Source organism: Amblyomma maculatum, chromosome 1, assembly GCF_055883805.1.
Source record: "Amblyomma maculatum isolate TAMU_Amacu chromosome 1, ASM5588380v1, whole genome shotgun sequence".
Lineage (NCBI taxonomy): Eukaryota > Metazoa > Arthropoda > Arachnida > Ixodida > Ixodidae > Amblyomma > Amblyomma maculatum.
In genome coordinates, this window is record NC_139344.1 from 452,613,578 (window position 1) to 452,685,666 (window position 72,089).

General features: G+C 46.3%; 1 long non-coding RNA gene and 2 pseudogenes across 1 annotated transcript; 2 read left to right on the plus strand and 1 right to left on the minus strand.

Annotated features, from left to right (window-relative positions):
• The first annotated feature begins 9,701 nt into the window (after positions 1-9,701).
• Positions 9,702-14,442, plus strand: LOC146209666 (uncharacterized). Its single transcript, XR_014703465.1, has 3 exons — positions 9,702-9,803; positions 13,237-13,395; positions 14,307-14,442. It is a non-coding gene; the product is annotated as an uncharacterized LOC146209666 (long non-coding RNA).
• A 12,808-nt stretch (positions 14,443-27,250) lies between these two features.
• LOC146209667 (uncharacterized) lies at positions 27,251-32,302 on the plus strand (annotated as a pseudogene).
• Positions 32,303-33,145: 843 nt separating this feature from the next.
• Positions 33,146-36,295, minus strand: LOC146209668 (uncharacterized; annotated as a pseudogene).
• Positions 36,296-72,089: the final 35,794 nt, after the last annotated feature.

Below are 72,089 nucleotides of genomic sequence, written 5' to 3' on the forward strand. Positions count from 1 at the left end.
AGTTGTTAGGTGAATATACTTCTCTGTATATACGCCTGTCAATATACAGCAGGGGCGTAGCCAGGGCTCTGTTTCGAGGTCAAAACACCTTCCGAAAGTTTTTGAACTCCTTTTTTCGGCCTTTTTTGCATTTTTTTATCGATGCCGTATAACGCCCTCGACAATTATGTCTGGTTATACCACTCATACACAGCTATTGCAATATATTGAAGCTATTTGGCATGTCAGAAAAAATGTTCGGATCGAAAGTATATAGTCCCAATTAACTGACCGAGTGCATGCTGCTCTTTGCAAATCACATTTGAATTACTTTTTTTTATTTTTATTATGAGTAACATCTGTAAAAAAAGAAATGGAAAAAGGCAATTGATACGACCAATTTGCAAGAATCATTGATAAAAACGTATAAGTTTATATTTTGAAAACTTTAACTGGTTACAATTTCAATCTTTCTTCATCGCGCATTTCTTCGTCAAGCGTCCGCTCTTGTTGAGGACGCACTGAGTCCTGTTATCGAGCTCGCTCGCACCATTAAAGACTAAAACATCACAAATGGAAGGTAAACGCGGACAGCACGGCGTCAGCCACCGCGCCGCCGACTTTAACGATGACGAGTGTGCGCTGTGTGGTGTTGTCGGGTTACATCGCGCGATGCTCTCCAAGAGGCGCACGCCCTGGACACTTGGATCCACATAGCCCGGAAGATGTATGGGCGGGACTTTAGCATTATTTGATGGTATACACACAACTATTGAGTATATGCACATGTTCAGTAAAATACCGAACGAGCTCCCCCCCTCCGCCCCCTTCCCTTTTCACGCGTCGAAATTACTGGAAAATGGAGAGTGTTTTTCCCTGACGAGGACAAAATTTTCACCAGAAAAAAAATGAACTTCTCTTTTTTTTTCTTTTATCGACACGATCGGGATTAGAACTGTGCGCCCAGACCCCGTCGAGCCACCCCACTGTTCACGCTACGCTCCTGCCCACCACTTATGCAAACAAATCGGCGTCCGCGTCGCCGACATTTTCTATCGCCGCGCTCAATATGTTAGCAATTGTCTTATTCACTTCTGCGCCACAGCTCCCGGCAAGGCAGCGGCCATATCTTAGCCCATCTGTTCCTGACCGCGCGCATCGTATGTTTCGCTCGCGGAGGTTATCCGAGACCACACAGCAGCCTTTGGGCATGTGCGTCAACCGAGCGAGTGCTCTACAGGTTCTACTTTTGTTTGTTATGTTTTTGCTGGAGGTGGTGTCTGGGTGAGGTGCGTGCTAAGGGCAAGGGTAGAGAAGGGAGGCGCGCTAATGGTAAGAGAAGAGAGCGGAAAAGGGAAGACGCAGAGAAGGGGGCGGTGCGGGCGAACTAGCACACTTAACGCCATAGAATGCGCCCGCAGAAACACGCATATTCGCTCTCTGCCTTCGCATCGCGCTCATTCAGCCTGGTGAACTATATCACAGCGCAACCTGCGGTCCGCAGCACTGACCTTGCTCTGTGCATAAATTAAGCGCCCTTACGGCACAATTAACAGCAATTAACATTCAGAACCACGGAATATGAACCAGCTGTAGCTGAACATATTCATCCTTCCGTGTGTTGTGATCCATTAAGAACGTTATGCTAGTTCTAGCTGCAGCCACCTCTCGAGAGGGTGGTTGCAAGGTGTCTTTCAAATCCAATGCGCGGGGAGGATGCAAGGAGGCGCTTGACCATCGGAGCGCGCGCCTTCGAGCTGGAGGAAGGGGAGCGCCTAGCCGTCCTGCGAGCAAAGCACACAGCAGCACGCACGCGCGCACGCATTCTTCACCCCCCCCCCCCTGAAGTGCGGAAGGTGTGAAAGGAGAAGCGGGCAGGCTTGCCAACGTAGACAGCATGGTATCAAACCTGTGACGGCTTGGAGCTGCCCTCGGCAAATCACAGAGCAGGTTGCACGCTTTCTTCCTTTCGTTTATTTTTTTTAAAGTTTGGTATGGACTGCTTTAGCCTGATCGGCAGCTAGGTAGCGCTGGCGATTTGACTGCTACGTTAACATTTACGCGCCCTTCAATCAATCAAGCAAATTATCAATCAATCAATCAATCTTATTTTCAAATCCGAGGACGGGGGAGGGGGGGGGGGCTCCTCAGCGAGAAAGCAGTTGCACACTGCTTGAGTTTACATGGAACACATTACAGGCATAAACATTGCAGGCATTACAGAGATGAACAGCATCAAAAGTAAAAAAAAGGAAAATGGATATGTGTTTACCGAATAACAGCGCAATTTCATGGTAATACCACAGTGATGTCATTAATACAGCGAAAAGGATGGCTTCAAAGTTTCACAAAATATTCACGAAGCTGTCTTCGAGTAAAAGTAACCAAATCAGCAATCAGTTTTTCGTGTTTATTTAGCATAAATGGATAATGCTCTCAGTCTTGAGAGCTATATCTTTTCCGCCACTGCAAATCTGCATGTGTGTGAGCGGGCGTGTGTGCAAATGACTTATGCGCAGGTACTCAATATGTGTGGCCCCGCATATGGTCAGAACTCAAGTTTTCATTACAATGAGGAAAGCAAACACACGATCCATGCAGCGCGCTGTGAAGAAGCGGGCTCGCCACTCCGAGTCTCTGCGTTGCCTCGAATACCAGCCACCCCACAAAACCACCGGAAGAAAAAGAACGCAAGCAAAAGATTGCGAACGCACAGAGCCGGGGCTCGCTCGGCATTCCACGCTTCCCGCCTTTCGTCTGAGCAGCGCGGCAGCGCGACTAAAAAAAAAAAGCGAGTGAGTGAGTGAGTGAAAAAACTTTATTGAGGTCTTTTGGTTAGTCTCGGAGAGTCTTCCTGCAGCCGCTTCTTCGCCACCGTTGGAGACTCCTTAGCACGGGTGGTTCCCTCATTCCAGGGCTCCACTGGTCCTGGCTACCTCGCATGCGTGCTGCACCAATGCCCTTTGGGCGGTGAGCTCGCAGCTGGTTAGCAGGCCCTCCCATTGCTCCGCACTCGGGTTAGTTTGTTTGTGGAAAGTGTAGTTGTGTTTACATTCCCATGTGACGTGGTATAGGGTCGGACTGTATCCGCACCAGGGGCAGCTATCTCTATACTGTGTGGGAAACATTTTGTTTAGAATGTATAAGTTGTGGAAGGTGCCAGTCTGCAGTCTTCTCCAGCTGGTCGCTTCTTCTTGTGTGAGTCGCTTGTGGGGCGGAGGGTATTTTAACCTTCTGCCTTTGTAGTGATTTAAAATATCTGCGTACGTCGGGTCCACCATCACGGGGTCCACGAGGTCTTCTGTCAGCAAGGCTCGGTGCGTGATTTCGCGGACCAGGCTGTCTGCCCTCATGTTGCCCTCTATGTTGGTGTGCGCCGGTGCCCAGAAAACTACTTGTGTTGCTTTTATAGCCTGAGGCTCCTGCGCCGAGGAGAATGCGTAGGGCCTCCCTGCAGATCCTTCCTTGTTGGAACCTTCTGCAGGCTGTCTTGGAGTCTGTTATTATAACCTGTGATTCGTTTCTTCGATAGCCCTCGGCCGCTGCGAGTGCCACAGCGATCTCCTCTCCGTCTACTACCGATCTTCCTCTCGCGGATGCGCAGCTGATCGTGTTGCCTGAGCAGTCAACCACCGCTGCTGCTATCCTCGTGTTGGTGCTGTATCTGTCTCTCGGGTATAGCCCTGCGTCTGTATATATTGTATATGCCTTTTTAGCTAGGTGGTTCTCCACGTATTCTGCTCTTGCCTGTCTTCTGGTCGCGTGTAGGTTGGGATCCATAATTCGTGGTATCGGGCGAATTCTGAGGGTTCGCCGGATTTCGTCTGGAATGTTTTTGTTTGGGTCTGGCGTGTTTTCCGCCTGGTAGCCTAGTCTTCTCAGTAGTCTTCTGCCTGTTTCCGTGAGTTCTAGCCTTTCTAGCTGTGCTTCCAGTTGGGCCGTCGCCAGCTCCTCAAAGGTGTTGTGAACTCCCAGTTCTAGTAGCTTGTTGTTTGGGGTGTTTCTTGTTAGGTTTAGGGCCGTTTTGTAGGCTTTCCTTATCAGAGCTTCGGCCTGTTCTTTTTCTTTCTTGATTGCCGGGTGGTAGGGAAGGGAGTATGTCACCCTGCTGACTACCAGGCTTCTGACTAGTTTAAGGGTGTCGTCTTCCTTCATGCCATGCCTTCTATTGGAGACTCTTGTAATCATTCTGCTGACTTGTTCGGTTGATTTTTGCAGTAGGCTGATCGTGTGGCTGCACTTTCCGCTACTCTGCAGCCACGTGCCTAATATCCTTATGACGTTTTTTTCCGGTATGTTTTGACCTTCGAGCTTGATTTCCAGGTTCGCCTTCGTAGGTTTCTTCGCCACCCTGAGTAGCTCCGACTTGTCTGTTGAACACGCTAGGCCTCTTGCCCTAACGTATTCTTCTACGCATGTTGCGGCTCTCTGTAGGCTTTCCTGCTTCTCTTCTAGCGTGCCCCGGTTGGTCCATACCGTAATGTCGTCCGCATACATGGCATGCTGTATGTCTTCGATTTCTTCCAGTCTTTTGGCCAAGCCGATCATGGCTAGGTTAAAGAGCACGGGCGAGATCACCGACCCCTGTGGGGTTCCCTTGTGGGGGGTGCTGAAAGGCTGACTTCTCACCTCCCCCAGCCCTATGGTGGCTGTTCTGCCTGCTAGAAAGGCTCTTACATAGTTGTGAGTTCTTTCCCCGCAGTTTATATTTTGGAGTCCCACCATTATGGCCGGGTGGCTGACGTTGTCAAAGGCCCCTTTGATGTCTAGGGCCATGACCACGTTTTCCCCTGTTTTTGGGATGTTGGTTAGGATGTCCTCCTTGAGTTGTAGGAGAACGTCCTGCGTAGATAGCTTAGACCTGAATCCAAACATGCTGTGTGGATAGATTTGCTCTCGTTCCATCCACCGCTGAATTCTTTTTGTAATTATTCTTTCAGACAGCTTTCCCAAACATGAGGTAAGGGAGATTGGCCGCAGATTCTCGATTTGCAATTTTTTGCCCGGTTTGGGAATCATTACCACCTCTGCATGTTTCCATTCGGCCGGGATTGTGCCCTCGGCCCAGAGTTGGTTGAGGTAGTTTGTCAGCTGGTTTACTGCCCCCTCGCTGAGGTTGCGTATGAGGGAGTTTCGTATCTTATCTCCCCCGGCTGCCGTGTTTTTAGTGAGGGCCCCCATCGCCTCGTGCACTTCTGCCAGCTTGATCGGCCTGTCCATCTCAGGATTCTCTTTGCCCTGATAACTTCCTTTGTATTCTTCTGGGCTTTCTTTCCCGTAACATTTGGCCTTTAGGTCCTCAATCATTTGGTCCTCGGTTCGTTCGTACTGGTGGATTAGTCTTTGTATTGTCTTGTTGCTTTCGGTCCTCGTTTTTCCCGGATCCATCATGGCTTTCAGGATACGCCATGTCTTAGCCGTGCTCAGTGTGCCGTTTAGCGAGTTGCTGAATTCCTGCCAGTTTTGCCTTGCTAGTTGTGTGGCGTATTCTTCTGCCTTGGCTGTGACTTCTGCAATCTTTTTCTTTAGCTTTCTGTTTAGCTTTTGTTTCCGCCATCGCTTGGTGAGACTGCGCCTTGCCTCCCATAGCCTAAGCAGGCGCTTGTCCACCTCTGGTGCTCGCTCGGTTCTGTCTACCTCCCTCGTATACGTTTCCTGTATTTGTTTGAGCTGCTGGCACCATTCTTGGATGCTCGTAATCTGTCCTGTTAGGTCCCTGCTCCCTTGTCTGAATGCGTCCCAGTCTGTGAGGCGGGCTTTCCCAAGCTTCCGTCTGGTGGACTCTGCCGTCATTGTGAGCTGGACTATGTAGTGGTCGCTTCCTAGATTCTCTAGGGTGTTTTCCCACTCTGTTTGATTTGTACCCTTTACGAAAGTGAGGTCTGGACTTGTGTCTGCGCTTACGCTGTTGCCCGTTCTTGTGGGTCGGTCTTCGTCCGTTACTAGTTCGAAGCCCTGGCCTGCCGCAGTGTCCCAGATGCTTTGGCCTTTTCGGTCAGACGTTGGGCATCCCCAGTTTGGACTTTTGGCATTAAAGTCTCCCGCTATCACAAGGGCGTTTGTTTTGGCTAATTGTAAACAACCTTCCAAAATCGCCGTCCTTTTGTCTCGGGGGGCTGTATAGGTTTACTATGAAGGTGCTTTTTGCCCCAAATTTCTTCTTTGGAATTATTTCGGTGATTACGTGTTCTATATTCGTTCCCTCCATCTCTTTGTGTGCTAAGGTGGCTATTTTGCTGCTGATGAGGGTTGCGGCTCTTTTCCCGCCTTCCTGGCAAGTGTATCCCTTTAATGTGGGTGTGCTGTTGGTTTCTTGGAGCAGGATTATGTCTGGCTGTTTCCCCCTGGAGTTTATGTACTGCTGCAGGCGGCCCTGTTTTTTTCCTGTACCCCCTGCAGTTCCACTGCCAAATATTTAGTTGCTGTTGTCTTGCCATGATGGGTTTGCATTGTTGTTTGCCCCTTGGTTTTCTGTTGCGCCAAAGCGTCTTTCGCTAAATAGTCTGTCTCTAGCCTCGTGGATAGGTCTGTTGTTTTGATTCTTGACGTAGCTGCGGAAGCTCTGGTCTTGCATAGCTAGTCTCTGCTGGAATTCCTGCATTTGTTTCTGTACTGTCATCATAAAGCTTTTCATTTCGTCCCATTTTTGGTCCTCCGTTTGCTTCTGCTTCTCCTCGACCGGTTGTGGAGGAGGGGAGAGGCTGGTCTAATATTGCTTGCCTCGTTTCTGCCCTGTTGCTGCCATTGTAGTTCTTTGATGAGTTCGTCTAGTTTCCGTTTAATCTGTTTAGTTTCCTCTCGACTTTTATTTAGCTCCTCCCTCAGAGCCTTATTTTCTTCTTCTAGCTTTTTCTCCCTGCTTAAGGGTGTATTTATATCCGTGTATGTGTTTGAGTGCGAATTAAACGATTTAGGAGGACCCGCTCCCCAGCTTACCTTGACTCCGCTACTCTTCTTCTGCTGTTGTTTCGGCCCGGGGCCCCCGAGCTTCTCCAGTGGCGGGTAGGCATCGTCTCGCCGTCCGTCCCGGCTCTTGCTTCTCTCCCGGCTCGGGCTTCTCGAATTGTTCCGTGGTTGGGTGGCCTCTTCCTCCCCAAACCATCTTGGTCGTCGGTTTCTTCTGCCGCTCCTACTTCTTCCCCGTCCTATAGCGACTGCTGTTGCTGCTGTTGCTGGCTTCTGAATGCGGGTCGCCCTCTCAGCTCGCCGCTGGCTTCAGTCTTTGCTTGCATTCCTTGGTGCCTGTTTGGTGGTCTCCGCCGCAAATCAGGCATTTCGGGGTGCATCGGTGTTCTTGGGCTGGGTTCTGCTCTCCGCATTGCTTGCAGGCCTTACTGTCCGGGGTCGGGCAGACGTCGGATCTATGGCCTTGCTTGCCGCATATGTGGCAGAACTGGCGGGTGGGAAAGTATGGGTGACACCACATCTCCCCTCCGTAGTATAAGACTTGTCTGGGTTTAATGTGGCCGTCGAAGGTGATTACCGCCGTGCTTGTCTTGCCTAGCATGCGAGCGCTGTGAATCTTGACTCCCTGGGTACGTACCCTTAAATTGGCTTTCAGCTCTTCGGGCGTTGTTCCGGGCTCGATGCCGTGGATCACCCCTCGTATTGTGTCTTCCGGCGCCGCCACGTGTGCGTTAACCTCGTAGGATTTCCCGCCGAAAATGAGATTGGATATGCGCCTCACTTGCTGGGCCGCCTCTTCGTTGTCGGTGCTCACGATGATTATATTGGAGCCGTTGCGTAGTCTGATAATTAGGTCTTCCCCCTTGCACCTCGAACCGGTCGTCGCGACTACCGCCCGAGCCACTTGGTGGGTCTGTAGGTTTCTAACGATGAGGCCTTTAGGTCTCAAAATAATCTTCAAATCATATTTGGGTAGAGGAAGAAGTCGTTTCCTCACCTCTTCTCTGCGTTTCTCGCCGTTGGTGGTTTCCATGCCGGCCTCGCCGCTCGCCGGGCTCCTCGATCCCGCTAGGCCTAACACCGTGCCGGCCGGTCCGCCGCTATCGTTGCCGTCACTATTCTGTCTTTTCTTCTCTCGCTGGCGCCTCGCTTGCCTCCTCGATATTGGGAGCTGCCAGTTTTGGTTGTCTTCCTCCTCCGATAGACTTGGGTTGAGTGAGGGGCTGCTTCTCGGGGCTTCGCTGCCGACCACGCCGTCGGTTAGGCCTAACGCCGTTAGGCCTGCGCCTTCGGTCTCGGTCGCCTCGTGGTAGTCCATTTCCTGCGCCTCTGCCAGGCCCCTGTGTGGTCCCTCCATCATTTTCTTCGGTTCAGGGTGTTCACGTGCCCGGGGAAGGTCTTTTCGGGCCTCCGGCGCCCTTGCCGCCGCGGCTGGACTCCACGATACACGCGTGAGCGGACGCCGAAACTACGGCTTGGCTACGGCACCCATGTGTCACGTGATTGCTCACCGAACGCTCTGCAAAAATAGAGGCATGCGTCACGTGGTCGTGCCCAGAAGACCTGCAAAAAAACTTCTCGGGGAGGCGGCGTGTGGCGACGTCGAGCACGGAAAAAAATACTTCTTTCTGCCAGAAATCTTCAATGTAAGTTGCCAAATGTTTTCATTCCTTTTTTATAAACCCTTTGCGCATACTCACGGAAAATTTTATGTTTCTGAACGGAGCAGTTTTTAACATACACGCGTTTACCCATTTTTTAATTTGCTGCACACAGCACGACCAATGTGCTAGGAAGATTTTTCATCGTTTAGCCTTTTTAGCACCTAGTTAAGTTCTAAAAAGTGATCCTCGATGGTCCGCGGCCTCTTTCCGATCATTTTGCAACAAAGTTCAGATAGTTAAGGCGTTTGTTTTTGCGGAGTTATTACCAATTATTCAAACGTAAACAACCGCTTTGCCTCTCAGCCATAACTGTCAGCTTCAAATATTGAGAGAGGCCTTGTACTGCGTAAAAGCGATGTAGACGCTATTTTTATCTTCCATCAGATGTGTGCGATCGCTCGCTACCTATCTTTTTTATTTATAGGGTTTCTCTGCTGAGCTATTTGCACATAGAGTCGGTAATTCGAGGTTTATTGGAATAGTCCATAAGCAACGACTTTTGCGCGTAAAATTATACTGTATTTTAAGCTTTCCTTTCGAGTAAGCACAGATTGGGAGGGGGGGTGATATATCATTTTATTCATAACAATTCGCTGACTCCAACACAGCAATAGTTATATTTGTATGCTCAGTAGGTCAGTACGTATTGTTTATTTAAGTCCCAACGGTTTTCTTTTTTTTTTACGGAGGCGTGGCAAGTTATGTGGGTCAAGCTAACAATTGGCTGTGAAGTAAGTGGTTAGAGCTTTCAAACTTAGTCTTCTGTTTTGTTTAATTTCTAAGAACCTTTAAGCTTCACAGAGAAACAGCATATTTTGAAAAGTGAATTTCAACTATGGAAGCTCTCCGTTTATTAATGTTTGACATTGCTGACAAGGGTCAGAATTGAAACAGATGATAGGATCGAGTTTTTTCGTAACTTATGGCATGTGACCGAGAGCTGCTAGGAATTCATTTTCTGAGACAGCTTTTCTTTAGGAGTATAGGGAAAGTAATGGTATGTTATGGATTTTGAGAAGCATGGATTTAATGAAGTCGTTTACTGCGTTTACGGCTTGTTTGGCAATAATGCTTGCAGTCCAGCTGATGCAATTGTATTATCACACTGCTTTTGCAGCAGTTTTCATCTGCCATCGAGGGAGTGCTGCCTGGATATGAAGCAGACAGCGTCATGAATCTGTTGAGGCAGTTTATTCTATCAGCCATGGGTGCCCTGCCCTAAAGCATCCTTCCTGTAAAGGAGACATTGAATTGGTAGGTATCACATGCTGATGTTTATTGCATTCATGTGTTTGCTTTATAACTGTAAAATTTTTACTGGTTCATGTTTCTTGCATTTATTGTTTTCTTTTGAGAGTATAAAGATCGGATGTGTAACAGGCTTCAATAAAGCAAAGCTTGAAACCAGCTCGGTGTTGTTATATGATTCTTGCTGTGTATTTAGCGCAAGACTGACGTGTTGGTGAATCTTGCTCATAGTCTGCACTAAAGAAAATTTTTCGTGCCCTCTTCAGAGCTTTAAAACTGGAGATATACTTAGCTGTTTTATTGCAGTAGTACCTTCTATTTCTAGTTGAGGCAAAATTGAGTAAACCTGTGTTTTAACAGCTCAGTGACAAACATGGTTTCATAATATAGCTGACTGCACTGTGCATATGTGTGCATGTTCATGCTGACATTCAGTTACTGTTTATTTAGACTGCCTCAGCATATGTACACATACAGTGATGCTTCACTTGAACAAAGTTCAAGGGACCTTAGGAAAAAGTTTGTTGAAATGAAAGTTCATTGGACTGAAATAAATGCGGGGAAGATTGTTTTCATTAGCTTCAAGAAATATTCAGTTCAGTCGTTCAGTCGTGTCCGACTCTTCGTGACCCTATGGACCATGTCACGCCACGCTTTCCGGTCTCTCACTATCTTCCTAACATCACATAACTTCATCTGCAGTACCTCGAGGATGCCATCTAACAATCGCGTTCGCTGCCTACCCCTTCTCCGGCGACCCTCAACCTTTCCCAACATCAAATCTTTCTCCAGCGACTCCTCTCTTCTCATCAGATGACCAAAGTAGCTGAGCTTTAACTTTAGAATTTGACCCTCCAATGAGCAGTCAGGGTTTATGGTCGACAATATCGACTGATTTGATCTTCTGGCAGTCCAAGGAACTCGCAAGAGTCTTCGCCAGCACCACAATTCAAACGGGTCAATTCTTCGGCGGTCATCCTTTTTCACAGTTCAACTCTCGCATCCATACATCACAACTGGAAAGACCATAGCACGAGTTATACGGATCTTGGTTGGCAGACTAATGTCTCTGCTCTTTACTAGGCGGTCAAGGCTAACCATTGCTCTCTTTCCCAGAAGCAGGCGTCTCCTAATTTCATGGCTGCAGTCTCCTTCCGAGGTAATCTTGGAGCCCAAAAAGGGAAAATCTGTCACAGATTTTTAGGTTGTTCAAATCTTATCTGGGCCCATTTATTTGTCACTGCGCTGATTTGCAAGTGAAGAATGCGTAACCTTTTGCAGCACTTTTGAAAGGACTACAGTGGTTTTGAACTTGATTACTGTGCAAGCTCCTGAGAATCTTGCCTATCACAACGGCCTGCTGAGGAGAAAAGGCTTGCATTTTCTCCAAGCAAAACATGGCTAACCAAAATGCACACATTCGCAATTCTTGGAGCTAAAGGGCCTAGTAGGACTGAAGATCTGGCTTTGACTGGCGATGACTGCACAGCTAATTAAGCGTGCAAAGACAGCTATGGATTCATCTGGTTACAAGCTAGTTTAGACAGCCAATTCACTTTAAAGTAAATAACGGCCACTTTTCTTCACGCGATAATGAAGAGTGATTCTTAACATAAAGATATGCTACAAAGAGTGCGGATTGTGCTTTTTTAAGCGCTCAGTATGACTTTGAAGACACAGGATAGCACTGCAGAAAATGTTCGTTGAACTGAAATGAGCAATAACTGAAGTTTGTTAAAATGAAGTGTGTTTGCATAGTGTTCAATAGAGCTTCAGTGGGGGGATTTAATAAAGTTCGTACAACTGAATACATCGTCGAAGTGACGTTCGTTCAAGTGGTATTCTGTTTTTCTGTGACTAAATGAGAACATTTACTTTGCTCAAAGCAACATATACACAAATATTTACTTTCTTGCTAGTCACCAAGATTAGTAATTAACTTCCGAACTCATTTTATTCACAACCTAATTAATTGCATCATTAACCCTAGAGCCAAATAGTTACTAGCAATAATAAAAGTAATACATTGAGATTTATCCGTTGGAGAACATTTTTTGTTTAATTGTTTTGTGTGTTTTTGAGTTCTGCAAACATGAGGGGGCTTGTTACAGAAGGGGTGGGCTGCAAGACGAAGGGAAGTATCAGTGTAGCGGCCCTTTTGTGTTTATCAAATAATAATGCATCCTAACATGTAAAACGAATGCCTTTACAGCCTGCTAAAAATCTTTTAAATTACATGTTTGGGTTCTGCCTGGATAAGCATAGATGGCAGAGAGAGATCTTTCTGCCATGGGGTGTGAACTGTATTTTGTCCAGAAAGCCAGAGGCTGTCGAACATGTGTTTATAGATTGTTGTGATTGGGTTTTTTGGGGGCAATGTCCTACAGTGAACTTTGCTCATAGATGTCCCTTTAAACCCCCATGGAATTTGGTTCTCAGGTGTTGAAAATTACAGCAGTGTTCTGTAAGATATGATAAGGCTATTAAGCTTGCATAGCGCATGGAAGCGCCGAATGGCTGTTCGCCATGCTGATCTTTATTATCAGACCTATCCAAGAGTATAACGAGGGTTTGGTCCAACAGATGATGTTTTGAAAGCTCAGCCATGTGTACCTGTGTTTATCAATGTATTTGAAAAAGTGATCAGTTTGAATGCGATAATTAGAGGTATTGTATCTAAACTAGCTCTCGGCCAGCCTGTAGTGTTTGTGAAAAGGCAACAGTGACAAGAAGGGTGTTTTGCTAGAGCTTTTAAGGCTCTTAAATCTGTGCAGCTCTGATTTAGTACATGCATTGTCTCCTGTACATGGCTAGTTAAATGATTTCTGTTCATTTTATTACAAAAAATCATTCTAAATCTTTAGATAAGCTTGCTCACCTCTATTGTTTGTTTGCATTGTGTTCACGCTTGCTATAGCTGGAAATGATGCAGTATTAGTTACAAGTAAATAAATAAAAGGAGCAGCAACTACATTTCCTTCGTCCGCACATTTTTAAGAGAAACATACATGGGCTCTTTAGATTTTAGTGTTGTTTGCAACTGTGTTTGATAGTGAAAGATCTTCCTGTCATTGCATAGAAATCTTTCAGAAACTTCTGAAATAGTTTGATACCTGGTGGTGTGGAGGTCGACTTCCCAGACAGTAATGTATTCCTATAGTACCATATGCATGCACAGTAGATAAATGTAACCCCTTGCATATGTCACTGAATCTTCCACTCTAGAAGAGAATTTTGGGCACAAGCATTTTACTGTAGTTTGCCTCTGTGGAGCATTGTATTTCTAATTCTGTGCTTCTCTTTTTATGCTGTTACTCAGCAACATATAAAGTATTCCTTGTTTGTTTTTGTTACTTGCGCATTTGACTTTTCCTTTTTTTATTATTCAAAATAACTTTCTTCCTGCTGTTCTGACTAGTGTTCTCGTATGCATATGCAGTCCTCTTGATGCTTCATTGAGCCATATCTGGAGACTCCCTGTTGCCGTGGTCTGTGCCGACAAGTAAAAACTAGGCAACCTGACTTTCCGGGACAAGTAGCAGTGGGACGTAGCTGCATGGTTTCTTCAGCATCCATGTGGATTTCTTATAAAAGACAGGTATTTCTCCTATATTTGACTTTCATATGTGATCAAGATTTTACCTTGGTGACAAGCTCTTGAAGGAAAGGATGGACATGAATGGCACTTTCTTGATTTCTTACTCTCGGGAATACACTATTACGACTTGTTAACTGCATGTGTAGCAAAAACTATGTGTGACTGCATATTCCAGCAGTAAGCTGCATGATTTTTTAAGGTTGAAATAATTTAGCTCCTATTGTCGGTAGCCTACTATTGACGAGCAAAAGCAGGCAATACTAGGTACCAAAAAGTGATTATGCGGGGCCTGGTGGGTTTTAATGAGACAAGCTCTCCACGTTTTAAGCTTTTGTACAAGGCCAACGTGTCTCCCTGAATGTGTCTGGGACACATGCAAGTCTTGTATCCTCTAAAGGACCTTGTCTAAATTTAAATAAAAGTAGTGCCAACCTATTTTGAGTACGACCAGTTCAGCAGTAAGGTCAAAATTGAAGTAAAAAGGCATTCATGTCCTGTGCGATGTCAGTGCACGTTAAAGAGCCCCAGCTCGTCGAACGCTCTGAAGTCCTCCCCTACAGCATCTCTCATAGCCTGGGTTGCTTTGGGATGTTAAACCACATACACCAAACCAGTCATTTTTTACCACCTCATCTGACTTGTCTTTCCACGTATCTCCAAAAGATAGTGCCTACATAAGACTTGCCACTATTCCTGAGATTACCTAGATTATTATGCATTTATGTATTTTATGATTATGTAATTTTCCTCAGTGGAGCATTGCGTTTCCAATTCTGGGCTTTTCATGCTGTCACTCAGCAACCATATGAAATACTCCTCCTATGTTTCTTTTACTTGTGCATTTGACTTTTCCTTTATTATTCAAAAAATCTTCGTGCTGTTCTGACTAGTGTTCTCATATGTACATGCAGTCCTCTTGTTGCTTCATTCGACCATATCTGGAGACACCCTGTTGCCGTGGTCTGTGCCGACAAGTAACAAGGCAACCTGACTTCCGGGACAAGTATCAGTGGGACGTAGCAGCGTAGTTTCTTCAGCATCCATGTGGACTTCTTATAAAAGAAAGGTATTCTGAATTTTGCTTTCATATGTGATAAAGATTTTACCTTGGTGACGAGCTCTTGAAAGGAAAAGATGGGCATGAGTGGCACTTTCTTATTTTCTTACTCTTTGGGAATACACTATTGAGACTTGTTACCTGCATATGTAGCAAAAAGTATGTGTGACTGCATATTGTAGGGTAACTATAATATACTTCATCATTCCCTATCATTGCTCTTGTATTCACCTAGGTGCTTGGTGTAGCTGGTGTCCTTCAGTAATTACTTAGGTGTGTGTTATCTGCTATGGCTAACATAGGCATCACTCAGCAAAAATGGGAGCAAACAGGCGTAGTGGCATCACTTGCTGGTAGCATGCACCAAAATGTATGTATACATACTGATACGTTACCGCTCAACATGTGTATTTGCTTGATGTAGCAAATGGCAGAGGAGAGAGTTTATCTGATGACCAAGCATACTGGCGTGTAAATTTCACTCATTTGTTTCCTGGGCCCCTATTGTGATAAACTAATGTCGAATGATATAGAGGATGAAAAGGAATACAACTAAACACAGCAATAGTCTCGATCTCCTGAGGGTGTTTTGCAGGTACTAGTTTGTACAGAAAGTGGTTGGAAACCTGTTAGCATATTTTGAGGAAAAAGAGGCATCTGAGTGAAGAGAGATGTGTGTGATGCTAGCACAAAGCGCGTGAAATTGGCAGAGAAATTTTGAGCATGTATATTTCTTTTCTAGGTGACACCATGATAAATTTGATATGGCTGCTACATCAAACACACAATGCCGTTGCCATCGGAAACCAAGTGTTTCTGTGTCAAGGGTTTGTGCAATAAATGAAGATATGAATTTGCATCTGTTTCTTTCACCACTCACTTTTCACGAAATATTACACGCATGTGAACAGTGAGTAAAATACACATTATTATTGGATACTTGAAATATAGTTAGCATAACGGAAGATATTAATACTTTGTATGAACACGATTCTTTAAAATAATGGTGGCCAATTATCGGAACACAGTGGTTACAGTGTCCATATACACTATCAATAGGCTAATCATAGGAGGTATAAATATGTTCTATGTAAATACATTCTATTCAATCACGGTGGCCAATTGTCGGAAGTGAGGTCATACATAGATGATACGTGTTCTAAAGACTTTCTTTTGATGGTCGATAGCTTCTATGATCATATTGTCTAAAGACATCACATAAAGTGATCATAGACATTTTTGTAAGGGCTATTCGTAACTCAGGCTTGACGTATCTGATGCCAGTTCCTTCCTTTGTCTTGCTAAAAAAAACGGAGATGCCAAGGAAATAATGCAGATGCAACATGCATGCTTACTCACTGTCGTGCTATTTCATCTGTTTTCGAGGTACGGGTTTGGAAAGTCTCTTTTTTTTACTTGCAGACACCACGCGAATCAAATTGAAAAACAACAGCCACACTATTTTTGTACACACTTACCATGCACTAAGAGAACTATCTGATCAGTTTCTGAGTGCTGTGCTTGCTCCTTCCATCGCGAGATGTCCAGAACCGCATTGCCGTAAGGATGAAAATCACTTTAGACAATTTTAGTGCACCATTCGTGAAAACGTTCATGAAACATAATTGGGCAGATTTGTAGTTGGCTTGGTCAAGAAGCAACCGCAGTAAGTTCCAAGTGCGGGTGAGTCCTAACTGCCCTTGCATATTATTAGACAGCCTGGCGACGCTAATGCACAAGTACCCGGGAACCGACAGAGATTTCCTGCGAGACCTACAAACAATATTCATAAGCTCCCGTCCGCCGACCACCTTTTCAACATATACAGAGCCTGCACATCCAGAATTTGATAGCACCATCACCGAGGCCTAAGTACGCATCTCCATAACACAGCTTCGAGCGTAAACTCTGCCCCAAGTGCGGATGGTGGTACCACCAAATCTCTACAAAACCTTGGATGACGTGTCAATTACAGGACTTAAAATTATTTGAATAAATGTTTGGTGGAAGGCCAAATTCCTGCAGCATAGACGCATGCAAAGGTAACGTTCATATCTAAACAGGGCAAATGGCTAGCCCTTTAACACTTCAGGCCCATCTCTTTAACATCATGTACAGGAAACTAATGGAGCATGTCATCCTCAATCGCCTCCACACCTATGTCGAGGATCACCATCTCCTACCACCCACAATGTTGGGCTTCCGTTCTCGACTCTCAGCCCAAGATGAAATGCTGCAACTTTCCCACCACTTAATTTAACCCCGCATTGGTAGAGCACCAAAGCTATCCTAGGTGTAGACTTAGCCAAGACATTCGATAATGTAGCACATGCAGCTATACCTAACAACCTCCACACAATAAAACCCGTTCCTAGGACCTTCAACTACGTAAGGGATTGTCCACGGGTCGAACAGCCGAACTAAAATTTTGAACCCTCAAATCTAACTATATCACTTGGCAGCCGCGGCACCCCACAGGGGTCCGTGCTGTCCCTCTTGACCTTTAACTTGTCCTCATTACTCCCGGACGAGCTAAACCGTATACCCAATCTGTCCCATACGTTATACGCAGCAGACATAACGCTATGGGTCGCATCAGGAAAGGACGCAGAAATAGAAGAAACCCTACAACTAGAACCGTTACCGAATGCGTAGAGAGGGTAGGTCTATCCTGCTCCCCAGAAAAATCAGAACTTCTGCTATTGCGTGGTAAATCAGGTTCACAGGAAGAAGTTCACAGGAAGAAATGGTTTACAGGTTGGTTCAGAGGAAGAAGAAAACGCAGTATCGTTCACACTTGTTGCTGCGGACACCTAAACCGCGCCGTAAGGGAAGGAAGGAAGGTGGGCGTGAAAGTGCAAAGCGAGAAAGAGGAGCCATAGTGGAGGGCTACGGAGTAATTTCGACCACCTGGGGTCTTTAACGTGCTCTGACATCGCACAGCACACGGACGCCTCTTCGTTTCGCCTGCATCGAAACGCAGCCGCCGAGGTCGGGTTCGAACCCGGGTAATCCGGCACAGTAGTCGGGAGTCTTGCCACGGCACCACACCGGCTGCGCAGGCACAGGGGGCCATACCCAAATCCAGGTGCATGTTGAGGACAACTTATACCCAAGGTTCCCGTCATACGGGTTCTTGGAATTTACATCCAGAGCAACGGCCGAAACACGGAGTTCCTCAATCGCCTCAAGACTAGTGTCTCTCAGACAGTGCGTCTCATATGTCGAATCGCTAACCGATATTCCGGTATGAGGGAAACTGATCTCGTCTGCCTGGTCCAACTTTTTTTTTCAAATTCAATTCAAATTAATTTTATTTTGCTTGTGTGCAAAGAAGGAGCAACCCCAAAAAGCTGCCGTTCGCGGCTGCTTAACTAGGTGGCGACCACTACAAGTGATGACAGCAGCAGCGCGTACATCGAGGAGTTCAAAACAAGCATATTTTAAACACTTCCGTTCACAATCATATACAGATTCTGCTTTGCATACAATGCACCTGCACGGTTAATAAAATCAACTACAGAATTGTTATACACAGACATGATAAAGAAAAAAGGAGTCGAGATTCGGAAAACACAAAATAATAAACAAACAACAAATCAACAGTAAAGCGCGAGAGATATCGGAGAAACACTAGAAGACAATCATACGGAAATAAAAACATTTTAAAGGCCTTTGTTTCAGGTACACGTGATAATAATTTATCGATTTTCGGTGATCAAAATTATTTAGCATTGATGAAAGCGTATATGTCAAGGACTGCAGGGAAAAGTTGTTTCAGTGTGTAGGAACATGTCAGTACTCGGGTTGGCGGGTAATATACAGCAATGAGTTTGGCGTGAGTTTAGAGAGATTAGCAAAGAAGGGATTATGTCCTTTAGTGGGCATTAGATACGAGTCGGATGAACGATGTTTATACAACTTATCTATTCTAACTGCTTTAAAACGGTCAAACAATTCTGTAGAGCGAGAGTCGAAGGAAACATTTGCAATTATCCTTAATGCCTTTTTCTGCAGAATAAGTAGAATTACCTACAAGCTACCATACCTTAAACTTAACACAGCAGAAACACAACGTATTGATTACTGAACAAAGGGGCGTTCAAGTCCGCACTTGGTCTCCCCATAAACACCTCCACGAAGCGCTTCAGTGCCCTCGGAGTCCACAACGTGCTTAGCGAGCTGGTAGAGGCCCACCTCATCTCTCAATACAAGCGGATGACCCACACACCGACTGGACGCTTTATCATTGACGCTCTCTCAATCGGTTACCCTGAAACAAGGCAGGACAAAATGTCACTTTCAATAAGCCCTCAAACTTACGTGACAATCCTAACTTTCCCGAAGAATATGCACATTGAATTTCATTCAGACAGAAGAGCCAAAGCCCTACGCAAGCAATACCAGTCTAAACAAGAGGCGGTGTTTGCCGATACAGCCAAACACGCGGACCGTAATGCATTCACAATTGTGACTGAGCATAGCCTCCGAGGCTATGGACTAAGTTATCAGGGTCAACAACAAAGGCCGTTTCGGTCATTACCACCTACCCAGAGGAAGCGCTGGAGGCTGCGATCGCCCTCGCGATAAGCTCAACCTCAGCAATTCATATAATTAGCAACTCGAAAACCGCAATAAGAAATTATAGCAAAAGCAGGATATTCCCTATATGCGACTCAAATTGCTGTTTGCCTCTCAAAAGACTCTTCGTTCAATAAAGCTAACCTAAACACCAGCTCATTTGTTCCTTCCTGGTAAAGAGGCTGCCCACAATTTCGCCCGAGGACTCGTCAACCGGGTCAAGGGGACAACTCCTCATTAGGTCGACCAGGGAGTGTATGGTTTCCTTTCAAGAAATTACGCTACACTTCCGACAAACACGTATCCTATACACTCCGCGACACAAATCTGTTACAAAGGCACAGGAGGTTATCTGATGAAAATTACAGACGCATTCCTTTCCACACCCAGTCAACTACGCCCATGCATACCCTTCATTATACACCCCTTACAGTAGCTTCTGCCCCCAGAGGGCCAACTCACACCACATAATATGGGCATGCCCGCGAGACACCCCCCCCTCCCGCGGAATCTGCAGCTCTCCACTTGCGAGCAGTGGGAGGCCGCTATGCTCAGCTCGGACCCGCTAATTCAACTGCAGCCCTTCGAGCGTGCAACCCAGGTCGGAAGAGCTGAAGGGCTCCTGGCCATTTAGCGCGGAAGCTTCTGCCTGCCTGACTTCCTCAATAAATGTTTATCCTCCTCCTCCTCAGGAAACGTAAAAGCAATAGCGCTACGTTAACCTGTTGCTGCCTCATATAACAGTCCAGAAGTTCGGCGTTATTTAAATAAACATAATAAAGGGTTTAAATGCCAAACCGGCTTTCTATTGATATTGCTTTTTGCAAATGAAATGGTGTATGTTCCCTTCTGTCCGCACGAGGCAGTGAAGGTAGCTCAGCTACACCTTCAAAAAAGCGATGGCGCTACGTTAGCCTGTTGCTGCCTCATATCACAGTCCAGAAGTTCGGCGTTATTTAAATAAACACAATAAATACATATAAATGCCAAACCGGCTTTCTATTGATATTGCTTTTCGCAAATGAAATGGTGTATGTTCCCTTCTGTCCGCACGAGGCAGTGAAGGTAGTTCAGCTACACCTTCAAAAAAGCGATAGCGCTATGTTACCCTGTTGCTGCCTCATATCACAGTTCAGATGTTCGGCGTTATTTAAATAAACATAATAAAGGCATATTAATGCCAACCGGCTTTCTATTGATGTTGCTTTTTGCAAATGAAATGGTGTATCAGCATTCACATTGTTAGGGGTAAGTATTTGTTGAGACTTGTGCTGCGATGGGCGGAAATCGGTGCATAGATTTGTTGTTGTTCCCTCAAATAATGGCACGAGGGGGATTGGCCACAGGCGAAACCAGTAGTAAGGGCGCTATGCTGCTAGATAGGAAACTAAAAACATTAATACATATAAATAAACAATACGACAGAAAAAGGCTCTATTGATCAGAAAACAAAAAGAAATAATTCAACTCAATAAGAACCTGCAGGGGAAAAGCAGCGGAATCGGCACACCTAATAGAGAATCCGATCAGAGGTGTTCAAGTGTTGTGGAGTATCCACACTGTCGGCGTCGTCGTCTTCAAGAACAGCCCTTCATCGATCATGCGATCCTCAATCATCGTCGCTGTGTGCAAGCACACTACTTCGTCGGCCCCGCGGTACCCGGAAACACCATCTACCGCTTTCAAAATCTCACTTGCCCAGACCGTCATTTGGCCTTGAAGAAAGAGGGTAAATAGGAAACTTTGTCTTGGCCAAAATATACACCTCCCGGACGAAGCTATATGCTGTATGTGGCGCAATGAAAGGCGTTTTTGGACAGTTTTATTCTTTAGCGGTTTTTAATCTTTTCTTGAGAGGTTCAGAAAAGCAGCCGAATTATCTAGATTAACACCTCTTATAATATCTACAAGAAAATAGAGCACTAGCAGGGTTTGCCTCTGAATTAAATCCTAGCGGCAGCGGAAATAATCTGAGCGCCGACAGATATAATCTGAGCGCCATGTAATATAATTCGAGTGCCAAGCATTTAATCATAGCGCCAGCATATTTAATCCAAACGCCAACCAATTTAAACCGAGTGCCAAAGCAATTAATAAAAGCGCCAGCGAATTTAATCCGGGTACCAACCAATTTAATCCACATGTGGAAAATGAATGTGGTTGAGGGCTCCAAAGCACGAAACATGAATTCCAGAAATAAATAGAAATTGAGATCACATTTCAGACCATGCGACGAGTAAGCGTCCCATCTGCATGCACTATTTCGCTTTCTTCTTATACCTTGCAACAACCAAGAACCATGTGCAGTTGAAGAAAAAAATGCGGTTTGTGACACGTCTCTTGAGGCTTTTAGCTAAGACGCATGGCAAGTGAATAAATATACCTCTCATATTCTAATTTGGTTAAGCACTGCTTATCATGGGTTGTCTTATGCACTGAATCTGCATGCTGATGGCAAGTGCGGCCTTCACACAACAGACGGCTGTTTTTAAAAATTGCAACCGGTGCAGAAATGTATTAGGGTTTCTAATCATGATTTAACACCACTAGCAGAAAAGGATCAGGGTAACACACAGTTAGTTTAGGCGTGAAGACTTGGAGTATACGCTACTACGGAAAGAGAGAGCGCGCCCCTGCATTCAGTCTGGCAGCGGCATGGTATAGTAAGCTCCGTGACAGCGGAGCTTACAACCGAGGCCAGGAATAGCTACTGGCTTCTCACTATGGTCACCTTAGCAGCAGTGCTTAATTTGCCTGGGCGGCAATCCTAGCGGCGTAGGTTGCCAACAAACTATAAGCACGTAAAAGCACGGAAGTAGCAGACTGAAATGCAATTTTATTTTCTAGGAGACATTCGGCAGGTCTAAGTGAAACTCAGAACGTTTTAAATATCGTCTTCATGTAAAGCTTCCCGTATAAACGAAATGTTATGGCGCTCAAAAGCAGCACACTCTACCCTTTGTATTTGCTGCATAGAGTGTCGAGCAGCGTCTAGCAACAAACTGCGCCGATGACCCTTTTTAGTCATTCCGGGAGGAGTGATTAGCACCAGGTCTCTCCGCTCGCTGAGGAAAGCTTTGATTTCCGACTTTAACTTCGAAAAGACTTCCTCTATAGGGTTGAAAAACGGACTGTAAGGAGGCAGCCGCTTGATCGAGTGCGTCTGACAAGCCAGGCCTCCCTGTTCCGCACGAATGTGAGCTGGAGCGTTGTCAAAAATAAAAACCGCTTAAGAACCAGGTTCTTCACTTTCGACAAGGGCTGATATGTGGCTCAAAAATTCATTGAAAACGAACCAGTGAACTTTGTCTACGACGGTCCAATGAACGACACCGTTTGCGGACATGCAGGCGAGAATGTTAAGGTTTGCTCCTTTGGTGCCAGTCGTCGTCTGCACCGCAGGCTGTCCCTTCACTGCACGGCCGAAGCTCCTTGAACACCATATGTTATAGTTGGCCTCATCGATGTAAAACCTACACAAGCGAGGTCCTTCACACTGCAACCATTGTACATATGTTTTGCGGCTGCGTTTCACGTCGTCTCTTTTGCGGTCAATTGGCCTCTGAATCGTCAACTTTATAGCGTAACCGTGCGAATAAAGTAGGCGATCAATGCTACTCGTACTGATGGCGATTCCTGGCAATTCTTCTTCCACTGTTTGTTTTATTTGCTTTAGCGTGAAAGCAGGGTTGTTATCCACAATATTCTTTAGAGCCACTAATGCCTCATTTCCGAATTTCTTCGATGTTCCGCCTTTCTTCAACGCTTCTCTATCGCTCGCTGTGATGGATCTCGCCGTCTTTAAATTGATGCCCAGCGTGTCTGCCAATTTTTTCACATATTCTCCACGCCTCGACACTTCGAGAATTCTGGCCCTGTCATGCTCGGAGATTTTGCTGTTCTTTCTTCTTGGTGCACCTGGAGGCTTGAACGGCGATCCCCGTTTTCGGTGCCCGATTAGGATGTCAGGACACTTATCATCAGCTTCCATGGAAGAAAATAATGCGTGTTAAAGTTCATGCGAAATTAATTAAAACACGCAGACTACCACCTGCCTATAATATACGAATACGCACCACCACCGTCCGGCTCTACTCCGTCGTACAAATGCAGACAACAACGCGGCACACACAACGGAGGCGCGAAGATTGCCGCCTTCTTTGAAATCTCTTGTCTTCTGCGTTTCTAGCAGTTTTTTTTTATGCTCTTGAGAAAACATTTCTATTTTTTGCAAAAGAAAGTACACCTATTTCTAATAGTGAATTCACGTGTCTGTGATTTCATCCATTCTCCTAACATAGCGCAAAAACAGACGACAATTCGGCACCGAGTAAACGGAGGCGGAAAACTTGCCGTCTGCTTTGGAACTTTTTGGCATTGGCTATGTAATGATTGGCTGATGAAATTACATGCAGCTAAATTAGATACGGTTCATTAAAACGCTTTGTAATTGTGTGATAAAAGTTGTGTGTTTCATCGGGCATTTTAATTCTGTATATATTCTGTAATCAGCAGTGCGCACATTTGTGGGATAAATAGTCCTCTTGGAATATAGAGCCAGTAAGCCACAGCTCTATAGGACCCTTCAGTATTTCATTGCCGAGATTGTGCGTTTGCCATAATATTGACGAAAGTCATCCCTCAAGCTAACGCTTCACTTACTCGTCGCATGGTCTGGAATGTGATCTCAATTTCTATTTATTTCTGAAATTCATGTTTCGTGCTTTGGGGCCCTCCACCACCTTCATTTTCCACATGTGGATTAAATTGGTTGGCACCCGGATTAAATTCGCTGGCGCTTGTATTAATTGCTTTGACACTCGGATTAAATTGGTTGGCGCTTGGATTAAATATGCTGGCGCTATGATTAAATGCTTGGCATTCGAATTATATTACATGGCGCTTAGATTATATCAGTCGGCGCTCAGATTATTTCCGCTGGTGCTAGTATTAAATACAGAGGGAAAACATGTAGGCCACTTTCCTGCGGCCACCTCAGCCTTGTAAAATTGCAGATCCGAATAAAACAGAGGCTATGCTGCTCACACATGCTCCCTCACTGCGCACACATACCAAGGTATTAGGTGCCTATAAAAGAACTTATAGCTGGCCTCGCGATCATTCAAATATCTGGTCCGTAGCTACCGCCCGTATTGTAGCACAGATTTTCATTTCACTTTACTCCTTGCAGGAAAGCAAAAATCCTTATTCGGTGTCACAATGGGCAGTGCATGAGGAGCAAAGAGTGAGTACTATACCGGATGTTTCATATCGCGTTCTAGTGCTGCTTCCCCTAAGACGCTTTGGAAAAAAACAAACCGACATCTCGAGCCGCACACCATGAATGCTGGTTCCTGCGCCTGCGTTTGTCTCCTACAGAAATTGTACAAAAACACTCAATCAGTGAGGCTGGAGACAATCGACCATGGATGGGATGGATGGATGGTATATAGGATCGTCCCCTTTGAAACGGGGTGGTAGCAGTAGCTATCATGCTCATTTTCTCCATATATCTTAATTATTGATTTAGAATGGTTAACTAAACCATCATTCTATTTATTAAATTTTGCTCCTACAATACTAACATTATGTCACTTCTCTGCTTTTAAGCCACCAATCTTCCAGCCGTTTTTTGCTAGTCTCCACCGCTGGTTTATTCACCCGGCCACTGTTATCTCTAAACCCCAGAGCTTCAGGAACAGTGATTGCGCCTGCATCAACTTCCGGATGGATACCATTGCATTCGAGTATAATATGGTCAATTGTTTCACTGGAGTTTCCACATACAGCACATGCGTCATCTCCATTGTTAAACTTCTTTTTGTAGCTTCGTGTTCTAAGACACCCTTATCTAGCTTCAAAAAGTAGGGCACTGCCTCTTGAGTTATCAAAGAAATCTTCCTTCCTGATCTGCATTTTCCACTTTCGGTATAATTCCACACTCTGTTTTTTTTTTTTTCATCGAATTTATCCAATTTTTACCTTCTGTGTTTTTCACCTGTTGCTTAATGCTCTTTATTTCTCCGTCCTTGTTAGTAGCATACTTACTAGTTAGTTTCCTAGTTCTTTTCCTCCATTGTGAGTCAACGCTTTTTAGGTACAGGTATTTAAATACCTTAGCTGCCCATCTGTTACTGTCCAATTTCCTCAGGCGTTCCTCATACAATATTTTACTCTGAGCTTCCCGTACTTCGAAAGATGCCCAGCCCATATCTCCCTGTACCGCCTCATTTGTAGTTTTGCCGTAGGCACCTAGTGCTAAACGTCCAACGGATCTCTGATTTGTTTCTAATGTCGACTGTACCTCTGATTTTAGGCACAAAACCGCATTTCCGAAAGTAAGCCCGGGCACCATAATTCCTTTCCAAATACCCCTCAATACCTCATACCTATTGTATCCCCACAATGCCTTATGCTTCAATATCCCGGCATTCCTTCGCCCTTTGGCCTTACGTGATTGCTCATGCTTTGCAATGTATGCCAATCCTTCGTTTACCCATACCCCCGAATAATTATATTCTGCTACTCTAGGTATTTCAAGGCCTTGTATTTTAAGACCCTGGTCAGTTCAGCCGTTGAAAATCATCAGACCCGACTTAACTGCGCTGAAACTGAAGCCTAGAGCGTCCCCTTCGTCTCCGCAATACTTAACTAGAGTTTGCAATTCCTCCAGACTCTCAGCTAGCAGCACAATATCGTCTGCATACATCAAACCGGGGAGGCGCTGCTCTACCGCCTTTCCACCTAATCTATAAGACAGGTTAAAACCTAGGTTACTGTCTTGTATCCTCCGTTCCAGGTTTATCATATAAAGCATGAACAGCACCTGTGATAGAGGACAGCCTTGTCTTAATCCTTTGCCTACTTTGACATCCTCCGTACTTCTCATCCCTTCCCACGTAATTTCTACTTTGTTATCCCGGTATATTTCCTAAAGGAACTCTATTATCTCATAACCGATACCTTCTTCTTTTAATATGTTCCACAGGAGTTCCCTACTTACGTTGTCGTACGCCCCGTTTATGTCCAGGAAGGCCAAATACAAAGGTCTATTTTCCACTCTAGATATTTCGATGCATTGGGTAAGCACGAACAGGCTATCATCTAAGCGCCTACCATTTCTAAAGCCGTTCTGAAGTTCTCCTAGTATCTTGTTACTTTCAACCCATGCTTGCACCTTTAATTTCACCGCCTGCATGGCTAACCTGTACATAACAGATGTTGTGGTAATCGGCCTGTAGGATTTTATGTGCATCCTGTCTCCTTTCCCTTTATAAATCAAATTCATTTTACTCTGCCGCCAGCTGTCCGGAATTTGCTTATTCGTTATGACTGTTTCCAGAGCTTTTAACAACGTTTCCTTACTTTTTGGACCGAGTTCATTAATCAGCTTGATCGGAATTCCATCTATTCCTGTAGATGTATTTTTAGGAATATTTTTTTCTGCCTTTTTCTAGTTTAGATTGGTCAGTTCTAAGGTGCTTTGTATTCTGCTACCTTGTGTTGCTTCCTGATTTACGGAGATTACCCTATCGTCGTTCTTAAATGACTCGGCTATAACTGATGTAATGTAGTTCACTGCGTTGTCTCCCTTTAAACAATTTCCCTCGCTATCTTGAATCCGATCTTGCTTTCTTTGATTCTTCTTCCTTAGCCAGCTTATATGGTTTCAGAATTTTCTTGCTCCGCCTCTAGAGGCATCGTGTATATCAGCCATCCAGCGATCGGTGGACTGTCTTATTTTACTTTGGACGAGGGCCTGCACTTGAAGTTTCTTTTGTCGATATGATTCCCATTTTTGGTCGATTTCCTCCTGAGAAGCCTGTGCTTTCTTTGCCATTCGGTGTTCCCTTGAAGCAGCCCGTCGTTGTTCAATAGCTTCCCTGATTTCCTTATTCCACCAGTTCCTTGGCTTCCTCTTTCCATTCCAGCGATTTGCTACTTTAACCTCCTGAATTTTACTTCTTATGAGTAGTTCTACCTGTTCATAATCCCAGTCTTCCATGGGGCTTTTCTCTATTGCTTCCTCTATTGCTTCCATTTGCGGAAAAGCGAGCGCCACCTGCCGGGAAAGCCGGAAAGCTTCGCCGGCAGTTTTGGTTGGAAAGCGCGTCTCAAACCAACACGTGCAAGGCAGTGTTCAGCAGTTCGCATGCGCGGTTTCATTGTTTTAGTGTTGTTTCTTGGCCGGAAACGTGGGCGTGCTGACGTAAGACGATGATCAAGGAAGACAACATTCCATTTCCTTGCTTGGAAACAGGGTGGAGCGAGGACGTTTCGCGTTGTAGTATAAACAACGACTGTTCGTGGCGATACTTGCACTCCACTACATCTACTGTTCGCCAAGCTCAATGCGGCTGGTCTTCCAAGGAGGAAGGCCATGTAAGAAACTTGAAGATAAATCTTGAAACTGCCGACAAAGAACTGAGTTTGGTGAGAGCGGCGTGCGCACCGTCCATGAAGTCAGGTGTCTTTGTGACAACGGCATGTTTCATCGTTGCCACAGGCCGCATCGTTGGAGCACACTGTGAATGTGTTGCTGGATGTGTGTGTGTGTGTGTGTGTGTGTGTGTGTGTGTGTGTGTGTGTGTGTGTGTGTGTGTGTGTGTGTGTGTGTGTGTGTGTGTGTGTGTGTGTGTGTGTGTGTGTGTGTGTGTGTGTGTGTGTGTGTGTGTGTGTGTGTGTGTGTGTGTGTGTGTGTGTGTGTGTGTGTGTGTGTGTGTGTGTGTGTGTGTGTGTGTGTGTGTGTGTGTGTGTGTGTGTGTGTGTGTGTGTGTGTGTGTGTGTGTGTGTGTGTGTGTGTGTGTGTGTGTGTGTGTGTGTGTGTGTGTGTGTGTGTGTGTGTGTGTGTGTGTGTGTGTGTGTGTGTGTGTGTGTGTGTGTGTGTGTGTGTGTGTGTGTGTGTGTGTGTGTGTGTGTGTGTGTGTGTGTGTGTGTGTGTGTGTGTGTGTGTGTGTGTGTGTGTGTGTGTGTGTGTGTGTGTGTGTGTGTGTGTGTGTGTGTGTGTGTGTGTGTGTGTGTGTGTGTGTGTGTGTGTGTGTGTGTGTGTGTGTGTGTGTGTGTGTGTGTGTGTGTGTGTGTGTGTGTGTGTGTGTGTGTGTGTGTGTGTGTGTGTGTGTGTGTGTGTGTGTGTGTGTGTGTGTGTGTGTGTGTGTGTGTGTGTGTGTGTGTGTGTGTGTGTGTGTGTGTGTGTGTGTGTGTGTGTGTGTGTGTGTGTGTGTGTGTGTGTGTGTGTGTGTGTGTGTGTGTGTGTGTGTGTGTGTGTGTGTGTGTGTGTGTGTGTGTGTGTGTGTGTGTGTGTGTGTGTGTGTGTGTGTGTGTGTGTGTGTGTGTGTGTGTGTGTGTGTGTGTGTGTGTGTGTGAAAAACACCAAATGAATGAATGAAATGAATGTTGTAGTGGATGTGGACCTATGCGCGGGCAATGGAACAGTAATAAATTAGACGTTCATGTTTATACTTCGATAGGACAGTACTTTCCTCTGTCTACGCTCAACGCCTTGGGGCACAGTGCATACTTTACTGATTAGTAAATGACGCGCTGTACTATTTCAGCCACGGTTCGCCTAGGTACGGGAGAACGTATCACGTACTAAAGGTGTATCCACACGACGGACCACGGACTGGGCCGCGGACCGGTCACGTGGTGTCGATCGCGCATGGTCCGGCTAGGTCCAGCCCGCGACAGCATCCACACGGCGGGCCAAAATAGCAGCCGACAAGCCGGACCACCAGGCCGGCCAAAGGTATACGCTATTTACCTCGCCGTTTCGCGATGCGCTCGTTGGACACTGCCTCCGTTTTTTTATATTATTTCACAATGCCGAACTTGGCGTGCATTTTGGCAATATTCAGGTACGGCCTCCATCTATAGGGGCTTCATATAAACATGGATGGACGCACCTGTGCAGCCCTAAGAACGTACCTGAGTTGACAGCATTCAACTTAATCCGTTTAATTCCAGACGCAAAGATGAAGATATGATCAATAAAGACCACATCAACATACGCGGACGCCTTAACTGAGGACCGAACTTAGCCGCAGTTAACGCGAATAGCAGCTCACCACTGCTGCACAGCGCGCAACCGTTGCATAACGAAGGTGCGGTTACAAATATCCTAATTATTTATAGCACCGTGCGGGGAGCTGCTTCCGACTCGGGCGTCAATAGCGCGCTCAAGCATCGTCCTACCGCCGCGCCGAGGCGTGCTACGGCAGCGGCGGATATCTCTTGCGCCAGCGTGCGTAGTGAAATAGTCTTTCTTAGAATAACAAGCCTAACATAAAGGCGTATCCGAACTGACCACTTCGTAAGAATCACTCTGATAACAAGCAAGTTTCTGCATAACAACTGTCGCATGTGTAGCGCTGGCTCACCCGGCCTTCTTGTACTCTATCTCCGCTAGGCCTGGCTCATATATGGCCATATCCTTTTTTTTTTTTTTACAAGACAGTAGGTAGACCTTTTTTATTTTTTACACTGGGCAGGCCATTTACAGCAGTGAGCTGATCAAATCGAAAGCACCGTTCGCGGTGGCTTCGATGCGAAACAATCTGGGCCTAATGACGACTAGGGCCAGTGCGTCGTCGTCCACCGCGCTAGCGGCGGCACTACTCCGGCAAACTCCCAGCATTTGGCATCGCACGTGTTCATTTGGGAACTTCTCTTTCATGATGTAGCTGGGGCCCGATGTTTTTTGACACTTCTCACTAAATACGCCGCTGTAAAACACTTGTCCGGAACGTGACGAGGCAGCAGTACGTAGTGCTGCACGTACCGTGGTACGCGGTACTCGAAGGCTGCATAAAAACACCGTCGTACGCCACTCTAGACACTGCCTATGTTATTTGGTGCTCTTCAAAACATGCTCGAAGTGCACTTTGTTGATGTGGGCGAGCTCGTGCGCTTTAATCGGGCGCAAACGCGCCTCCTCCGTTCACAGACGCCGCCAGGTCCGTGGTCCGCGGTCCGAGAAAAATGCCCAGCTATTTTCGCCCGCTCCGGTCCGCGGAATTGGCGCGGACCTCATAAACCGGAAGTGGAACGTCACGTGACGCTTGGTCCGCGGACCAAAACAGGCCCGTGGTCCGTCGTGTGGATACACCTTAACGGGTCGTTTTCCTTGTGGCTTATTAGAATGCGCGGATACATGGGAAGCTGCGCTCTACCGTGCTCCCGCTGCTGAGATAGCGCACGGCTGTGTGCGCGCGTACGTGCGGTTTTCACTGAATGTGTACGTGCATAGACGGCAGAACATTTTAGGACCCAACGGCGCCGTTCTGATGGTTGGAAGCGCATTACTGGCTCCATCAACGGAATCACATATTTCGCGTTATGCCATCGCGGCCCGTTGCTAGAAGCGTGCTTAGCTTGGCTAGAAAGCACAGATATTTCAAACATAGTAGTGCAGTAATGGAAACTTTTTTTTTTTCTCTTTCTTTCAGACTCAGCGAAACCTGCCAGCGTGTAGCTGGCCTGCTTTTCAGTGCTGCTGCGAAGGCGAAGGATGCACCATCTTGCACGGATATACTCTGCAAGTGGATAGTCCCTCCTGAAGGTATATCACCCACTTTAACTCACCTTGCTGCACACTAAAAGCCAGGTGTTTCAACAAGGTGCATACTTATAAAATGCATAATGCATTCATGTTATGGTGTAGGTATATTTTACTGGCAGATGGGCAGCCAGACCAAAGAGTAGCTCAGCAGAATGTGTTCTTGTTGGCATAATGTGGGGTTGAAGACCGGTTTAAGTTTCTTACCCTAGACAGAAAGGGGGGGGGGGGGGCTGCTCATGCCCATTCAAAAATCAATGGGTGACAGTATTGGATATCGAATCCCGGGCCATGTGTAAAAATGTGAATGCTCAAATCAATAGACCATTGCTACGGTACACAATGTTTCGCAAGTTCATATGTTGTTCTGTGTCCTTTACAAAATGTACAGCCAAAAAGAGCCCTAAACAGTTGGTCACATATCTGCTTACCCAGTCATGCCATTCATTTATTTATTCGACATTCACACACTACAGCTGATAATAGTACACACAAAATACACTCAGTTTCTCATATGTTGAGCAGCCATGCTTGTGCGAGTTAACTCGATTCCACAACTGATGTAGCCTATTCTTCGTTTACTTGCAGCAAAAAAGCCAGTCCAAAGGAAGCCTTTGGATGAAGTGAAATTCCAGAAATACTGCATCAATAAGCCTACCCGTGAGAAGCGGAGACGCGATTACAATCCCTGCTGCAGTACACTACTTCCTGGTGCCGAGGAGATTGAGTCACTCACAGGAAAACTTGCAGCCTCCTGTCCAGACCTGCAAGCACTTCGATATGTTTGCAGCACAAATCAAGGCAACAAAAAGGCACCATGCAAGAAAAAGCCTGTAGAAGACAGCGACGACCTCTGGAGTGAGCCTTCAACAACTGAGGTGCAGCAGTACATGCAGAAACTTAATCCGCTAAGCCAAAAAGAGAGGGATCAGATTTGCAGTGAAACAGTCGGCCAAGCAGCCAACAAGAAGTGGCATGCAGCACGGGTTGGTCGGTTAACGGCATCACTCTTTAAAAGGATTTGCCGTTGTACCAAGCCCGACAGCTTGCTAAAAACAATACTGTACCCTTGTAACAGGGCCATGTCTGAAGCAATCGTATATGGTAGACAGCACGAAGCAGATGCCGTAGAGGCTTATGTAAAGCTGCTGCGTGCTGCAGATTTGAGTGTAGCAGTCCAAGAAACTGGCCTTCATGTTCATAGCCAGTACCCTTTCCTAGCTGCTTCCCCTGACAGGATAGTTGCATTAGATGAAGAAGGCCTACTCGAGGTTAAGTGCCCCTTCTCCAAAAGAGGGATGACGCGTGAGGACGCCTGCCAAGACAGAATCTTTTGCTGTAGGCTGACTGAAGAAGGTGCGGTGCTGAAGCATAACCATGCTTATTTGTACCAAATTCAAGGCCAGATGGCAATCACAGGCCATAAATGGTGTGACTTGGTCATTTGGAGTGAGGGAAATGCACCAGCAGATCCTCCACACCTCCATGTAGAGAGGATAAATTTCAACAAAGAATTCTGGACAGAGGAAATGCTGCCGGGACTCCTACACTTCTGCAAGCACGCACTTATACCAGAGATCCTGACAAGGAGAGATAGAAGGCTTGGGAAGCTTTACACGACCGGCACATATGTCTCGCACAGCAAGTTCAAAGAGGGGTTTTATGTGTGCACGTAACTTGAAGGACTGCGTATGAAAATAAAAAAGCTGGTGTAAGATGCCGTATCATCACCTGCAGTCAATTTCATCCAGGGTAGAAGAATCTACCAGAAACTATCAGTTTTGTCAGTCCTCAACTCTGAAAAATTGTAGCGATGCCTGTATTTTTTGCTATTTTATGTTTTTTTATTTTCACTACTGAATTCATGATTTCATTTTTCGTGGTGTCTGCAATCGTGAAAGATACCTCATACTGGCATGATTGCTGGTATGAATGATGCTCATGTGTTGTTTCCCAACTGCCAGTTGTTCATGTTATCTATTGCTAATCTGTGAACATATAGTTGCACAGTATTTATTTTGTTTCGCTTTATATCAATCTCCTTGTGATGGATCATACTTTCCACATATTATGGAATCAAAGGAGACTTGCTCTATTGTAAATGAACCGGTCATTTGTATTCTGCTGAAAAGAGTGGAATAGCTTGTAAGTTTTTAAGGCCTTCTTGGCTCATGAGGGCCACGACCAGGATATGCCACTGTACAGTGTGCACCCAACTGATTATAGAATTTAAAAAATGGCAATCTAACTCGAGCCACTGGCTTGCAAGAAAGACACATTTCCATTTTAATACAACACTTTGACATTTGCATCTGTGTAAAGGTTGCACAGTTGTACTGAAAACACATTATACAATTGTTTCAAAGTTGGGGCGAAGGTCCATTCACAAATGCAAGCAGCCATAGGGCACTAAACAATCAAACCTAGGCATAAATGCTTTAATATAATCGCATGTAAGGATGCAAAATTTGCTTCAAAACACAAGAATTGTAGAAAGAACATAAAAAAGATTCTAAACTGCTCTCTTTTTAGCAAACAGACTACAAACCCTGCAAATGTCACTCGACATCTTTAATCAGAGGAAACCGAAAGCTGTTCAAGGGGCAGCAAACTTCAAAAACTTGCTCAGCAATATCTATCATTGAGATTGGAAATGGCCTGTCCAATATATGAAAGCTTTTGACTCATGAAATGGCTCTTTCCACATGCACCCTTGCAGAAGCAATGCACCTCGTTTCGTCAACTGCTTTTGCTGTCATCTGATTTTGGTGCGGTTCACGAAATGGAGGCCGATAAACTAATGCCTGGTGGCAAGTAAGGGAAAGTGAAGCCTTTATCCACCATTATGGCATCACCTGTCCCCAGCTGGTCGAGAAGACCACTGTTTTCTGGTATGGATTTGTCCGAGCTTAAACCACCCCAGAGGCAATACACATGTGTGATGTATCCATCCGGTGTGCAGCCAATCAGCACCTTGTAGGTGTTATGATGCTTGTATGGAGAGAAAGTTTGGCGTTGCGCATTCATTGCTGAAGGCCGCTGAGTTCTGACCTCTGTGGCATCAAGAATGACACGAGTGTCAGGAAAATCATAGAAGGACTTAGGTAGGTGTGGCCGTATGTCATCTAGAGTTGGGAAAGTTGTTAAGTGCCACAGCTCTTGCTTCAAAAAGTTTATCCATGTAGCAAAAGTGCGGCTGATTACACGTTCAGACATGAAGAAATTGCGGGCCAATTCGCGGCCTTGCATGCCTGTTCTCAGCCGAACCAGCACCATAAAAACTCATTAGCGAGATCGCTTTGCTTTTGATTCCCACGGGGATCATAATTCTGTCTCTTATCTGAGCCCCAGTACACCAATTCTGTAGCACGTGGTGCAAAATACTCCAAAACGTTATTGAACACGCCAGCATTGGGCAACCCAGTGTAGTACATACTCTTTTGGAGTGTCAAGGGCACTCAAAGTGAGGAACCTTGACATTGCTGAATCGAGTCGAATCTAAACATTTGCATCTTGTTTCTGCAGCCGAAGAATGACCTTCTGGGAATTTCCTAGAGCTTGTTCGACCTCTGTGACCCTTCTCAGGGCGCAGGCTTGACAACAGCAGTCTGGCCAGGTGTGCTGCTCAATACCTGCAAGTAACACAGAAAACCAAAGTGGACGTTGACCACTTTAGGACCCCCTCTGCAAGTATACCTTGACAACTAATGATTAGAAACAGAGCATTTATAATAAATACCTAGCTAAGGATAGGTTTTTTCACTTCAGGAACAGACCAACTGCAACCAGTAGGCATAGCGTTCACATTATAGTATGGGAAAGAGCTAGAACAGCATTTCATTCTGCAAAGCGCTAAGCTGAGGATGAGTTTCTCACTTCAAAAGCACCCTGGTTGTAGCAAGTAGCTGCAACGTTCACATTATATCATGGGAAAAAGCTAGAAGTGCATTACACTTTGCAAAGCGGGCACGAACTTACCATTTTCAGGCTGGTGCAGCTCCAAGTCCTCTTGATGTGTTGTGTCATTCTGTGCAGCACTTGTCCCCATGTCAGGATTCCCGGCAAGCAACGTGATAGCTGTCTGAGGTCGAAAAACTGCTTATGCTACGCTCTCAGTGAGGGGACAGTATGACATCTCATTGCCCAGTGCGAGTTTGATGCTACAGGAGCAGGCCAGCTGCCACAAGCTATCAAAGCATTGACATCGTGGTATCGGCAAAGAACATTAAGTCTGGAAAGGAAACGCATACTCACCATTTTCAGGCTGCTGCAGCCCCACTGAGTCCTCCTGATGTGATGTGCCCTCTTGTGCAGTACCAGTGTCCATGTCATAATTCTCTGCAAGCGACATAACAGCTGACACACAGGATTTCAAAAGAATTAGTGAGGGCACTGCATGACATCTAACTGCCCTATGTGACTATGCTGCTGTAGAAGAAGCCAGGTGCAACATGGAATCACAAACTTCAGGTCATGGTATAGGTGAAAGATTAGAAGAGCATTACAATCTGAAAAGCGCGTCTCACCATTGACAGGGTGCTGCAATTCCGGCATGTCATTAGGAGCAGCTGAACACCTCTGTGCTGCATGTGCTGTCGTTTTAAGTTCCCCTGTAACCATACCAAAGTGATTATGCCATGAACCTACTGCTCAATGCAAACAAGCAGGATGGGATATGTACAGCAGCCATATATTTCATGTCTCAGAAACACAGTGAAATCTAATATTTTCATTGAGGGCATTGCATTCAGCATTCGCAAATTTGAGTGACGGCTTTGCAAAGCATTTTGTAAACGCGGGAAGCATCGTTATTATCGACTGGGCAATAAATCTACACGGAGAAGTTACTCGTGCCCATACACTCAAGGCGCGGCTTTCTCCGCGCAGACTCCTCAAACCATGCAACCATTGCCAGCCGCCCTACGATAGCCACTGCAAATCACGACATGCGTTTGTTTCTCGGATGATCTCACTAACGATAAAAGCGAACACTTTATATCAAACGTGATAGAAAAAAAATTCCAGAGGTGCGATGCAGTGGACTCAGACGACGCACCGACGAGCACACTTGCGTCATTTGCGAAGGGCACACTAATTGAAAAAAAAATGACGTTATTGCACACGCGCATTCCCACTCATCATGTTTGAGTCCACCTGTCTTTAAAAGCTGCATTGCGCCCGTAGAGCAGAAGCGAATGCTATAAATGCTCAAGAGCACGTGCGTTCGAGCGCCCTTGGAAGGTGCGACCGACAGTATACATACGTGCGCTCAATTTTGCATCAGCACTTTTCATACCTTAAAGAAATCAATAAAAAAGAAGCTCTCACCTTTCTCTCGTTTCAACCATTTGCTATGTCGACGCACAGCAGCATTGCCGGGACTCCTCAAGTACCCGAACACACTAGGCACAAAGTTCAGATGGCTCTCGAATTTCGAAGGCCGTCCTGCATTAAACGTGCTTTCTGATCGTACAAATCGCGACATAAGCGCTTAAAAGTGACGTACCTGTTATAAAGTACGCGCTGCAGATCCTAGAATGTTCGTTCGGTACCCACGATGAGCCGTCTTCATTCTTTCTTCGTACAGCCGCTATCCACGCAGCTCTCTTTTCGGCACGCAACCTCGCGGACGGGAACCTGAAGAAGTTCGTGTTTCATCTGCCAGTAAAGTAGTTTGTGCAGCCGTAAGCTACGCAGTGGGTTGGCATTATAGTGCACACGGAAAAGCACACCAAATAACTCGCCTCGCCATCCACTCAATAGCTCGCGATGCGTGGATGGCTCGTGTTTTCCAACCAAAACCAAACCGCCTATAGAGGGCGCTGGCTGTACCTTTGCTGCGCACGCGCAGAAGTTTTCCCGCAACTGGTCTATTTCGATGGAGGCAACAAGCAAGGCGCCCGTATGCTGTGCGATGTCAGTGCACGTTAAAGAGCCCACGTGGTCAAAATGTCCGTAGTCCTCCACTACGGCGTCTCTCATAGCCTGAGTTGCTTTGGGACGTTAAACGCCACAAACCAAACCAAACCTAGATGCGATTCAACCTGGAAATGCTGTGTGGCGCAGGAGATCCTGATATTATATAACTCCTCAGCGAAATTGTCTGGAATACGAAACAATTATCGGTTTCAGTTGTAAAGGTCGCCGCAACCCTGTGAATTGTGAATTTAATACTGATACCCCTGTGTTTCTCCTAACCTGCCGGATTATGCAGACGTGTAAGAACACAGAGGTTATAAAAAGGTCCGTGACTTGTTTCTTTGTCATACGTCTCCGGTGAACGCTCAGGTCGAAAGCATGAACTAGACGCCAGCCGTACCCACACGGACGCACATTTAATACACATACACCGACGCTAACACTCAAACAAAAAATTAACAAAAACTAACACAACCTACAAAAAATACTGATAAACACAATGTTTTGCATTAAGAAACATCGTTCCACTTTCTCACTAAGAGATAGCGTCCGAGCTTACAGTTCGAAGCGGGCGACGCGTTTCATTGGTCCAGAGAATGGCATAGACGTCGAGGTGGCGTTCGCTTTGCAATGAGGTGGTCTTGTTGGCCGCAACGGACGACCTCCCGTTGAAGCGTGGGCTAAAGCAACGTTGGCGTTCGTGGCAGTGTTGAGGTGAACCTCCTGGGCGATGCAAGTGGACGGTGGTACGAGCTTTGGAGGTGCCCCCTGGACGTAGCAGATGCCTGAGTAGTCACTCAATCCCCGGAACCGGTTTGAAAACAGCAGGGCGTCTACGGTGCACTGCCGTAGAACATGAGGACACCGGTACAGCAGCCGGCGCTGCTCACTCCCAGCCACGGCGTCCGTCACCTCCAGGAGCCTGCACTTCTCCGGCTTCCACCCTCTTGCCTCTTCATATCGCGCCTTTTATAACCTCCGCGTGCATACACGTCAGCCTTATCGTCGTCATCATCGTCTTCTGTTCACCAATCAGCGCTTGCCATGTCACCGACTACTTCTTAATTCTCCTTTGATCCACGTAATCCTTTCCGGTGGAGGCGAAAAGCAAGGCGAAGTGTGATGTGCGATGTCAGCGCACGTTAAAGAACCCCAGTGGTCGAAATTTCCGGAGTCCTCCACCACGGCATCTCTCATAGCCTGAGTTGCTTTGGGACGTTAAACCTCACAAACTAAACCAAACCAATCAAACTTTTCGCCGTCGTCTTCTTTGCTTTCGCAAAAAAACCTGTGTATTTGGCATCTTCCATGTGACAAGGGCCCCTGAATTTTTCCTTGAAAACTGCTTAGAGTTTCGCTGCCTTTACAACTTCGAGAAAACGGAATTTCTCCGCCCAGTCTGGATCCAGCATTCAGAACACCTCAGTAGTCTTGAAAGCGCCCGAAGTACACCACTGACACAACACAACAAACTTGTCTTCATGGAACACTATCACAACACTATCACACCTATGACACTACACACCACAATTGTCTTTATAGAACACTATCACCACACGGTTGTTGTCCGTACAGTGTTCTTAATAAACATACTAACACGCACAACACATTATATTGTATAAACACACATCAACCCACCGAGAACCAAGCCCCCAAAAAACATGCCTCAAATCTAACTAAGCCGGTTTGGAATTGTGCGTTGGCAAACGTCGCACGACCTGACAAAGTGTTTAACGTCGCTTTGCACGCCTGGTCAAAAGAGCTCCTCGGTGATTCTGGATACCGTTTTCTGAACCCCTCAGTGTCCGGCCATGATGGTGTCGTGTCCTAAGCGTAAAACCGTCTCTCGCGAATCTTTCGGTAGCACAAGCTGCTGGACCTGCTTCCTGAGCTAAATATGCATTTCCTGCGAAGGGGACCGTTTACCAATTAAAATTGAAATGAGCTACGACTCCGTCTTCTTTTCTGCATTTTTCCTACTTTCCCGAACCATGCTTGCACGCTCGAATCGTCTCTTTGCATAATTGCCATTTCGCCCGGAGTTAGCTTCAGACCAATCGCGAACGGGAGTAGAGAGCGGCCGCGGCGTCGCTCAGGCTGTCTCTTGCGCTCGTGTCTCTACTGCCGACGAGAAACGTGGCTTCCATAACCATGTTCTCTACAGCCCACGTTGTCATCCGCACTGGCGCACTGAAAGCAGTACGTCTGCTCTGACGTGTTAGCCGCTGCCCTAAAGCATGCAAGACATCCACCAGCTTGCGGCGAACATCCCAAAGTCAATACGCATCGAGTGGGTCCTACGAGATCTGCTGCCTTCCCAAAGTCAAGCTGATTTAGCAACCTGCCTCGTGAACCAATACGCATCAATCCCACGGCTCCTCGAAGGGGATGACGCTATCCTCCTTTTGTTAAGAAAGGAACACATCCGGCGCCGCACACGTGCACTTATCCCTCCGTGTGCGATATCCCTTCCCCGCGGTCTCACTCGTGCAGAGGAGGTTGCGCTTAGGAGGCTCCGGGTCGGTGTTGCCCTTACACCAGCTGTCACTAGGACGTGGTCATACTCCCAGCACTTACATCCCCACCCAGGGTGCCCGATCTGTAAAAACGAAGATGTTGAGGCCGACATCCACCACTTGCTGTGGCACTGCCCAGCACTCAAACCAACACGAATCCGGCACCTGAGCATCATTATCAGCCTTACTATACCCACTGCAGGGCGGAGGCCTCTCCCATATTTCTCCACATCACCCGCTTCTGTGCTAGCTGCATCCACTTGACCCCTGCGAACTTCTTAACCTCATCCGCCCACCTAACTTTCTGCCACCCCCTGCTACGCTTTCCTTCCCTTGGAACCCAGTTTGTTACCCTAAGCGACCATCGGTTATCCTCTCTTCGCACTACATGTCCTGCCCATGCCCATTTCTTCTTAATTCCCACTAGAACGTCGGTAACTTGCGTTATTTCTCTTACCCACTCTGCACGCTTCCTATCTCTTAACGTTACCCCTACCAGTTTTCGTTCCATAGACCTCGGGGTAGTCCTCATCTTAAGTAGAACTCTCTTGGTTAGCCCCCACGTTTCAGCCCCAAAGGTGAGTACAGGTAAGATGCAACTGTTATATACTTTCCTCTTTAGCGAGACCGGTAACCTGCTAGTCATAATCTGTGAGTGCTTGCCAAACGCGCTCCACCCCAATCTTATTCTTGCTATTTCCTTTTCATGGTCCGGATCTGCGGTTACTACCTGTCCTAAGTAGACATATTCGCCTACTACTTCGAGTACTTCGCTACCTAATGTAAACTGCTGTTCCTTCCCGAGGCTGTTGAACACTACCTTAGTCTTCTGCATATTGATTTTCAAGCCTACTTTTCTACTTTTCCTGTCTAGATCACCAATCAATATTTGCAGTTCATCCCCCGAGTTGCTCAGCAAGGCAATGTCATCAGCAAATCGCAGATTACTGAGGTATTCTCCATCTACCCTTATCCCTAACTGCTCCCATTCCAAGTCTGAATACTTCCTCTAAGCAAGCTGTGAATAATACTGGGGAGATTGTGTCTCCTTGCCTAACACCTTTCTTTATGGGTATTTTGTTACTTTCTTTACGCAGAACTATGGTTTCTGTTCAACCACTATATATATATTCCAGCAATTTCACGTACGGCTCGTCGACCCCCTGATTTTGCAATGCCTGCATCACCGCCGAGGTTTCAACTGAGTCAAATGATTTTTGTAATCGATGAATGCTATGTATAAGGGCTGGTTATATTCCAAGCATTTTTCTATCACCTGATTTATGGTATGGATATGATCGATAGTGTACCGTTTCCGAAACCCTGCTTGATCTTTAGCTTTATTGCCATCTAAGGTAGTCCTGATTCTATTAGCGATTACCTTAGTAAATACCTTATACGTAATTTTTAAGGTTCTGAGAGTCCCCTTTCTTATGAATGAGGATAGTGTTTGCATTCTTCCATGGTTCCGGTACCGTCAATGACACCAGGCACTGCGTATACAGGGTGGCCAGTTTTTCTAGCACGATATCCCCCCCGTCCTTCAGCAAATGTGTAGTTATTTGATCCTCTCCAGCTGATTTCCCCCTTCCATAGTTTCTAATGCTTTCTTGGCCTCGTCCTTCGTCACTCATGGAACGTCTGACTGTTTGTCTCTGCCGCCAATCTCGCTACGCTCCTGACTTCTTTGGCTACTGTAGAGATCTGCATACAACTGCTCGGCTACTTTGACTATCTTGTCCATATCCATGATGACGTTGCCCACCTTGTCCCTTATCGCATACATCTGGTCTTTGCCTATGCTGAATTTCTTCTTTACCACTTTAAGGCTCCCCCGTTCTTTACAGCATGCTGAATTTTCTCCATGTTATACTTCCTTATATCGGACACCTTTCGTTTATTGATCAGCTTTGATATCTCGGCCAATTCAATCTGGTCTGTTAGAATGGAAGCTTTCATACTCTGGCGTTTCTTAATCGAATCTTTCGTCTCCTTAGACAGCTTACCGGTATTCTGTCTAACTATACTACTGCCTACTTCTACCGCACATTCAGTAATGATATATCTCTGAAATTATTGTTCGTTGCTTCTAGGGTAATGTCGCCCTCCTCGTTTAGAGCTTAATATCTATTCTCTAGGGAGATTCTGAACTCTTCTACCCTCCGCCTGGGATTCTCTTGGGCTGTCGAGCAGTGCGGATGTGCGTTGCATGAGCTCCCGTCTCGAAGCCAACTTTTGGCGGCATGCTTTTGTTCTTGGATCTTCCACCTATCGGAACATCTCTGAGGGAACACCCGGCACCCGTGGATACCAATTCTTGGCAAGTCGACGTCCAGCTTCTGTATTTTAGGACGTTTTGCCAGGACCAAGTAATGTAGGGAACTAGGCCTAACGCGTAGGCCTTGCTCGGCCCCGTGCCGATGGGCTCCGTGAGCAAGTCCGATACCTTGCTAACCCTGAAGATGCATTACCCGGTCGAAGGCGAAGACATAACGCCAGAGGAGCTAAAAAACGGACAATGTGAGCCCGTTCTCGGTCCTCAAGATCGCGCCAGACGCTTGAAACAAAGCACTAATAGCCACGTCGACGAAGCTAGGCTCCGGGTCAGGCCGACAGGAAGTCGAACTCCGACACTACAGCCAAAAAGAAATGTGTGAACCATCCATCACTAAAATATGGGTACCGTCCCCGAGACTACCAATGGACGACTACAAAATCGTGTGTCGACCGAGAAATTGGAACCTCGTCGCCCCGCGTGCCCTCGAGCGTTCCATATGGGCGGCAGCGATTGTGGCGCCATTGGAGGCACAAGACATGGACACTACACGTATAAACATCGTGAACAACACGTTCACCGTAAGCACACAAGGGCATTAACTTACACCTATATGAAAGTCCTCAAGCTTGAAGGGCATGACAAGCAAGTGGCGTCGTACGTCGCGACGCCGGACGACTCGATTAGAGGAGTTCTCTACCGAGCGTACGATGTATCCTCGCCTGATGAAGTCCGAAAAGGCTTCCTGAGGAGAAACAAGGACGTCATCATCGTCGACGCAAGACGACTAGACAAGTCATGAACCCTCCAGATTACTTTCAAAGGGAACAAGATTCCAAGACAAGTATACTACTGGAACACAGTATTTTGCGTGTTCCCCTACAGAGAACAAGTGGAAACTTGCTACAACTGTTGCAAGGTCGGCCACAGGGCTGACGTCTGCTACCAACCAAAGGCAAACTTATGCCGCCGCTGCGGTGATGTCCACCTGGTCCCTCCAGAAGGGGAACCTTTAACATGCATTCCAGACTGCATAGTGTGCCATGGGGCGCATCATACTGGAAGGCGCAACTGCAAACATCGTCTTGTTATCCGGAAAAAAGCGAACAAGCAAAGCGACAACGCGGGGCGACTCCACGCAGAACATCAACCAAGGGACAGAAAGCGGTCCTCGAGCCGGACGAAACACGACAGCAAGGCCCGAAACTGATCCAGCTCCTTCCCGCTGCCAAACAAGGAAGGGGGCAGATGCAACAGTAAAGGAAGAAGCTCGAGCCGCAGAAGAAGCGGAGACAAGCCCGATAATAAGGTAAGCATATGGCCTCCCATACTAACAATACTCAAGAGAAGGAACTACGGAAACAGATACAGGCACGCGACGATAAAAATGCCAAACTAGAAAAAGAGATGGTGGAGCTCCGCCAATTAGTTAAGAATGCTAGGGCGCTAGAACACCGAATAACTAAGGAGACGCGAGCCCCGCCACCGCTGCCGCTGGTAGGAGTGGTAGCGATGGAAACGGACGCTAGAGCCCCGATTAAAAGGCCACCTCCCCCGAGCGGAGAGGAGACCAGTAAACGTGTAGCAGAAGCCTCAGAAACTGATATGACGCAGCACACGAGAGCCCCGAAGAAACTCAGGACCGATGTAAGTCACTCACAGAAAGGGTGGACACCCTGGAGGTTAAAGTAGACACCCTCTCGGCTAGGGTGGACACACTCACTAATAGGATGGATGCCTTAACCAGCGAATTAATAATAATAATAATAATTGGTTCACAGGAAGGGAAAGCCGCAGTATCTGTCACACTTGCGATGTGAACACCTGAACCGCGCCGTAAAAGAAGGAATGAAGGTGGGAGTGAAAGTGGAAAGAGAGAAAGGGGAGCCGTAGTGGAGGACTACGGAGTAATTTCGACCACCTGGGGATCTTTAACATGCGCTGACATCGCACAGGTTGTTCCAAAATCAGGTAACCATGTCGTTCCAACAAATGATGGAAACACTAAGCGCAGTGGAAGCACGCCTTCCTCCGTTCAGCCAATGCACACAATTGCTACGCATCATCATGGCCCCCAGACAGCAAATTGAAGTGTGGCAGTGGAACTGCAGAGGCTTCCGCCGTAAGCGGGGGAACTTGCAGCTCCAGATACAAAACCTACAGCGTCCACCAGACGTTATTGCTCTACAAGAAGCTAGTGGTGCCATAAAACTTCGGGCTGCAAAGCGTTCTTACCACCGGGATACGACGCCGGTACCGTCACCGGTGCGTTCACTGCAACGCTGGTGCAGCGCAATGTCACTGCAATACAGCACAATATTGACAGCTCCAAGGAGAACTACATTCTGCTCGAGATAGTGCCAAAAAGTCGAGATGACAAAAATCTCTTTATTCTAAATCTATACAGCCAGCCGAGAGATAGAGGAACGGGTATTCCGGAGCTACTTGTCAGAAGCCTAAGGTTAAAAACTGATTCATTTATAGGAGGGGAAAGACACGGTAACTGTCTCACTTGTTTTCTGTGGACACCACAACCGCGCCGTAAAGGAAGGGAGGAAGATGGGAGTGAAAGTGGAAAGAGAGAAAGAGGAGCCGTAGTGGAGGGCTACGGAGTAATTTCGACCACCTGGGGATCTTTAACGTGCGCTGACATCGCACAGCACACGACGCCTCTTCGTTTCGCCTCCATCGAAACGCAGCCGCCGAGGTCGGGTTCGAACCCAGGTGCTCCGGCACAGTAGTCGGGCGTCTTACCACTGCACCACCCCGGCGGGGCAAGCTTGCATCCAAAGCGCAGCTTCTAGTTGGAGACTTCAATGCCCCGCATCCGGAATGGGGATACGTTAAAGCCGGCCAAAAAGGCAACATGGTATGGCAATCGATACAGAACATTGGTCTTTCCGTGTTAATCAACCCACAGCAATGCACGAGGCTAGGCAATAGCATCAGTGTCGACACGTCACCGGACCTGACCCTTACTAGGAATATAATAGGAGGCGAATGGCTAAACACAGGTCACACACTAGGTTGTGACCACTATATTTTAGTCACCACCTTCGAAACGGCTAAGCACAAAACAATAATCAGGAAGACACATATTACGGATTGGGATAAATTCAGGGACCTAAGAGATCAAACAGCCGACACTGAAATCGCGAATATTGATGATTGGATCGAGTCACTTAAAAAGGATTTTAAACAAACCACATCGGAGGTGCCGATAGAACAGGAGGGCAAAATCTCCGACTCGCGGCTATTCCATATGTGGGAAGCCCACCTCAGCCTGCAAAAGAGACTGATGAAGCAGAAACACCTAAAACCGCTGAGGAAACGTATAGCGAAACTAGAAAGACAAATAGAAGTCTACACACTAGAGCTTCAAGAAAAGCAGTGGGGTCAGATATGTGACCGCATGAACGGACAACTAGGATGTAAAAAAACGTGGCAAATGCTCAGACATCTACTAGATCCGACACAGACAAAATCGACGCCGAAAAATTAGCTTGCTAGACTGATCCATAAATACGAGGGTTCCACGGAAGAGTTCTTGCTAGAACTCCAGGATCGATATCTCAGCAAGGCCTCTTGGGCTCAACTGCCAGACTACCCAGAACTCCCAAATCCAGAGCTAGATTCAGAAATAACGGAGGCAGAGGTTCGCTTCGTCATGGGACAGGTCAGCACTACGTCCGCGGCAGGCCCGGACGGGGTCACAAAGAAAGCATTAATGAGTTTAGACGCAAAAGCAGTAGAGGCAATCACGGGGCTCAAGAATAGGTACTGGAACGATGGTGAAATCTCTCAAGCCTGGAGGCATGCAATGATTACTTTTATTCCCAAACCAGGCAAGAAACTAGATATAGCCAATTTGCGCCCAATATCGCTCACTTCATGCGTAGGCAAGCTCATGGAGCACGTGATCATAAACAGACTGCAGGAGTACAAAAAGAACGAAGAGATCTTGCCAACAACTATGTTAGGCTTCAGAGATAATTTATCTACACAGGATGTCATGATTCAGCTCTAAGCAGATGTCATAGACACTGGGAAATGACGGCCACCAAAGCAGTGCTAGAGCTACACCTCACCAAGGCCTTCGATGACGTGGCACACGAAGCCATTTTCGAGAACCTCTCAGACATTTACCCAGGAGAAAAAACCTTGGGATACATTCGCTCATTTCTCAGCCATAGGTCCGCAATAATTGAAGTAGGTGAAATAGAGTCATTATCTTTTCGGCTAGGGGGTACAGGGACGCCGCAAGGATCAGTACTGTCACCATTTCTCTTCTATCTCTCCCTCATAAAGCTTCCACCCCGACTGGAAGCCATTCCTGAGCTGAGACATACATTCTACGCAGATGACATCACACTCTGGACCACCAACGGGAATGACGGTCAGACAGAGGAAACGTTGCAACGCGCGGTAGACACTACCGCAGAGCTCGCAGGTCATTCAGGCCTATCATGCTCACACCCAAAATCAGAGCTACTGGTCATCAGACCAAAACCCAGGGGTCCCGGTTCCAGGAGCCAAGAGCCCCAACCTCGCTTAACGTGTGCGTGGGGGACCTCCAATCAAGGAGGTGCAGTCAATAAGGATCTTAGGGCTGTATCTACAAGCTAACAGGAAAAACAAAGAAACCCTGCAAAAGCCGAAAACATCAGTTAATATGTCAATTAGGCTAATCAGAAGAATTGGTAATCGTAGGAGAGGAGTCAAAGAAAAAGACCTCTGTAGGATAGTGCAGGCATCTGTCCTGAACAGGATGTTGTATGTGTTACCATACCTAAAAAACTAGATGCTGCGGAGGAAGGCAAAGCCGAGACAATAATTAGGCAAGCATACAAAGCAGCCCTGGGGCTGCCGAACTACACATCGACAGAAAGACACATGGGACTGAGAATACATAATACACTAGAGGAGCTCAAGGAGGCTATCCTCACGATGCAAAAAGAACGGCTTAAGCGCACTAAGGCAGGCAGAGCCATACTGGAGCGCCTAAGTATAGGCGTAGAACTTCCACCCGAGGACACGAAAACACAGCTATCCAAACTCCTTCGCTAGCGACTGACGATCAAAGCACTACCAAAGAATATACACCCTTCTTACCAAGAAGGAAGGAGGAAAGCTAGGGCAATAGCTCGACACGAAAAATACGCAACGAGCGAAGGAGCTGTCAATGTTGACGCAACAGAATGCGCAACAAGAGGAGCGTTCGCACTGGCGGTGGGGACGTGCGCGGGCGGCTGCAGGCATCAGGGTCGGTAGTGACAAAATCTTCGGAAACCGCGGAAGAGCTAGTAGCTGTGGCACTAGCCATAGTTAGCACCGAAGCGGATACAATCTTCTCCGATTCTAAATTTGCTGTCCGTAGCTTTGCGGGGGGGGGGGGGGGGGCAGAATCTCAACTGCAGCGCAAAGATACTGAAACTGACCAGGCAACCATACATAGCAATTGAGGTGATATGAGTGCCGGCTCACTTGGGGAATCCGGGAAATGAGGCGGCCCACAACATGGCTCGAGGTTTCGTCAACCGAGTCGGTGGGTCCTTCGTATCCTTGGATTACTCCAAGAAGGGGCTGGTATCTTTTCACGATGTCATAAGTCATTACAGATTAGAACGGCACAAAGTTCCACCACCTGACAAAATGTTGGATAAGGAGACTCCAGACGAGATCCTTTCTTAGCCCCCACCTATTAGCAAAAATGTACCCGGATGACTTTAACCCCGCGTGCGGATTCTGTGGCGAAACAGCCACGTATGATCCCGTACTATGGCAATGTAAAGAAAAACCTCCACCGGAAGACCTAGTACAAATTCTTTCTCTTGAGCGATGGGAGGCCATTCTGGTCAGCTCGGACCCGGTCATTCAAGCCTTGGCCACCAAGTGGGCCACTAAGGTCGCCGCCAGCCATGGACTGGAGGCCATCTAGAGCGTACCGTCTGCATCTGCATTGACGAAATAAATGTTTTCCAATCCAATCTGCCCTCCCCCTCACCGCTAATTCGTTGATGGGTTTCTTTCCTACTAATCTGTTGCGTTCTTTCTTCAGATTAAGGCTTATTCAGGACCTCACCATCTTGTGGTCACTGCATCGCACTTTCCCGATTACCTCTACATCTTGCATATTGGCGGCGGCTGAACACATAATGTCTGGGGTTGAGCACCTGAGCATAGCTGGCCTTTAAGCAACGAATCCTTCCTCATATTTCACTTGGACGCAGGGACCTCATCATCACTCACTTCTGGACTTCATAAAATTATCCAACCTTTTTCCATTCAATTAATCATTTATTTACCTTGATCTCATATTCTACTGATGCCCTGAGGCATTAAATATAGACTAAAAAAAGAAACGGACTGCATCATCCACTTGCTTGTCAGGCATGCGCCTTTCCTCGTATTGGTTCCTGGTTCCCAACATCAATCATCCTCCACTCAGGATCAGGCTCATTGACGCTTCGTGCTCCCGGAATGTTTCCCAAGATGAGATCGTAGATGGGTTGCTCTACGCATTTTTCCAATAGCTCTCCGGTATAATAGGGGGTTGACACTAAACTCCTGGCTTCCGGCAGCTGCCTAACCGTGCTTTCCTCCAGGGTGACAGCGGACGCTTTCCCTGTTAAGTCGTCATCCCTCACTAGGCTTCTCCGAACCAAAACTGTATTGGCTCCACTGTCTCTAAGTGCCAATATATGACGATCCTCTATTTGTCCAACCACCACTGGCATTGCTGTTTTCTATTTGGGCGTTCCACTCTCCACTTCAATGTTCCGTGGCGTTTGCTCCTCTTTGAGCTGTGGAACTTTGTCTTATGTGATAGGTTCTTATTTTAAATCAACACATACAACTCGGTCCTGCGTTCCAAACTGGCATTCTTCCTTAGTATGCCCTATCCTGTTGCAACCTTGACACACGACATGCGTCCTCGGGGCCGCACTGCTAGATCTACAGTCAGCTGCACGGTGTCCCACCCTGTTACAGAGGAAGGATCAGATTGGCACTCTAAACACTCCGTCAGAGGGTCTTGGTTTTGCTGAATCTAATTCGGAAACCTGATTTTCTTCCTTCCCCTTATTCATATTCCTGAGACCTTGAGCTTCGAGAAATCGGTCTGTATTCTCGGCAACCTATTTTAATGACCACAAATTTTTCTCTTTCAGGAATACCGCTAGGTTTCGACTGCAGCATACTAAGAACTGCTCTGTCACCAGTTTGTCACGCACGCCTTCAAAACATTTCTTTGTTCGACATATCAAGAGACCTGTCGATATAATTGGTTAGCCGACAAGCAAACTGCTTAGCGGTTTCGGAATTCTCAGGTTTCGCGGTGCGGAATCTCTCGCGCAAACCCTCTGCTGTTCGCCTGAATCTTTGGAGAAGTTCCTTCTTGACTTTCTCGTAATCCATGGAATCAGGCGCAGGCATCCGACCAAACACATTCAGCGCTTCCCGGACTAAACACATACTCAACGCTATTTCCCATTCACAGCGCTCCCAACCTTGTCATATAGCTATCCGCTGAAATCGTTGCAGATATGCATCTACGTCGTTTCTTTTGTCATTAAAAGGAGCCATCAACCTCCTAGGACAAACGGAAGTCGATCTAGGCGCTCCTATTCCTAACTCGAAGCCCCGATCATCATCCGTGCTCCCCTCGCGTTCTCCGATCAACTGCTGCTATTTCGACAGCAAAAACGTCTTCTCTCGTTCTAATCTTCTCATTTCACGTTCCTCTGCTTTCGTTGCCTTGTCAGATGGAAGGGAAGATGCACCAGGTGCAGTCCTCTCGAGGGTACAGACTTCTACTAGCGACCGTCATCATCCTACGGCAACACCAGGCAAGACCTCCCGCACCACAGCGGTGGAGGGGGGGGGGGTTGTTTCGGGGAGCAGGCTTTTCCCAGCCACGGGGCTCATATAATCTGGCTTATTCCCACCGGGGCAGAGTCGCAGTGCCAGTGCACCACGTCCGTGCCACCCTGGCGGGTCAAAGCCTGACGCGAGAAAATCTTCTAATATGTGACTTCGATTCTTCTATTTTCGTTTTTGTAAATTCTCATGGGTGGCCCATTTTATAGAACTTTTTCTTGCCGAGCTGGTGTCTTTCCCGTTGAAGGTGGAACCACAGCTCTTTCCTGATTTTCTTCTTAACCTCGAGGAGACAGGGTCTTTTCGTGCTGTAGACTGCTCGGTATCTAGCGATCCAGATTTGATAATTTATTTCAACGAGAGTCAAGATGAACTGCTTTCATGCTTCGCTGGGCAGCGGGTTGAGATACCTGGCGGTGGCATATGGTATTCCTGGCAGCTCAAAGAGTTCTTTCAGGCGATCCAGGAGTGAGGCAGGGAGGGTACACTCGAGAAAAATGTGTTCTGCAGTCGCCCGCACTCCACAGAAAGGACATGCATCGATGGATGCAGACAACGTAGGCACAAAGGCTCGGTGGCGGATCGGTAAAATGCTGCGAACGTAAAGCCAATGAATGACGCACGGCTTGCATCCAGCAAGCACGCAGAGATGTATTTCCATATGGGACACTCAGCGGACATTGGATCTCTGTGTATATGGTTCGGTAGGGGAAGGGTCAGTAGATCTAGTACGGTTTTCAGTTGCGCACTCTGAGGCTCTTCCTTTAACTCCTCTCTCAGCAGAAGCGAATCCTCCGCAGCCATACGATGAAATGTGAGCGACGTCCTAGCGCGAGGGGAGTTATGCGACAGGGACTCCCTGGTAGAGGCTGTGAACCTGGTTGACAAGAAGTAGGTGGTGAACATTCTTGTCAGTGGTATGCCGCACTCTACGGCTCACGCTACCCATCTCACGTGCAACGCTCTAGTCAGGGCTTTGAGGTCTGGGACGCCGAGGCCTCCTCTATATCTTGGTTGGCGGACGGCAGGAGTCCTTACTTTGTCTGGAGCGCCCTGCCACAGAAATCGGAAAATGGTGGCTGTGTCCATAGTTTTTTTCGTACTTGCAGGCATGTCCAGAATGGTGGCAGTGAAGCTAATTGTGCTGATGAGGAGGGTACGGATAATAGTTGCCTGTGCTGTGAGAGGGCAGCGTAGTAAACACAATTCCGTCGCCTCCCTGCCAAGTTTGTTTTCGGTTGCTTCCCAGTTAGTTGTTGAGGGCTCCTTCCCGTCAAGGTAGAACCCAAGCATACTAGATTCTCGTACTACTGGGATGTCTGCAACTGCAGAAGTGCTGCTAGTAAGGCGCATAGCGGAGCTTTCTTGCTTGGTTAAGCTCGCCCCGTTCTCAGTGCAGTAGATACTGGTAATCTGCAGTACCCACTGCGCTGAGTACGCGTCTGGGACCATGATTGTCACATCGTCAGCATAGCCGAAGATGGGCACACTTGGTGGGCCGCCTGGGAGCTTGGTTCTTGTGATGGAGGGGTCCGTGGCGAGGCGTTGTAGCAGCAGCTCTATCGCTATTGTGTAGTTTAGCGGGTAAAGCGGACACCCCTGCCTTACTCCCCGCTCTACCAAGAAAATCTCAGAGACTCGCCCCTGAATAATGACTGCCGAGCGCGGCTCGGGATACAGTACTTGCACCATGCGGACATATTCCTTGTCAATCCTGGCTTGATGCAGCTGGTTGAATAGGTATTCATAGCACAGCCCATAGAATGCCTTCTCCTGGTCCAGGGATAGTAGGATGCCTACCAGGCTGCACGATCGCAGCCAAGTTATGAGGTCTTTCAGTGCGAAACCATGTAGTTCCACAGGTCGACCGGGCACACAGCAAGCCTGGTACGGCCCGACAATGTTGAAGAGCGCGGGTGTCAGGCTCAATGACAGACATTTCGATAAAATCTTGTAGCCTGTGTTTAAAATTGAGATAGTCCTCTATGCTGTAAGGTCCATGGCCACGTTGCTGTCTTTGCACAGTAAGGTCAAGAGCCCCTCCTTCATGCTGGGGTTGAGCTTCTCTTCTTCTAGTATAGTGTTCAATAAGTTAGTGAAAGGCGTTTTCAAGAGCGGCCAGAACAGTTTATAAAAGGCGGATGGTAGGCCATCGGTTCCTGGGTTCCTGTTTAACTCCATAGAATTAGGTGCTGCGTACAGTTCCTCGTCAGTGAGCCATGTCGCGTCCATGAGGGGCTTTTCTTCCGGGCTATGGAGGGGAAAAGAGCTCGGATTGCAGGTTTTGGCGGTATATAGTTCTTGGTAGTCGCTGCGTGCTTTCTCCATCACTTTTTCTGTGGTGTTGTGATAATGTCTGAGATGGGGTCCTGCACTGCCGTCAGTGTGTTGCTTTTAGTTGCGAGGCGACGGCGCAAAATGTGTCTTGAACATCACGCCTCGCGTTCCCACCTGCACCTTAGACCCTAAGTTTTTTATTCCGCGAAAAGAAAAGTTGCCCATAAAATGCAGTGTTTTGTCCCTTGAAGGCCCCGACCCTTTAGTGCGATTCTCTTGAACAGAACCGTGGCTTGCGTGGAATACGCAGCGTCTTTACTGTTTTATCATTGCAACCAGTGGCTTGTAGAAACAGCCCCAGGGTACTAATTTGTTCAACTTTCGGGACTGGTTGGCCGTCTACTGTTATGTTGATGTTTATCTGGCGTTTGCACCTGAGCGCCTTCGGGTTGTAGGCAAACAGTTCCGATTTTTGCGGAGAGCACGAGAGGCCCCTTTCCGCCGCTTAGGACACCACGGCGTCCACCGCCGTCTACAAGCGCTCCTCGAAGCTCGTGTCACTCCCCTGGGTGGCTCAGAAAATCGGCGCAGCCAGGCGGCTGGCGGCTTACAGAGCGCAGGGGGTGATTCTGGACAGCGTAGCTGTGCTCCTGTAGCCGCCGGGCAGTGCGCGCGTCCGCGAGCGAACACAGGGGAGCCTGTGTGGGTATATCGAACAGGCGGGCTTGATTACCCGCCTCTTTCACCTCGCCAGATAGTGCGCGCTGTGACTGAACGCTCCGCGCGTGCTATTTCGCACCCGTAACCCGGAGCATTGGCACGTTACAGCGTGCCGGACGACCTATGGCAGGCAGATGCTTCGCTTCAGGATTCCTACAATATTAAATCAATATTTTGCTAATAGTGGTCAAGATTTCTCTCTTTCTCCCAATAAATTAATCCGCGAAATGTTTCTATAAACACATATTTTTAAGTTAGATGTTCTGCCTTGCGGCGTTTCTGTTTTATTTTCATGTATTTTTCCTGATTTACATAGTGCTTTTTTGTAGTCTAATTATTTCTCCATTGACTGTTTATTCACTGCGTGGGCGTGACTTTCTCTGCTGTGAAATGCCGTCATATGCAGGGGCAGCGCCCCGTCAAGCTGCTGTTCGGAGCAGCTTTTTAGCAGCTGCTCCTTTCCTTTCCTTGTATTAAAGGAAAAAAAAAGTATTATTACAATAAAGGCCGATCGCCCAGGACAGCCGTCAGTGCTTTGTACGTACGCAAGTGCGTGCGTAGTGAACAGTTTGGACGCAGAGCTATTACGGAGGCCCGCCCGATGTGCCGGATGCTCAGTGACCTAAGACATTTGCGGGTGGGCCTCATGCAAACTACTGTATACTGTACCATAGTGTATATATTTCCTTTATTTTTACCTACCCTTTCCTTTCTCCCAATCGTTCACCTCTTTGATTTCCTCTACCTTTTCCTCGCTATCCCTTTATTTCCGCCGCCCCAGTTCACGTGCTTGAGATATCAGATAGCAGATGCCGGGGCTGGCGAACATCTTTTCTTTCATTTTGTATATACAATAAATAACCACTACCAGCCAGGCGGCAGTAATTTTCTGCCTAAAACTAACGTCTTCAGTTTTATTCATGTAGGGTAGTTTTGAACGTTATTTTTGTGGAAACACCTGTGATTTAGTGGCTCATTATTCACACCTTTTTGTCACTGGCGGGCTGCGATGTCTTTTCCAGTCAAGCTGGTAGCCAAGCCAAGCATGCGAAAACGAAACGACGCTTTTACACGGGCTTGCGCAGCTCTGCCATGTGCGTACAGTGCAGCCGCAGGTTCGCTTGGCAAGGCATATATAGCCCCCAGAATAATGTCATTTGGGGAATTAAGCGACCTGCATGACTCAACGCCCTATAGCAATGCAATGTTTCTACGGATGAGGACAGCGGGAGCGACTACGAAGCAGACCCCGACCACCACCCCGATCCAGACAGACCGCCGACGCCGCCAGCAGTGCGGCTTGGTCATACGGATTGGTAAGCAATTACTCCTTCATTGGCGCCGCTTTCGTAGGACTCAGCGGGTGTAACTACGTAAATGCATGCAGGTGCAGGTGCAAGAACTGTTGCAATGCCGGCAGTTGTCGAGTCCATTTGCTATAGATATTTCGCGGAAATGCAAACGGATTATCGCTGTATAACTGGTATAACGATGGAGCCGCACTTCAGCATATTGTGCCTAGATGTCGTAGTGCTGCGAGTAGCGTATGTAGATGTTCGCGACAATGGGAAGCCGACGACGTTGAGGAAGAACACAAGTAGGTAACGGTTTAGATATCCTTGTTCTATTATTTAGATTTCTTTATTTTTTTTATTTTAGAAAGTACCGGTTTACGGCTTATCGGCAGTTCGTCAGGTGGGTATGGGGGCACCTGGGACGGCACAACAGGAGAGTACGTCCTGCCGTCTTGCATCGTGCACTAAATACGTCAACACTTTCCGTCGGACACCTACCAAGGTTTTAAATACCCGCACATTTTATAAGCTATGTTTTCTTACTACATTACCCTATACAACTCTGCTTTCGCAAAAATTGTATGTGCCTCAAAATTTTTTGCAGCTGAAATAGTCTGTCAACATAACAAACAGATCACAGGTGAACATAAGTCAAGCAAAATAGCTTTTATTTTCTAAAATTATTGTGAAAAAAGTGTAGAGAGGTATTGTAATAGTTACTGTGCATACTGAAGGCAAGTAAGGTAAACATGACAATAACAACAAACAATGCGATCTGAACATTTCTGGGCATTTCACATAAAAAGCGACACATAAATGGGATGGTATAAAAAACAAGCAAGATTAAAACACTTTTAATCTAGGTTGTTACAGATTGTTCGTGAAATTGTCTCTCGTGCTATACGAGCAAAGGCAATGATGTGGTTCTCAACAGTTTTCACCATAATATGAGCGAATGCTTTTCCTAACTCTTTTGTAATGCAGTGAACATGCCATTAACATTGTTTGAACGCTTCTTCCAATCGAGGATCAGGACAAGTTCTTATGAGACTGCTGTGCTTTGTTCTGGGCACAATCAAAGTTGCTGTACCCCACTGTACCAACTTGATATTACGTCCTACCCATCTGCTTTTCCTTTCCAACTGCATTCACTCACTGGCACATTTAATCATTCAGACAATATGTAAACATGCATTGAGATACACTTATTAAGCGAACGAGTTAAACAGCACCAACACATTATCAAAGATGAAAAAAATATGCTGCTGAACAGTATTCTGCATATGTACCATAAAGACTTCAAAAATTTTCTGCATCTCGACCATTGGCTCGTTCAGGGGTAAAAGTAAGCTCGACTATTTTGGAGCAGCTCAAAGAGCAGTGTAATAAAGCCATTCTGGAACAGCTTTGGAGCAATAAAACAAGTGTGTCAGAACTTTGCGTTATGCTTTGGTGCAAATTCTGGAGTCAAGCACCTTCAATTTCATCACCCGCATTCTGGTGAAATTTTTGAGAAGACCCCATGGACCAAAATTGTTGACTACAAAAAAAAGGGGAGGGGGGGGGTAGAAAAAAAGGGGCCATATAGGGCTTCTGTCGCACAAGGCAGCCTTATGGGTGTCCGATGACGGAACGGATCACTGTCCCTTCGGCACAACTATTTGGGACCTGTGACCTCTTTCCTAAGCATTTCAGCCCAGAAGAGCCGAGCACCAGACCGGGGGAACCTTGTACCTTGTACCCATTAAAACACCGGTGGGTGCCCGGCGGCACCAGGGATCGAACCTGTAACCAGAATGTGAGGCGGATGCTCCGCCCCCTCAAAACATGCAAAAATATTTAAAATAAAACAACTGACGTGAGCAGCAATTCAAAACAGGCTAGCAGAAAATGTGATGTTTGTTTGTGCACTTCGTAACTGAACACATGTTTGACTTAATGTTTCTGCCAATTTTGATTGAATCAAAGGCTGTCTACTACTTAGATGTGCTCAAGTACCAGCACTAGTTTAGAGTTCACATCATTAAGCAGTACATTTCTGCTCACTATTTTTTACGCGTGTTTTTGATCCTACGCCTGTGTTAATAAATATCAAGGCAGTGGGCATTTGTTCCTTGAGGGGGAAGATAGACGGTACTGAATGGTATAGTCTTTTGCTCCTTTACATTTTTTACGTTGCGGCTTTCTGCTAGTGCCTCCGCATGTTTTTGCTTGAGCGATGCTGGGGCTTCCTTTTTCTGACATAGGCTGGACACTCTTACCATTAAAAAAGATGCTCGGTGGAGAAATACCTGCTTGATTTTAAAACAGAACCACTAGAAGTCATTCAGTTCTTTGTAGCTAGACGCTTGTCCCTCAATGCTTCAACAAGTGACGCCTGCTGTGTTGTCCATACCTACATGATACTAGGGATCAGATATTTCCAGGTTACGTGCACGCTCTAGTTACCTTCTTTATGGCTGGCAGGAGACAGCCTTTCCGGTAGACATTGCATGATGTATTCGAAAGGACTTGAATATTGATGGATGCCAGTAAGCGTAAGACCTTTGATACGTTGGCACCACTAAACAGTATGGCACCAGACAGCAGAATGTTATCTGCTGCCATACCATTGGTCGAGGGCTGGCTGTGTAAAATTTGCTGATGTCCGAGGTAACATGTAGATATTATTGTCAGCAGAGTTCCTTGAAAACGTTTTTCGATGCTGCAAACCTGACCACACATGACACAAATCTTGAATAGTGGCAGCAGTCCGCTTTAAAAAATTATGTACTTTTTCAGATTGCAAGGTGGATGGTAGATCTCTGAAAAAAAAATCTAAATTGTTTAGAGAAACGGATATTGCCATGGCGACAAACTCAAAATTCCTTGCTGTAGTCCGATTGCTCATAGCTGCAATATTTTCAGTCAGCAACAGGGCTGGCATCAAATGAGTGATCAAGTACATCAGCAGCATCTTTCATTTTCGCCTGGTGAGGTGGTGATGTTTTCAAAGGCGCTAACCAAAGGGTTGGTGTTTCCAGGTTGCCTTCTTTGCTGTGACACCTATCGCATTTTTGCGGAGGCATGTCAAAGTCTGTTTGTGTGCCAAGGCTTTATTTGGGGAATATATTGGTCTGGGCACCTAAGAGAAGAAAACAGCAGCATCTCATTTTCTGTAGACAGCTTTGAAGAGGTCATTTCTAATGCTAAAAAGAAAGGTATAGAGATAAATGGGTACAGAAAACATACCTGTGATAGAAACAGTCTCAGTATGGAAAGAAGTTCCACATTGTAACTCACTTGCTGACGTGAACTTCCGAGATGCTTCTTCGGGTACTAACGGCAGCATTTGGGAGGCATATTTATGGTCTTCATGCTCTTTCACCTTAAAGCAAAATATTCATTAAAGTAAAACCTTGCTGCAACTCTGACACTACAGGTATGGGGCAACATCAGCATCAATTTTACTTAGTAATTGCCCCGTTCTAACTTCTTTATTTTCTTACCAACTCACAAGCTTGAGGAGCACTGGCGGCCATAGAAACTTCAGCATTTGCTCCAAGCTCAATGCTCGCTTGACCACTCAACAATACGCCGCGGTCCTCAACCTGCACAGGAAAATCATGATATAAACACAGCCCCTCTCAACGTCATGAAGAAAGGCATACGAGGGCCCGAGTGCATGAAAAATGTGCGTGAACAGTGCAATTAATAATATATTCCCCCTTGTGCTTGTGAAAGGAAGGCAAGCTGCGGTTTCAGTAATTTGCTTCCACAGGTAGCAAACAGATGGCTCCTGGCTTACGTCTTGAAACTAGTTTTTCCGCATGACAAGCGTAATGTAAGCAGTACACTCCTCATTGCGCCTAGCAGGCTATCCCAAAAGTGATCTCTGGAGCTGCAGAGATCCATCTCCATGACCTACACTGTCGTAAGAGGGAGACCCAGGGCATTTTTGTGGGCTTTTCCAATTATTACGTCGAGGTTCTTGATGTCAAACTTCAGACGCAGGTAGGGTGCTGCATAGACGATGCGGCTCACGACAAAAGCCTGCACAAGTTAGAGATAGATATCTTCATCGCGCATCCCTGATTTCCGCGTCGTTATGCTGGCGATCATTCTTGCGACTTGCTCGCTCACGAGGCGGAGTTTCTGGATGACGATGTGGTTGTTGCCCTTGTTATTGATATACACACCCAGTATCTAACGGTCTGAACTTCCTTGATAGGTGAGTTTTCAACGTGGAACTCCTAGTCTTCCGCCAGATTTTTGTGCTGGCGGAAGACTAGGAGTTCACATTTTTCGGGAGAGCAGGTTAGTCCACACGCTCGTGCATACTTTTGAAATGTTCTTGGCGCTGTTTGTAGATTTTGTTCAATCATTCCCAAACTACCCGTGGTTGTCCAGATGGTTATATCGTCAGCGTACAGGGCGTGGCGTATGCCCTGCATCTGATTTCGAAGGGGTGGAAGATTTCGGAGCGTAAGGTTGAACAGAAGTTGGGATAATACTGGCCCTTGCGGAGTGCCTCTCGTGCCCATCTTCACTTGCGTTGTGTGTTTGCTGCCGATGCTGGTGTTGGCCGTTCTCTCTTTAAGGAAATCATAGATGTATGAGTAGACTCGCTGGCCACAGTTCGTAGTCTGGAGGTCTGGAGGATTGTGGAGTGTTTGAACTTGTCAAACTCTCCTTTGAGGTCGAGGGATAGAAGTGCCCGATCACTGTTTCTGCGTGCTGGGTCAGTCACTTTACGTTTTAGTTGCAGAAGCACAGCATGGGTAGACAAATGTGCTTCGAATCCAAACATCGTGTGTGGCAATAGCTGGTTGTTCTCTAGATAATTGGAGAGACGCGCGTGGACTGCCTTTTCCATGAGCTTGCCTGCGCACGACGTGCGTAGGTTTTCAATGCTGATTTTTTTGCGGTGTTTGGGGATAACGTGTACATTGGCTGTTTTCCATGCCGGTGGAATGATGCCGATGCACCAGCATTCGTTGACATAATCCGTAAGTCGCTGCAGTGCCTCCGTTCCGAGGTTTAGTTAGAAGTCCGACCGTAATTTTTTTCTTGCCCCGGGGCTATACCTCGGCGCATATCTGCTAGTGCTGGAATGATGTCTTCTAAAGTGAAGTGTTTATCTGGGCCTTCGTTTGGTTTTCCACGGTATTCTGGATTTGAGGGTTCTGCATCTCTCGAAGTGCAGATGTAGCAACGCGTGAGTTCATCCACGAGTTCGTCATCTGAGCCTTGAAAGTTGTGTAAGGCTCGATGCAAACGTCTACGTTGTTCTCTCTTCGATTTGGGTGGATCAATTAGGCATCGGAGAAGGTTCCACGTAGTCTTGCTGTCTAGGCGGCCTTTGAGGGATTCTCACCTTTTAAGCCAATTGATGCGAGCGAGGTCCCATGCGCTTTGGTCTGCTAGAGTAGTTAGCTTCGTTATTCGAATTCGGAATTTTCGATTGTGCCTTTGTTTCTTCCACCGTTCTATAAGCCTACGTCTAGCTTCCCAAATGTGTAATAGATGGTTGTCAACAGCTGGGTGGTCCTCCATGGTGGCAAGGGTTTTTGTGAGGTTTTCTTTAAGGTCGAGAACGGATGCCGCTCACTCCTCGTAACTATTTATTTGTTCCGATGCAACTAGTTAAGTGTTCTTACTGGATTTCTCCCATTCTGTCACTCTGGCTTGCCCACGGGGTTTGCTGTGCTTGTTTGCTTTCAAAGATGGTCTGCAGTACGTAGTGATCGCTGCCTAAGGTCCCTCCCGTATTAAGCCGCTCATAGTTGCGGGCGTCGCGGACGAGGGTGAGGTCGGGGGAGGTATCCCGCGTTATGCTGGTACCGACTCGAGTCGGGTGCTGCGGGTAAGTAAGTAAGTGCCATGTCAGCGATGGCGGAAGCACGTTTTCTGCCTTTAGTGGCTTCTTATGGATATCCCCATAAAGGGCTGGAAGCGTTAAAGTCGCCGACTATAGCTAGGGGAGCTGTTTGAGCTTCTCTTAGTGCTTTGAGAAAGATCGCGTCAAAGGCTATGCGGCGCTGTTTGGGGCGACTATATATATATTGAGTATATCAGTGCCTTTGCTGCTTCGGTGTTGTGGTAGCTACTTATGAAGGTATATTCAATATCGCTGTGTATATCACGTTCTACAGTGGGTGCTGTGCAAGATTTGCAAACCAAAAATTCATGTCGAGGGGTTTGCCGGATGTGTTGAATATCCACTGATCTTAGCCTTCTTATTCACTTCTCGTAGGACTATGATTTGTGGCGCATGAGAATAAGAGTCTATGTATTGTTGTAATGTTTCCATCTTACACTTTACTCCCCTGCAGTTTCAGTGTAGGATAGTGAGTTTAGGTCTTGGCTGTGGTGCCATGTCGAAGATTAGAATGGTGTGTCGGATCGTGTGGTGCATCTTCAGGTTCGGTATTAAGTTCAGGGATGACTAGGCAACGATTCCCATTTTGCCTTGTAGTTTTCTGCCCTTGTTGTGAGAAAAATCTGAAACTTCCTGAATATTTCGGTCAATACTAATCTTTTTCGCTTGCATTCTGATTATAACTGGCGCAAGGTTTTCATCATGGGCTTGATGACTGATTCTAACATGTTTTTGACTGTCGTCTCGATCATAATTTGTAAGTTATTCGCCATGAGATCTTGGACTGTGATTTCGAAGCGGGTAATGCGGTCCTCTGTTTGGGCGTTCTCGGTATATGGCGGAATATTTGCTTGCGGGGCTGCTGCCTGCTGTTGTAGTACCTGTGGCCTTGGCGCCTATTGTGGCGTCTCTAGTGCAGTTTGCCTGTCAAGGGTGCTAGTGTTTAGCTGCTGTAGGTACGGAGGGTGTACCTCTTCCTTGTCCTTCGTCGGACATGCCTCTTGCATCAATGGAGGAAATGTGTTGTTCGTGTTGGCTGCGATGCGTAATCGCCCTTTTAGTTTCTTATTTTCTGACTTTAATTTCTCGATCTGTGCGTTAACTTGTTTGTAAGCCAACGCTTCGGGGGAGGAGGCAGCTATATCTGCCCAGCTCATCTTGCCGTCGTTGCGCTGCTCTTTGTAATGGGGCCCTGTTGTCTTCTCAGCTAGACGACTGCCAGTGGGGTGCGACGTCTTGTCGCTAGTGCCAGGTCCTTTGCTTGATGACCGGGAGCCGGGTAGTCCTGAGTTGCTGCTGTTGGACTGGGCTTGTTGGGTCAGTCGGTCCCCGCTGCTCGATGTGCCTCTGCAGGCTGGACCGGTCCCGAAACCTGGCCCTGGACTGGTGGCTGTCTTGGCCTGTCTTAGATTTGGCTGGTTGTGATGTTCAGTACTTGTACTTGCATTCATTCGAACCCGTGGGATGTGGGTTTTCGCACACCGTCCACTTGGGCTGGCAGTCATGGGCTTCCTGAATATCGTCCTGACCACACTGCGGACATTTTGACTGCGCAAGGCAAGGGCAGACATCCACCCGGTGTCCAAGTTTCCCGCACAGCAAACAGGTTGGTATTGTTTTCTTGTACAGGTGCGCGGGAAGCGCCTCACCGTAGTAAAAGATGTGAAAAGAGATCTTTCTTCCTTCGAAAGTGACGGCCGCTATGTTGGAGGAACCTAGTTTTCTCACGCTCACCACTGATGTAACCGAGCAGCGAAGCGCTTCCGTGATGTCTTCGTTGGCAACCCTAGGGCCCACCTGTATTACTCCTTTCCATGAGTCATCAGAGGGCCGGAGGTAGGAGTACACTGAGTGTGCTTTGTCCCCTAGTTTACGTTTTATGTCTTATGTTCTAAATTCCCTAGTTTAGGTTGTACGACTATGATGTTTTGTTCCCAAATGGGCCAAACGCTGAGCGCTGCTGATGTGTTTTTGTGCCTGCTGCCATGTGCAAGGAACTTTCGAGGGTGTTGCTTCCTCTGAATTTGCTGAGATCCAGCGTTCCTTTAGGCTGGATTATGATAACTGCATCTTGGTTGTCGCGACGCGGCTGCGGAGGAAGCTTCCAACGCTTGATTTGCGTGCGTGGCGTCTTTTGCAGCGGCGTATCAGCTGCGGCGGTGAAGTTGTCATCTGGCGTTCGCCCTTTCTGCCGTGCCGAGCGGTTGTAACGGGCTGATGTGCGTTCCCGCTCTTCTATCTTGCATTGGATATTGGCGTCATGATTTGCGGCAGAATTTGCCCGCGGAGCCGCGCCGGGCTGACGAGTCGAGACCTATCTGTTAAGCTTAGCTACTCGATCGATCCGCTTGAACTTGAAATCCTCGTTGGATTTGAGAAAATGGTCCCACCTGAGCAACGGTGGTCTCCTCATTCTTCTGAAGTAACTGTGAACAAGTCCTGATGCTTTTGAAGCGCTATGGAAATCCTTATTCGGAAAAGGAGCATAAATTCGGTGGAACTGATGTAACACACGGCCGTCCTACCCGACTGCTTGCAGCACCCTCCCGAGATCGCCTCAAGATTCAGCAGAACCAGCACAGCCAGAGCCTTCCTCGGCTGTGTGGGTCCGTTAGAAGCCGAAATGCTGTTGTTTTTGTGGCTGTAGGAAGAAGGAAAAGAAAATGCACGGGCCTGCTACTGGCTCTGTAGCTGAGCCACCTCCGCTGCGTCGTGCAGACAGAAGAGAAAATAAATTAAGAAAAGCAACAGGGAGAGAAGGACGCGCGCCACAACAGTAGGCGTCGTCCACCACCGAAACGGTGGCGGGTGCAATGACGGCCTACACGAGATAAAAATGCGGTGGCAGGCTAGCCCCCGCCGCAAGCGTTGGTGACCTACCTGTCACAGCCCATCAGGGGAGACCGATAATCCGAAATGTAGACAAGGCTGAAGTTGCGATAGCACCTACTTGCGTTGGAACGGAAGCCACCAGAGTTATTAGTGACCGCAAAACGGCTGTCTAGGACTTCGGAAAAGGGGAGGGGGGTCTCAAAGAAGGCAGCCAAAATTCTTGAGAAAGAAGAACTTGCAAGATTAGAATTATTTGGACCCCCGCGCACGAATCAGTCCCTGGCAACGAGGCGGCGCACGAGCTAGCTCGAGCTCTCTACTTGCGGGCAGCCGGGCAGCCGTAGGGCTGCCCAATTGCGATGGGATGAACGAGAGGCTGCAAACGTATAAGGAAATCTTAGAACACAGCAGAAGGTCCCTGCCACCACCCGACCGAACGCTCTAAAACGAGGAGGCCGTCGCCTTGCGGTGCCTACAAGCTGCAATTTTTCCAAGTCCTGTCTGGCCTTTCCACACGCAATAATTATTGGTTCACAGGAAGGAAAAGGCGCAGTATCTGTCACACTTGTAGCTGTGGACACGTGAACCACGCCGGGGAGGAAGGTGGGAGTGAAAGTGGAAAGAGATAAAGGGGAGCCGTAGTAGAGGGCTTCGGAGTATTTTGAACCACCTGGGGATCTTTAACGTGCGCTGAAATCGCACAGCAAACGGACGTCGTTTCGCCTCCATCGAAACGCAGCCGCCGAGGTCGGGATTGAACCCGGCTACTCCGGCGCCGTAGTCGGGCGTCTTAAAACTGCACCACCCCGGCGGGGCACGCAAGTGGATGAAAAAGAGGACGATAAATGCGAATCCTGCGGAGAAAGGGGTACTCTTGGTCATATATTCTGGCAATGCCTTGATTTCTCTGGCGCCAAGGAAGAGAAGCCTGGGAACTGCTACTGGGGAACAAGACCTCCGCCAACCAGCAGCAAGCTATCTGCCTGGCGGCTGAAGCCGCGATGAAACAATGTCGCTTCGCCTCTCTTTAGTCCCGGAGGTCCCGGCCTCTATCCCATAGGCCTGCGTGCCCGGGGCGGAGAGTAGGGCGCCTCATACATTTGCGCAAAAATAAAGTTCTTAGCAACAACATACGAATCTGACCCTCCGAGCATCCGATCCAGGCGTCCATGCGGCGCCTTTCGCTTGCTGCTTCTTCGAACACCGCAACGCAAAGCAAACAGAAGCAGACCCAGATGTCTACGAGGCGTTAGTAAAGCAGGAATCAGCGGTGTTCGAAATTGATTTTGAGGATAGAAAAGGTGCAGTATATGTCGATTCTCTGCGGACACATGACCGTCGAAAAGTAAACTGATTTATTTATAGGAAGGGAAAGGCGCGGTAACTGTCTCACTTCTTTTTCTGTGGACACCGCAACCGCGCCGTAAGGGAAGGGAGGAAGATGGGGGGTAAAGTGGAAATAGAGAAAGAGGAGCCGTAGTGGGGGGCTTCGGAGTAATTTCGACCACCTGGGGATCTTTAACGTGCACTGACATCGCACAGCACACGACACCTCTTCGTTTCGCCTCCATCGAAACGCAGCCGCCGAGGTTGGGTTCGAACCCGGGTGCTCCGGCACAGTAGTCGGGCGTCTTACCACTGCACCACCCCGGCGGGGCTCGAAAAGTAAGGGAAGAAGGTGGGAGTTAAAGAAGAGAGGGAGATAGAAGTGCGTAGTGGAGGGTACGATCCACGGCGCTACAATGGCTTTCGCCTCATCGCACTTTAGTGGTCCATAATGCCCTCTAGAATTTTTCGAAGCTGAAATTTACATGATCGCCCGAAGATTTCTGATTTTATCGATTGTCTGGTCAATTGTCTCAGATGTAAATTGTGGGCTTCTAATACTTTCGAACGGTAAAATGCAAATGCCCTGTAATAAATATCTCTGTAGGATTAGCGAAATTGAATTCTGCTGATCTCTGATAGCATCTTCGCATGGTGCGCAGCCTAGATCATTCGGTGGTCAGGTCGGTCGTCCACTACGCATTCGAATTAGTAATTTGATCTCGAGAAGTCGGACGGGTCGTCGAGAAATTCCGCTTCCTAAACTAATCGAATAGGTTGAAGTTTAGTTAGAATCAAACCTAATGGCACCGGTGAAGCCAAATGTGCCCCTACAACGGCACCCATGAAACTGTAAGATGTTTATGTTTAGTAGATGCGTCGCGCTTCTGTATGGTAATCGACGCTCTTTTGCTTGTGTGATTTAGCCGAATCGCATTTCTATGTGATATGAAAGTGTTTTGGTGCCTCCCACTGCCAAGTGTAACCTTGCGCTATTAAACAGGGTGAAGTTAATGAAACATTTATCTATATGTCGGCGTAACTTGTTGTCTGCGTTAGAGCGGAGCCTACTACAAAGCTGAGATACTCCTCTCGCATCGCAGAGTTCCGGGTTCCAGGCGGCGTGCTTGGCACAAAGTCGCCGGCCAGAAGTGCTGAGGTCACCTCCGTGTTGATGAGTGCGTGGCATATATTGTGTGGTGTAGGTGTCATTAGGTAATTAGGTGGCGCGTATTCGGAGATTAGGATGAATTATGCTGTTCTAGACAAACAATATACTACTATGGCACTGGTGGTGGTGACCAAATCGAAGATGCTGAAACAAGTAGTGCTTAAAATTATGGTGCTTCTAGGGTTTGACGGTGCCTTCAAAACTAGCTAGTGTGATGGAAACTCCGAGATGTCCTTCACCCCCGTGTAAGGATCTCAGAATAAAGACAAATCAAAGTTAGCCTCTCTAATTCGGTCTGCTAATATAGCAGTAGCGCTTTTACAGTAGTCTAAATTTGCCTGCATAATTGAAAAAGAGTATTGGGAATTCGTTTTAGTTCTTCGAAGCCAAATAGTAATTTAAAATGAAGTTTTTTGCGAAGGGAAACTCGGAAAGTCGATTCGTAACATATAAAAACTAGGAGACCATGTATGTGACTGGTAAAAAAAAATGAGTAAGGGACGGAAGGAAAACGCACATAAGTGAAAAGTGAAAGGGAGGAGTGTTGGTAATGTAGAAGATTGTACAGGAAAAAAAAAAACACGTGAGCGACACACCAAAACTCCATCAGACACATGGTCCTTACGTATGCTTTGATCCCGGCCACACGTAAACAAAGATATTTTACCCCTCAAAATTTGCAAGTCCCAGAGTCGAAACTAGAAAATACCTCGATCGGTGAAGAGCACCCGAACCTGTGAAAAAAAGAAAATAAAATGCGTGACCGAAAGTTTTCAATTCAGCGTAATTAAAATGAATTGAAATTTTGAATGAAGTGCGGGATTAGTAAGGCTGTAGGGTAGGAGGGAAGACCGAGACTTACGCGTAATATTGGAAAGAGCTGAGTTTATCGGAAAACGTTTGGAAAAAAAAAAAAAAAAAAACGAAATACACGTGAATGCGAGCGTGTGCCTGAACCGTGCGTCAGAACATAAAATTGGGTCGAAATTGTTGTCACTTATGACCGGTTCCTGAATGTGGCAGCTCTGTCCACTGATTTCGTGACATTTGACGATAGGAGGAGATAACAGCCGACGTGTGTCAATAGAACAGCTCAGAAAGAAAAGAGATCATAGCTCAGCCTTCCTCCTACCCGAACCTAAACCACCTTTACTAATTTGTTGCATAGTCAGATATGTGGCTCATTCTAATAACTTTCTTTTAGAATGGGGGACGTTTTCTCCCGAACCCTGTGCGGCACCCCGTCGTCATCAGCTATGCTGGCCTACCGCACAGTTGCCTGCAACATCAGGTCTCGTCTTTGTATAATTGGAGTCCGTGTGACCGCCAGCATAACGAATGCAGGCGGCACGGGACGCATCCGGCGCCGCTCGACAGTTTCGCCGCGAACGACCATATTGTGCACAGAAGGTGCAAAGTGGGACGTGGAGGTTTTTAGCCACCTGCACCGAAGAAGATCCGATGCTGAGGCGTCCCTCCATCAATACTTTCTATAAGGCATCAGGTGGCATCGAAACAACGTGTCCCTTCGGGCCGTCGCGCGCCATGAACGTGTAGACGGGCGTTGTGAACACGGCATCTAATTTAAGTCCTGGATTTTGATGTTAATATTAGGAATAACCGCGTCGCTCGCCATGCGGGTCCAGGCCACAAACCCTAACGTGGGGGTTTCGTCAGTCGTCAACGCGAACGCTCATGACATTTGTGGTTGAGTAGGTAGCTTGGACCGCTGTGCTCAAACTTTCAGTCGCTCGGCGGTCCTGTCCGACAATCGCGACTCCACTGTTCTTAGTTGCGATTTGGACCGCCCTAATTCCAGCGTCATCGGGACGGCCCTCCACTGCCACTTGCCGAATCGTAGATGCTGTGGCAGCTGTCGTTTTTGCTTTGGTGTTTGGCCCCGCAGTACTTGGGCAAATGAAGCTAGCATCGCAGGTGGCTGGGTGATAAATGGTGGAGCCGACGTCTGCAGGCAGACCTCCGCCAGAGTGGCACGCGCACGGGCCCCCGCTGCTTCGCCCTGCTCTAATCTCCAAATCCTGTGCAGGATGTCGGCACGCTCCCGAGCATGAGAAGCCAGGGCGTAATAGTCCGCATATCGCAGAACTAGCTTTCCGTATATGTTCAATATTTATTTAGTTTTTATCTTTTTACCCTCAGAGCCCGGGGGAACTACAGAGGGTAGTGGGATACACAAAAGTATATGAAAGCACAGCAAAGGTAGAGAAAAAATACAGTACAAGTACACAAAAAACATGCGCAAAACGAAACAGGAAAACAAAACTTCAGAATACAGTGGGGATAAGTAAAACCTATGGTCAGCAAATAAAGGGCAAATATCATAGTAACAAGCATAGATATATTCACAGAAAAACAATGGCTTTGCGAAATGCGTCGTTATCTGGTATACATGCGATATGATGGGAAAGGTGATTCTAACTGACACAAGTTTTAGGTATGATTGAGTCATGGAAACATTTTGTGTGATTAGATGGAACCCCAACTTTATGGCGGTGATCAATGCGCACTGATATGTAAGATGATCTTGTTAGTAATCTTTTTTTTTCAGTTAGCTGTTGTGGTAAATTTTATGGAAAAGGGATAATAATGCTACTAAACTGCAGTGAGGTAGAAGTGGAAGGGACAAATTTGATTTCATGGCAGTTACACTACTTGCTCTGTGATAGTTTGACAGTATGAAGCGACAGGCGCGGTTCTGCACAGCTTCCAAATCGGAAACGAGTGGATTAATGGCAGGGCTCCAGGCAGATGCAGAATATTCTAATTTAGAGCGTACCAGTGTTTTATAAAGCAATAATTTTAAAGGACTGGGTGAACGAGAGAAATTTATGCGTTATTTATGATATAGTCAACGTGGGGTTTCCAATATAGGTTTGAAGAAACGTAAACACCTAGAAACTTGTAAGGATACACAGTCTCAAGAGAACCATTGTTAATCTGATAAGTAGTGGGTATGCTGGAACTACGAGAAATGTGCACATGCTTGCACTTATTATTATTTAATTTCATATTTCATTCTATACACCAATCAAGAACCTTGTTAATATCACACTGGAGGCAAGAGGCATCATTATCATCAATAATTACACGGTAAATAACGCGGTCATCAGCAAAAAGGTTAATTGAAGAAGAAATGTTAGCCGGTAAGTCATTTATATAGATGAGGAAAAGTAGGCGCCCAAGAACGAACCCCTGAGGCACGCCAGAACGGGCAGGTATAGAATGTGAATCAACGTTATTTGCTGTAACGTATTGTGAACGATTTGAAAGAAAATTCTTCAGCCATGCAAGCACCTTAAGGTCAATGTTCAGGTTATTTTATTTAAGGTAGAGAAGCTCATGAGAGACCTTGTCAAACGCTTTAGAAACATCAATAAATATGCAATCTGCCTGAAGCCCGCGATCAATGATGCAATGAAGGTCATGTATGAAGCATGTTAGCTGAGTTTCACATGAAAATGACTTACGAAATCTATGCTGGGTTATGCTGAAAAAGGAATACGACTCTAAAAAAGAAACAAGATGCGAGTATATAACATGTTCCATGATCTTACAAAGGATATTAGTGAGTGATATAGGATGAAGGTTGTGAGGACAATGTTTATTTCCAGACTTATGCAGAGGAATCACCCTCCCAACTTTCCAATCATTGGGAATAACCTGTTTCAAGAGACTAATCAAATAATTTAGTAAGGATTATGGAGCAGGATGACTTCGTGTTTATGAAATATTTAGAATTAATATTGTCAACAGCACTGGAGCAGGAGACCTTAATATTTCCAATAAGATTCAGAACGCCTTATAACTCGAATGGAACTGGATTCATGGGAACAACATCAAATACAAGGTCCTCGCAATTAGCATGAGAAATAATGTCAGAAAAAGCTGCCGCGAAAACATTGTTAAGAATACAAGCACACTCGATAGGTGGAAACGTAACACCGTCAGAAAAAGTGAGTAATATTGTGGATGTTAACGAAAAGCGGCCGCCGAGGCCTGTATTTTGATCCCGCATCCTGTTCCCCCGGATGTAAGAACAGAATTGATCTTCTAAATACAAAAAAAAAACAATTGTTTGTTCATTACTTAAATACTTTTGATTATGCCGGCATTGAAGCTACAATCAACCTTCCCACACGTGTTAAAATGTTCGGTAGTAAATAAGTATCGTCATGCCTTGACCACGTGAACATAAGGCATGAACACAATGAATCCAGTTCATTTATCGTAGAACAAAATTGTCAGATCATTTCTTCGTTGCCCGTTCGCGTTTTCCCGCAACCTAGGATAAGACTATAAAACTAGATAAAGTGGACACTATCAAGCTCGTTGACAGACATCGACTTGATTCTGCAATAAAAAAGTACGATGGGATCTGTTCCCAACTCACACTTCTGAAAGCTCTCTTTACAATTAATTTGTTCAAACTTTCACACATGTGTTAGAGTCTTGAAATCATAAAGCAAAGAAAGTCTGGTCGTACGTGGATTAAGAAAGACGTTATACATGTCATGGCATAAAAGAAGAATCACTTGGGCCTCTTGTAGGCGTTCGGTTACGAACATTCAATTGTTGGCACTGTGCAGGTCTTCCCGCAACAAGTCAAGCGCATTAAACCGGTAAAAAAACATCCATATTTTCAGGCAATGTTTGTGGCGTCGAAAGCAAGCAGCTAGTTACTGGGATGTTGGTAATCACTTACGTGACTGTGCACCGAGGAACGTAGCTGATACCATTTCCAGCAACTTCAGGGCGTTATCTCTGACATTTGCTGATCAGTTCAATGCACGGTTTTTCGCCTGGAGGACTGGTTGCGCATTGAACAGTACGTAGCCTGCCTTCTAACCGCATGCAATCTGTGCTTGAAGGAACATTTCTGCCACCTTGTACTCAAGACGATAGGCTTTGCATTCTTTCAGACTTTAGCAGCCAAACCTCTCCAGGGTGTGACAATCTCTCAGTCTATAAATTTATCAAAAATTTTCAAGGAATAAAGCATATTCTGCTCGCGAATAACTATGGCAGGATTTCCACTCAAACAGTACCTGAGGGCTTAATGAAGGCGATGGTTATCCGAATCTATAAGTATGGAATTAAAAATAAAATTTAAAATTATCGTGGTATTTTGATCCTAGCATGCACTGCGTGATCCTTGGTTTGAGAAAAACACATTTCGACGGTGGTATGTAATGATGATCATGTTTCCCTGGACATAATTACGATGACGTATATAGGTCAAGTTGCATTTGCGGTGGTGTTGAAATATATGTTAGCACCGGTTATGCTCACAGTGTTATTAATTTTTCTATCATGACGCCAAATGTTGAGCCTTTGGTTATAAGCTTGCCCCACAGTGTACTCACTACAGTATACAGACCACCTGCTGGTAAGAGGTAGCATATATTTTGGTACTTAGAGAATTTAATAGAATTCTGTGGTTCTACCAAGCTTCCATTTTTTTTGTGGGTGACGTTAATATAAATCTAAACCCTGATTATAACATTGCACGGAAACTAAACAGTATCATTCATACATGTGAGTGTTATAATAATAAAATGTTTCCGACAAGAATAACCGCGACTACTTCTACTTTGCTAGATACAGATATGTTACATACAAGAATTACAAATGTGCTAGTTTCTGATACCATTTCTGGTGTGCTCAATATTTGAAAAATTGAACATCTACCTCTTCTTGTTTTGTTCCTTTCATAATGAATAATCCAGAATTTTCCACTTTATCTTTTAAGGTAATAAATATTCATAAATAGTAGCTGGATAAATTTGAATCACTCATTGAAAATGCTTTTTGGTATACTCGAAGAGATGAGTGATATAAAAGTGGGATATCAAGTCTTCATTCCCAAATTTCCTGCATATGATGTAGCAGTTTCGCTGAGAGAAACAAATGTCAAAAATAGGAAATTTAGAAAACCATGAATAACTAGGGCGCAATATGCGAAAATTAAGAAAACAAATAAAGTACCGTAGGGTTTATTGAAACTGAAAATGCAGAAATTTTACTAATATACAAGAGATATAGAAATGCATTGAATGCGGATCTAAAATCTCAAATGCAGTTATTACGTTGACAGGTTTTCGGAGATACGTAATATAAATAAATTATTTACTGAATAGAAAAACAAACACACTTTTGCCACTTAGAAATAACTGCTACCAACGATATAATGATTGTTTTTGATTTGGCTACACCTATGAATAAGGTTTTGTTAAATTTGGCAGTGCAGGTTTCAGTCTTCCAGTATCGTGTACAAAGTTCCTAGGTTTAATAAATTCCTTACCAATCTCTATTACATTTTTCTCTGCAACTTCGAGAGAATTCGGTGGTGTAATTAAAAACCTTAAAGAAAACACATCAACAGGTATTGATTATACAAAGCATTTCCAGTGAAGCATGCATCGATGCTTATGATGCTTATATGTGATGGCCTAACGGATATCATTGTAGTTATGTTTAAAAGTAGCACGTCTCCAAATCATGTAATAATAACACGAATATGTTGGGTACATAAGGGCAGAAACAGGAATGAACTTTACAACTGCCGTCCAAACTATATATTGCCCGCATTATCTGAAGCATTTGAGGGTGTAATCAACCACTAGGTTCTAAAACGTCTATCATAAATATCGTATAACAACCAGGGTTTGTGAGGCTAAGATGTAGTGAAAGATTAAAAATAACAATTTCAACAATTAAAATAAATAACATGCTAAAACATCTTAACAATTAAAAAGAAAATACTTGATAACTTTGAATGTCGCAAATATACCCTCGTAGCAGAAGCGCTCCAGAGAGACACTTCGGCACGCTTCACCATCTACGCAGATGATGTCACTATATGGACAGAAGCAGTTGATTACTCAAATGAAGAGAGAATGCAGACCGAGCTGCAAGTAGCAAACTTCAACCTTACTCACAGCTTAGAAACATTGGCACTACAGCTGCCGTTTTGAGAGAGAGTTCGACTTACAGCGCGCAGATAGGCAGCATGGCAAGCAACGAGAAACACCTTGAAGAACCGTGAAGAATCTAATCTCCAATCCCTCCTAACTTCCTAATTACCCAAACAGCGGCCGACAGCCATCACTTCTCTCAAATAAAGTCTGCATTCAATCATTCATTTTCGAAAAGCCTTGGACTATGTGAAGGGTCATGGAAATGAAAACTTTTCATGAAATATGCATATATCAAATATTGCTATATTTTATATGCATATTCCATGAAAGGTTCTCATACTTGAGGAGAACTGTCTTTACAAAATCCCAGCATTAGTACTTGCTTGGCTGAAGATTTTAATGTATAATGCCCTTTTTATTCTAAGCCAATATGTTATATTCTCGTGTGGGGAACCACTACATCTGCAAATATTAATAGGTTTCTTGTGTTACAAA